This window comes from Halichoerus grypus, chromosome 3 (assembly GCF_964656455.1).
Source record: "Halichoerus grypus chromosome 3, mHalGry1.hap1.1, whole genome shotgun sequence".
Classification (NCBI taxonomy): domain Eukaryota; kingdom Metazoa; phylum Chordata; class Mammalia; order Carnivora; family Phocidae; genus Halichoerus; species Halichoerus grypus.
In genome coordinates, this window is record NC_135714.1 from 54,538,628 (window position 1) to 54,610,716 (window position 72,089).

At 36.5% G+C, this 72,089-nt stretch overlaps 1 protein-coding gene and 1 pseudogene across 2 annotated transcripts; one reads left to right on the forward strand and one right to left on the reverse strand.

The window, feature by feature from the left end:
* Nucleotides 1–16,102: 16,102 nt before the first annotated feature.
* LOC118538761 (transmembrane protease serine 11F) lies at nucleotides 16,103–49,899 on the reverse strand. 2 transcript variants are annotated; one of them, XM_078068183.1, is made up of 8 exons: nucleotides 49,794–49,899; nucleotides 35,368–35,435; nucleotides 33,609–33,772; nucleotides 31,316–31,354; nucleotides 27,324–27,525; nucleotides 23,305–23,564; nucleotides 21,257–21,399; nucleotides 16,103–19,118 (listed from the first exon to the last, which is right to left on the reverse strand). In XM_078068183.1, exons 1-8 carry the CDS (start codon nucleotides 49,842–49,844, stop codon nucleotides 18,960–18,962), a joined length of 1,086 nt encoding a protein of 361 aa, XP_077924309.1. In that variant the 5' UTR covers nucleotides 49,845–49,899; the 3' UTR covers nucleotides 16,103–18,959. The 2 variants fall into 2 exon arrangements, with proteins under 2 accessions (XP_077924309.1, XP_077924310.1); XM_078068184.1 differs by lacking the exon at nucleotides 49,794–49,899 and adding an exon at nucleotides 36,211–37,286.
* On the forward strand, nucleotides 43,798–44,509 carry LOC118538752 (CUE domain-containing protein 2 pseudogene; annotated as a pseudogene).
* Nucleotides 49,900–72,089: the final 22,190 nt, after the last annotated feature.

A 72,089-nucleotide genomic window follows, 5' to 3' on the forward strand; every position in this document is an offset into this window, starting at 1 on the left:
CTTCAAGTTGGCCTCAGTGCTTCTTAGCCATCATACTTCCTTAGTTATTCTCTTTCTCCTACTGTGAGAAATAGAGGATTATTTCATACCTTCTCTTCTCAAATCTTCAATACCTCCTCTTTCATCTTCACCCTCAGCTGATGGCCTTAAAACTATTTCACCAAGAAAATAGAAATAATCAGAAGATAGCATCTATTAACCCATCTGCCATCACCATTGTGCTTTTTTTTTTTTTTTAATTTCTTATTTCTATGCCCATGTTCTCTGCCTTTCTTCTACTTACAGCACTGTGTTTGGCCCAATGTGGGCAATAAATTCTGGTTTATTCATTGAACTGACATTGCTCTGCTTTCTGCAGAGACAATGAAATTTAAGTGAAGGGCATATGGAATAAGGAGTGAAAAGATTGGGTTCTAGTCTTGTCCTCCTACAATTTGTCAGAATCACTTGGAAAAGAATTAAGACATTATCTAGATAATTAAGAGGACAGTCTCCCACTTTCTCTTAATTGCCCAGGTGGTTTTCTCAATATCCCACTCATCTGTCTAATCTGGTCTGTATGGGATCCGTCACATATTAAGAAGTTCTCTGGGTTGATGTTGTCTCATGAGGAAGAAAGAAGCTGATAGTAGCTGATTTATTAGGTTGCATCTTAATGCATGCATCATGTACTATTATGGGTCAGGCTCTTAAGAAGATGTTTGAGGACAACACAGTGTTACACTATTTTATGCATTTTTACATGATATTCCACCTCTTCTAGCCAATCCTATATGTATCACATAGTCTTCAACAGAAAATGAACAATATTTTTCTCACATTATTTTTTTTTTAAAGGTTGCTTTAGTCACAGCAGCCTCACCAGCTCTCTGAAGAGAGGTTGGTTGCATGTGTGCGTTGGAAAAGAGCCCTGTTTGTTTTCAGACAAAATGCCTTTTCACTCATTAGTCACGTAACCTCACCTCATTTATTAGAGCCTGAGTTTATTAATCTGGAAAATGCAGATAACCCCTACAGAGATAGGAGAATGAAAAGAGAGCAAGTGCTCACTTGATGTTAGCTATTGCTATCAGGCTTGAATGAAGAAGTGCTTGAATGAAGGCCAGTGCTGACCCTGCTGAACAAAATGGGATGGTTTGAAAAGTGTAAAAAAAAGAAAGAAAGAAAGAAAGAAAGAAAGAAAGAAAGAAAGAAAGAAAGAAAAGAAAAAAAAGAAAAGTGTAAACATTCTGCTCTGACAAGGCAGTCCAGCCACTGCATTGAAGTCACATTCATTTGGAAAATAGTTCTCTTGTCTCCAGTTTCCTATTACTCATCCTCATATTTCAGTGGCAAAATACCTGCCAGAGGATGACTATATTACTTTAGTTAAATATAAATGGCATTTCTATATATCTGATAAGCTATCTTAATTGTTGGGTGTTCTTTCTGTCTGTGTTTGATAAAATTTACACAGTATAATCAGAGCCTCATGGGGGTGGTTCTAGAGTCTTAGGGCCTCTGAGAAGAAAGGGAGTGGTCCTTTACTCAAAGATGCCCCACCTTATTTCAAACAGGCTTGAGAGAACAAAGGGTGAAGTGGAAGGGTAGAAAGGTGAGGCACAGGTCACCTTAACAATAATTATGATGATAATAGCTTCCATTTATATAACACTTTAGAGTTTTTAAAGAGCATACCCCATAACACTTGATTCACTCCACATCTATGTAAGGTTCACATGGTAAATATGATTTGCCCATTTTCACTTGAGGCTATAAGGATTTACCCAAGAACATAAAAGTACTAATTATTTGAGCCCACTTAAGTTCCTTGTCTTCTACTTATGAGCATTTTCCTCTGTGGAACACAGGTCCTAATTCAAAATTATTACAGCAATGACTAATGGGGCATGGTAGTAAAATAGAAGCTTGGGAACAAGGAGATAAATTTTTCTGAGCAGAATTGTACTAAAAAACAATTTTATTTTAAGCCCAAGTGCAAGGATCTGGAAGAACCCCAAGAATCAGAAAAGTAGTACGTGACAGCAATTAAGAGCTTCTAGTACTTTGTGGAGTAACCATGGCAACCATGGCCTTACAGTGGAGCTGGTCAGCAGACCATGTAGGAGGGCATGCCTGAGTCACATGTCTCAAGATAGTGAGGTCACTGGCTGTCTGGGCTGTGACCTTCAGAGCACCCCAAAAAGAGGGAGAGGACAGAAAATGATTATTCCTGTTGGAGAGACCTAAAATCCTTTGGGGAAGAGACAATTCACTTATAAACGGGACACAATGAACCATTATACTGGGTCTGTTCTCCGAAACCTGAGTAGGAATCCAAGTCAAAGAAGTATTATAAACCTCTAGAAAATCACCTGGTCATTTGTTATAAGATGCGTCTGGCATTAGGGTCATTATAAAATCCTACTAATATATTCTCAGTGGCACCTTCATTGGGCCCATTAACAATGATAACCTTTTACCTTTGCAATCTTTTATAGTTTTCATGGTGTTTATCTCAAATATCAGTACAGTGGTAAAAACAGGTCTTGGTTTGCTTAAGAAATATTCTCAGTATCCACTCACTATGACCGCTGTGTATGAGTCTGAAATTCGATGTCTGATTCATTTACTAAAACTGAGGATCAAGACTGCATTTTAACTCAGTAATATGTCAATATCTAGGAAATTTGGAAGGTGTTTTTTCTTAGACTATGTTGTGAATTCATGAAATAAGATTAACTGTGGATGGGCTGGGCAATAGTACTTCCAGGCTACAAACTGTTCTTTCATAAGTCTATAAAATAAAATAATTATTGCACACTACTTATTCCTACAGGGACATTTGAAATATTGTACTATGCCAACACTATTCAAAAGAACTAAAAACAAAACAAAACAATGTGTTTTACTTAAATGCCACACCAGGAGGAGAACTCTCCTTTTGAAAACTTCCTTGTTGGAATAAATTTTGTCTTTTTCACTGTTTTAAGTCATTTGATAATAACCATTGATAAAAAAATGATAACTTTGCTTATAAAATTCTTGGAGCTAAGAAAATTAGATAAATCGGTTCCACATGATCTTGGCTGATTTTCATTTTTTGCTTTCATATTTTTGGATGAGATATTCACAAAATGACATGCAGAACGAGACATCATCAAAGGAAACACAGTAATTTGACAACTTTTTTAAAAAAAGGAGAGGGGGAAAGCTAATGATAGATCAAATCTTGTGTTTATTTTTCATAAGTAAAATGAATGTCAAATGGCAAATTGGAAGTTTATATGTTACAAATATGAAAAGGAATAGGTAGGTTAACTTATAAACATGAATAAAAAAACATTCAATATGCATTCTTTTTAATCTAGCAGTTTTACTTTACCATTTAAAAATGATCACTAAGTTTATACTAATGGCAGGTCCTGGTAACTGAGATTATAGCAGTGAACAAGCCAGGTACTGTGTCAAATTCATTATTGTATTTTTAGCACCTAGAATATGACAGTGCTCAAGGCTTTTCTCTGTTGAAATAATAGGAAGAAAAGAAGACTTTGAGAAGAATCTTAAAGAAGACTAACATTTAAGATATGGGCAAGGAATGAAGTCTGAAAACCACAGAGGGAAATAAGGAAGAAAGTAAAATGTTATATAATAATGAAGGATAGAGGATATTCTAAGAAGGATTGATCCATAGTGTTATATGTTGTTGAGAAATCTAATATGATGAAAATTTAAGAAGCCCATTGGGTTAAGCACTAGTGAATCACTGGTTACCACAATAGGAGAAGGAACAGAGGGTGGCATTACAAAGCAAATGTCAGTGGATCTGAGGAAAAATTGGAGTGAAAAGACAGAACAGCAGATATAAGCTTTTTTTCCCATGAGTTTGACTATGGATGGAAAGAGAGAGATAAGTCAGCAAGACATATGGGGTTGATGGAGGAATTTTTTTCCGCTTGTGAATGGGACAGTTTTGAGTACGCTTACAATGGTGTTAACTAGCTAACAGAGGTCCCCAGATTGGGAGGATATTTGAAGGATCCTGGATTCTAAATTTGGGTTCCTGCATATAAAATTGCCATTTGTGGGGGTCAAAAGTGGTCCTGAATTGATGTTTCATATGGTTAAACCTAGTAGATTAGAGAACTTGGACACACTATAGGCAGCTTCTTAAGAGTATGAATGGGTACAGATAGGTTTGTTGGTTTGATGTCAGGAAGTTGAAGGAATTTTCATCTAATTGATCAATCACATTAGTAGAAACATGAGAGGGCAGGAGGTAAGAACTGGAAATTTGAAAAGGTTGGAGGAGGTGGAGATGGTCGTTGTGGAAAATGGAAGTACAGACTAAGGGGATGTAATAGGAATGCTGGTTAGAGCTCAGTCCTCAGATGAATTGGCACCTCTTGGAAATTTGTGAATTTTCTGTAGCATTCCTCAGTGGTCTGGACAGGGGTGAGTCATTGTTCAGACAGTCATAGTCTCTCTAGAATTTATCCAGGTATGAATAATGAAAAACACAGGAAAATAGAATTTAATGGAGTTTGGCATCATTAAAAAAATTGTTGAGGGGCGCCTGGGTGGCTCAGTTGGTTAAGTGTCTGCTTTTGGCTCAGGTCATGATCCCAGGGTCCTGGAGTTGAGACCCCCATTGCATCAGGCTCCCTGCTCAGCGGGGAGTCTTCTTCTCTCTCTCCCTTCCCTCCTTCCCCTCACTCGTGCTCTCTCACATGCTCTCTCTCTCTCTCTCAAATAAATAAAATCTCTATACAAAAATTTGTTGAAATGATGAACATAAGGATCATAAGAAAAAAAAAAACCATGTGTGTGTGATGGTGGCAACTGATGGGTATGAAGAATTCACAGATTATGGGGGCACCTGACTTGCTTAGTCAGTAGAGCATGTGACTCTTGATCTCAGGATTGTAAATTCAAGCCCCACACTGGGTGTAGAGATTATTTTTAAAAAATCTTAAAAAAAAGAATTTACAAATTAGAGGAACCAATGAATAAAAAAAAAATACCCTTATGCATTAAAAGTAACTAAGACTTTAAGAAGGAAAGTTAGGATAGGGATAGTTGTCCAAAGTTATGATTCAGAAAGAGTAATTCCAAGTCATGACAAAGTCTAGGGTGTAGACATGAGAGTAGTATTTGAAGAGAATATTATAGAGATGAGGAGATCAAGGAAATAAATGACTAGGATGTTGCAGATCAAGCACACAGGCACTGATGTTACCTAGGGTAGATGTGGGACTTGAGGAAGGAAAGAGGACAGAGAGTGAACTGTGTGAGCCTCAGAGGAACAAGCCAGTTTGCAAGGGCGTTTACATGGGTGTGGAGAGCAATGGTCCCAGGTGGCATCAAGGAGTCAGTAGAACAAAGACTAAATCTTCAATAATAAACCCTTAGTTGAGATGGTTGTAAAAAATAATGTGTCCTAAGGAAAAACTGTATTTCAATTTTCTAGGGATAGAGAGAATATGCAAAGAAAAAGGTTAGGATGTAGAGCAGTTTGTTAATCAAGGAATGCCATTCCAGAAATTGTGAAAGTGCAGAAGATAACTTATCCTAAGGAAACAATTTTGAACGTGTGCAAAATTAGCCAGAAGGATGTTCATTATTACAGTGTTGTTTACAATATATGTGTCCATTTTACCAAGATTGAAAAATTAAAAAAAAAAATAGAAAATGTTTAAATGAAAGATAATCTAGAATGACATTTTCCTATAAAATATTTAACCATAGAAAAACAGATGTTTGTATCTTAAGTCTTACTTTAAAAAAATACATAAAAAAGAAAATACAAATGTATATCCACGTATAATGTGTGTGTGTTCTGATAAGACTTTAATTGCCTTTTTAAACTTGGAATTATGCTACTTCAGAGATACTAATCACTCCTACTCAGGTTAAGGGCCAACTATTGTCTCATTTTTTTGTATCTTGTCCTAGTCCTACATTGACAGTGCTGAATTCCTAGAGCCCAAGGCACTATTACAGAAGATGAGGGAAATCTCTCATTTAAATGACAACTTTGGTTTCCAAATTAAAAATCACCTGACAGTCTTTTTATGGCTATTATAAAACCCAAACTTGATTTAATAATCAATGTGGGAAAGAACTTAAAATCTATCAATGGGTGTTACTACATGAAAAGAGACTCCAAGAGGTTGCCAGAGGCAGTAAGGAAGATAGGGAGAAATGAGTGAAGGTGGTCAAAAGGTACAAACTTCCAGTTATAAAATAATTAAGTCATGGAGATGTAGAGCAAAGCAACTATATTTTATATTTGGAAGGTGCAAAGAGAGTAGATCCTAAAAGTTCTCATCACAAGAAAAAATTATAACTGTATGGTGGTGGATGTTAACTAGATTTATCGTGGTGATCATTTCATAATATAGACAAATATCAAATCATTATATTGTACACCTGAAACTAAAGCAATACTATATGTCAATTATATTTCAATTTTTAAAAAAGAGAATAATATTTCTGTGTGAGGCAAAGAGAAATGTAAAATTATTCAAAACCTCATTGTAGGAATAAGATAATCCAAGCAATCTATTTCATAGTTACTCAGTTTTAGGAAAGAAAACAATGACTAAAAATTATAAATGTATTTACACCTATTTATATCACTATATCTAATTTATATCACTAATACAGAGTGGCTTACTAGAAGAGTAAACAAAATGTTTCTGTGTAAAAAAAGAGTCTTCGAAAGAAATATGAAATCCAGTTAAGTCAAATGGGGAAGTTCCAAATAACCAATACCTGATGAGTTGTTAGTTGGAAATGAGTCCCATATAAATTTGAAGAACAATTAAACAGTTCGATTAACATATTATGTGCCAAGAATTCTACTAGGTACTAACATGTACAACAAAGAATAGGTATATTTTCTTCACAATACTCACAGGTGACAAAAACTAATGAAGGTTTATTTGTATATTTCAAATGGAGAAAACGCTCTGGGATTTAACTACACTGAGCCATGGATTATCAATGGGAAGAGTAAGGACAGTTTTCAACACCGCCCCCACCCATCCAAGCTCCCTTACCCCTTACTATTCCTGGGAGCCTCAAAACTAAGAAAAACCAAAACCAATATGGCAAAACTCTATAAAGCGGACATAGTGATTTATCTGAATAGGGATAGGGACAATAGAATTTGTAAGGATTTTGGACCTGGAGGGGAAAATTTTGAAAATCTTGAGAATAGCAAGGAATAGGAATGGAGACGTCTAAATGGTTTCTTAGTCTATTGATCAGAGGTAGGTCTTTTGCTTTTCCCAGATTTTTACTTCAGCCTGTTTATCCTGTCTGCATCTCTTTATGTCACTTTCATTTCTTTCTTTACCTTTCTGCTAGATTTCTTTTGCCTTTAACCAGCTGTAATACACAATTGACATTTGCATAAGCTTTAAAAGAAACTGAATTAAAACTGTATGTTTATTCATCCTTATCCCTATGCCTCTGATGCCCCAAATGGTGACTGGTACATAGTAATTCTTTTTTTTTTTTTTTTTTTTTTTTTAGAGAGGGACAGAGAGTGAGAGGGGGGTGGAGGGGCAAAGGGAGATGGAGAGAGAGAACCTTAAGTAAGCTTCATGCCCCCCATGGACACTGACGCGGGGCTCGATCTCAAAACCCTGAGATCATGACCTGAGCCAAAATCAAGAGTTGGACACTTAACTGACTGAGCCACACAGGTGTCCCAGTACATAGTAATTCTCCAGTAAATATAGGACTATTAAAGAAATTGAAGAGCAAAAAAGAGGGAAAAAAATAGGATTAAGTGATTTATCTTTTTCGTATAGAATCACCACTTTTTTTCCCCCTACAGAATGGAGATATTTTTAAGTAAAAATAAAAATAATATCAATAATGATCATCATCCTACTTCTATTACATTCTATTTAAAAAGTAAATCCTAATGTGTGCCAGTTTTAAAAATAAGATCAATTAAGTGTGAAAAGTTGTTTTTGTTCCTTTGTTTTGTGTTGTCTTTTAAACAGCCTAAACCTATTAATGTGTGGCTCTACCGTGAGCAGGCAGAGAGGGGAACATTTTGAATGACTGTAGAGAATAAAATCTGTTGGGGGATTGTGATCCAGAAATCCACGTGTACTTAATTGAGTTTTATACACAATATCCAATTACTACCAATAAAAGATATAGTGCAACTCTAGTTAAACATCATTAGAAAAGACATTTGTAATTCCCTCATTATCTTGAGTAATTTGTACTAATTGACTCGTATTTGCACATAAAGAATTAATGTTCAAAATAGAGAAAAATGCAGAACGGATCAGATGGGGACTGGGAAGTAAAAAATGTCTAACATTTATTTTCTATAGACTTCATTCCACATCTATTAAAATACAAAAATTTTAGGAATATTTATTTGCTCTTACCTGCTTTTTATATTCTTATGTATAGATTGTTCTTATATTGTTCTTTAAAGTTTTATTTTAAAAAGCAAAAGACTTCTCAAAAGACATGAAAATTCTTATTCATTTTTTGGAGTTTTAAGGATGTTTATCAATTTCAGAATCAGGGTAAAATACAATACTTCCTATACAACTTGTATACCTCCTCTCTCTTCAATATGTCAATTAATTGTGTACTTTAGAAAGATCACAAACAGCATTATATACTGTAGAGTCTGGATAAGAGTGAGAAAACACTTTCTTCCTTGCCACATCCTTCCACTCCTACAAATTTACACAATGTTACCTAAGGCTCTCTGTTTTCCCTTCCTCTCTCTCTGATTATCCCATTTTCACGTTAAAATTTCCAATTAAAATCCAACTTATTAAACTTTTCAAATCCTAGATATGAAATTGTTAGCACGGTTTCCTGAAATAAAAAGCATTAACATTACCACTACTATGTTACTATTTTCTTTAACAGTAAAGAAAAAAAAACAACTATTAAATTCTCAATTCATGATAATGTTCAGAATTAGAAATCACAACCTGAAACAACTCTTTGACACATGAAATCAAGTTAAACTTACTGATACATCATACACTGCTGGGAATTCACACTCCTCCACCTCCGTGTTGCTTGTGCTTTCTCGTCAGATGAGTAGCATCCTGGGCATTCCTTCAGATTTGTAAGCTGACTAAAGAAAGAATGCTTAAGGATTTAGAATAAACTAGTTTAACAAGTTGGGATGGGTAAATTTTAACCAACAGTAGGGCTTGAAGTGAAGAATCACTTGATAAATCTTTGTTGCAGGAAGTAAGAATTTCCTGGTTCTGGCTAATGAAAATAAATGAGAAACAATATTGCGTTCAAAACCCAAGCAACATCCTTGAAAACTTGGATTTTGTCTTTCAAGAAGTGTCACTTTTCGTTGTGAGTCACTACAAGTCTCGTCTTCAGGCCCTGCCGTTCATCTTGAAAGGCAGATGTGACACAAGATCAGAGGTTTCCATGAAACTTTTGATAGCCCCTGACTTTTTTGCTTAGGGCAAAATCACATGTACTACTGTATCTGGCCTAGTAGTTCACCTTGTGTGCTCTAAAGGGGAATCCTGCCTTAAGGTAGGAAAATGAAAGTATATTTGTGCCAACTGCCATGTTAAAGCGCTTCACCAGCTGATTATCTTCTCTCCATATACTCTCCTTTGTAGATACAGAGGCAACTACCTTCTTGGACTGAGTTTTCTTTTCTGTCCATCCAGTCCTTTTTTTCCCATTGTGTCTTTGCCCACACAACTAAAATTTATTTTCCCTTCTGTCTAGCACAGTTCCCAATTCAAAATTCACCTGGCTGTAAGAGCCAAGTAATTTAACTAGAATCTGTCTATATAGAGTCCACAGACTTTGAAAGCCTGCATTCTAAGATGACTCCTCCAGGATGCTATCCTCTAATTTCCCTGGCTCTCATACTATCGGAATAACTCCTGACCCGTGCTTTTCCTTAGGCAGGCATCTAGTTTTAGTTTTGCTTATTTTCAGGTCTATAGATCCATTTCCCCTGTTGGAGAGTGAAAGATCTGAGGCCAGAAACTTTGATGTCTTTGAATGAATGCACCTACCAGAATCTGTGCAAACACTTTGACATTCAGTACTTACTAAGTCTTTCTTTTCGTTGATCCACAATCCACATTCACTCATATTTCCATCCCTCTTTTATTTTGAAAAAAATTTTTTGGCAAAACAAGAACACATGATAATTACAGTCAATAAATGAACATATGGACAAAATGTTCAAATTAGCTAATACATAAAAGTTCTAAATCTTTGTCAATTTTTCTATTAATGTGTAACAAATTACTATAAACCTAGCCACTTAAAACAACAGCCACTTATTATCTATTTTTATTCTGCACATCAGAAGTCCAGGCAAGCTCAACTTTGCTCTCTGCTTTTTATCTCAAAGGCTGAAAGCAAGATGTAAACTCAGCTGGGTTCCTTTGTGGAAGCTGTGGTGAAAAATCACGTCCTAGCTCCTTCAGGCCATTGGCAGAATTAAGTTCCTTGCAGAAAGACTAAATTCCTTGTTTCTTTGCTACCTGTCAGTTGGGGCTGCCCTGCTTCTAGAGGCTACCTGCAATTCTTGATACATGGTTCTTTCCATCTTCAAGCCAGCAATAGTGCACTTTCTCACACTTAAGATCTCTGACTTTTCTGCGATCAGGAAGAGAAAATTCTCTACTTCTAAAAGATTAGATTAGACCTATCTGGAAGATCTCCCTTTTTATTAATTCAAAGTCAACTGATTAGTAACCTTAATCATATCTACAAAATTCCTTTTGCCATGTAACATAACATTATCATGGACATGATATCTCATCTTATTCACAATCAGATTAGGGCAAAATATCTTGGAGGACAATTTTAGAATGCTGCCTATCACAACACTAAAAGAAAATATTGTTTTCTATCTTTTAAACTATATGGTTAATAATATCAGTAGATTTTAGTGAAAATTTAACATCATATACTCTGGGGATATGGTCAGTTGGTACAACAGTTTCAGAAAGCAAACTTGCTAAAATGATAAGGAGGGAAAAGCTTCTATGCAAAAGGATTCATTTGTTTATGCAACATCACAGTGTATTTAAAGCACTAGAAGTACCTTTTTTTTTTTTTTAAAGATTTTATTTATTTATTTGACAGAGAGAGGCACAGCGAGAGAGGGAACACAAGCAGGGGGAGTGGAAGAGGGAGAAGCAGGCTTCCCGCTGAGCAGGGAGCCCGATGCGGGGCTCCATCCCAGGACCCTGGGATCATGACCTGAGCCGAAGGCAGACGCTTAACGACTGAGCCACCCAGGCGCCCCTAGAAGTACCTTTTTAAAAACTAAAGGGAAGAAACCAAGATGAGAGATTAAAATGGAAAATAGGAAGAGGATAATCATGAAATTTTTGTACATCAAGAAAATGGATTTTGTTTTGACCCCATAGGTCAAGGGCTCTTATTTTCTTTTTTTGCCATGTCTATCTTTGGCTGTCTGGTGAAGACTGTGGATCCCTTCTCATAATAATATTTTTTAGTTGCATAAAATAGAATACACAGAACTATAGAGAAACCAATATATAGCAATATTGTTATTGAAAATTTTTAAAATTCGTGATAGAGTAATAAATATGCTTTTCTATTAACATATTAAATCACAGGATATAGCAATGTTGAATAACATAATTTCAAAGTTGTGATGAGCATAATAATATTTTAATACATATGTAATAACTGTTAAATGAACTAAAAATATAATCTCTCTTGGTGACAAAGCCACTGATATAGTTTATGTTACTATTCTTATTTTTGTTTTTTGGGGTTTTTTTGCCTATTTTATAATAGAAATAGTAAATTTCTGTTAAAAGTTAGTGAAACTAAAGTTAAGATTTCTTTTCTATCCAAGTTTTGAGTCTACGGCCATACCACCCTGAACACACCTGATCTCGTCTATCCAAGTTTTGGGCTCTGTATTACTTCTGCTGTAGTAGATGGAGAAATTAGAGGTATTTGAAACAGAAGTGCAAGAGAATGGACTAGAGGACATCAAGATTGAAGAAAGAAGATCATTTTGAGGTTCTTCCAAAAATCCAGACAGGAAATGATGGAAGTAGAAGTTAGAATAATTTGGATTTATGATTTCAAAGAATTGAGGCTACGTGTGGATCATCCGCTTGGATGTTGAAATTGACCACAGTGAAGACAGGAGTTAGAGAGAGAGGTCTATTTTGAGCAGATACCTAGTACCTCAATAAATGTGGAGAGTGATCAAGAGGTTGGCAGTAATTAGGAGAGGCCATGTGTGGTATAGCTAGAGGCATTAGCCTATGTACTAAAAATACTATATGTTTTTATACTAGCGTGTAGCAGTAATTGTTGGAAGATTACACAAGTATTTGGAAGCTTTTAGTTATGTGTTGGAAGAATTTTGACTCAGTATTACAGCCAGAGAAAAAGAGCAATTGCTTGAGAGTCTTACCATGAAGGGATGTGTTAGATAGGGGCATCCAGACTTTAGTAAGATGGTGGGGGAACATTCTGTGAAGAGGTTGAAGGTCTAGGAACATCTTAATAAAAAGAAGCAAGAAGGACTCAGCAAGAAGGACTCAGCAGAAGAACCAGCTGAGAAAGAGGGTAGTAGAGAGATGTTAAATCAGGAGGGAAGACAAAGAGCAGTATGAGGAGAAGGAGAAGAAACCACAGGCAAAATGGGAAAGAAGCAAAGGTGGAAAGGATGGGTGATTACAGTGCTCTTCATTTGGTGCAGTGTTAGAGGGTTTATGGAGGATGCCATAGTGTATAGTTCATGACCCCGGTATAAAATTTAGTTGATAGCAGGATAACCTGTCATTCTGGGCAAGGTCTGTGGGGTGTAGCTATTTGATGTGGCAACTCAAAGGTAGCCATTAAAAAATGATTATACCGAACCACATAGTCATTGAAAAATATATAATATAATCTCAGATAAAAAACACATAATTTTATATATGCTGTATATCAACTTTGTAAGATATTTGTAAGAATATACACAAGGATTGGAAGATAAAAAAATGTAGAAATTGTTAAGCTGATACAATTGTGTGCCCTCTATCTCTCAAAAAGTATTAGTTATAATGTTCCTGTAGTGTTTTTTTAAGAGAATAAATCAATCACCCATTTCCTTTACTTTAAAAACTACTTTTATTCAGTAGTCCAACTATTTTCTTTTCTCTGAAACTTCTATCGAGTTGCTGGTGCTTAATATTTGTCTTTCCAAAGGTTTCTTTTTTACTTTCAGCTTCTATTGATCTCTCCTCTCCATGTTTAAATTCTCCTTTTCTTCATGGCATCTCAGCCTGTTCATTCAGCTTCCTAATTCTCTTTCCCTAAGGATTATCACTTGTAGGACAAACACTAGTGGATTGAACACTTATCCCAAGAATTCAATAATGTCTACCTAGATCTAAGTAGGAAAATGCATGTTTGAGGTTTAGCAAAAGGGCTTGTTTTGAATACTGTGAAAGATTTCAAAGGTGAAGTAAGCATTGCTCATAGAGTCATTCAAAATAGGGTCAGGAAGACACTGAGAAAACAGGTTTATGCATGCTTCCACTTTCGATTTTCGGAACACCATGGATTTTTTACTTTTGTCAATTGCAACTGGTCAGTTGCACCTGGACCACCTTCTGGAACACATCCTTCTACTTTGGACTAAAATAGAGATAATGTAACATCTGTTAGCTTAATAGTCAATAAATGTGTTAGATAGTTTAACTCTGTCAGCATAATTCCTTCAAAACAAGTTATGTAACCTTGTGGTTTTTGCCTTTGTAACTGCACTCCCCTGCTTGCAATCTGGAGCACACTTTCAATTTCTGTCCACTGTGTCTCTTGGATTACATTCCCTAAGACCCCAAATAAACACTTTTGGTTGCTTTACAACCTCTTCTTCTTGGTCAACAATACAGAGGATGAAAGGTGGTGATTAAAACCATTAGGAAGGCAGTCCCATGCATTTTTGAAATTTCTTTTCCTGAAAAAATTTGAAAAGGGGACATCTGAACATCTTTTACAGAGAACACCTAGGTTTCAGGGGTTGAAAGAGAAGAAAATCTGACAGGATGATCTCCTTATCTGTGGAACTACATTTTTAAATAAAAGGTGGGACATTAGATTCTGACAATGGAACAAAATGTATAAAAATAGAACTTCACAGGAAAGCTATGACAACTGGTTAGCATTCTCTTTATTGCATAGCTTTGTTACTTAAAGAACTTTTAATAATCCAGAATATAGACTAAAATACTACAAAGCAGAGTTTTTAAAATATACTTTGTTAAATGCTTACTTTGGACTAATTTTGATACTTTCCACAGTCAACTACATAATAACTTTTAAAATGTTCCCAGTAGAAAAAAAAATGTTCCCAATAGATTGATTATAGAGTTCTCCAACATATTATAATAGAATATGCTTTGGATTATAATCATTCTTATTTTTTTAGATTTTGTTTATTTATTTATCTGAGAAAGAGAGAGAGCACGCAAGTGGGGGAAGGGAAAGGGACAAGCAGACGGCGCTGAGCACAGAGCCCAATGGGGGACTTGATCTCATGACGCTGAGATCATGACCTGAACTGAAATCATGAGCCATCCAGGTGCCCCTGGATTATAATCATTCTTAAAGCTATCAAGTGAAAACCAATTTCATTTGCCTATTTTTCTTTTTGCAATAAATTAATATTAATAATAATATACAGGAGTTGTATTATATATTATTTCTTTTCAAGAAAATGCTAAATATAATTTCAACAAAACAGTAGTATTTGCAAAATATACAAAGCAACAGTATTGATAAATGAAAATGGTAACACTATAAAAACTTAATGACAATCTTAGGGCAAGTTTGGCATCAACTGTGCTGATATCAGTACCCAGTAATATACTTTGCGCTTTTCAAATAGGTTTTAAACATTCTCTGACTTTTGGATGTTATGATTCAACAGGAAAGTTTCATAAACATCATGAGGTAGATAGATTAACGTTCCATTTCACAGATTGAAGGCAGCAGGAAGCAAAGTTTTATTTCTTTTTTTAATTGTAAGACATGATTGCATTGCTCTCATTTCTTATTAGCTATAGTTAAAACTTTAAGGCAAGGCAAATATTGAAACCTGTAAAAGAATGTTTATCGTAAGTATTTACAAAAACAGCTTAATCAAAAATTTTAATTTGCTGCATTTTAATGGGCTTTCTGTAGTTATATCTGTTTATAAAATGGATTTTCTAATCCGACAGTAAAAAGAGCAAAAAGAAAAACAGACATTTGTTGTTTTAGTAGAATTCAAAATCTTTTGCTGCTCTTCATTTAAAAATAGTATAGATTTTTAATTTATACCATATTAAGGCTTTAAATTACTGCCAATTTAACTAGCTCTGCACGTTTGCCTCATTAAAATTAACCCCAGGTATAGATGGATATACTTTTAAGTGGTGTTGTTTGTTGTAATTGTAAAATTGTTTTGGTCCAGTGATACTTTGCTGAAAACCATGTGAATTTAACTTACCTCATATATATGCATACACACACACACACACACACACACACACACACACACATATATATATTTTGCAAGGAGAAACATTGGATTGGCAACAATCTAATTCCAGTGACTTCTAGGACTGCAATGTTCTCGGCTAGTGACACCCACATAACTCAGATGAGAGTAGTGGGGAGAAGACTAGACTAGCCAAGGCTTATTTTTCATTTTCATGACTGCATGAAGGGATGCCTTAGACATATCCCCTCTCCCTCAAGCAAACATATTAACAAAGTGACAGATTTATTCAGTTGAAAAGGGTAGATTCCCATTAATATATTTTTGTCCTTATTGTTGTGGAATTATGAATTTCACTGAGAGATGGTTAAACATTGCAAAAATTTTGGTCGTCTTGCTCTAGCATTAAAAACTAACGCTTTAATTCTCATGGCACCCCAATTCCATCAGGATTCTAAAGGGATTATGTGCTATATTGTTTACTGTCAGCTTAATGGATTTGACCTGTTTTTTAAAACAATGTATCAAACAAATTGTAGTTTGTGTGTGTGTGTGTGTTTTAAAGATGCGAGTATTACTATAACATTTACAACACAGGAGGCAAAACCAGGTCTGCTTTTTTTTTTTTTTGACCACAATATTTTTGCAAAATTCACAAGGCAATACTATTGATAAATAAAAATGTCAACACTGTAAAAAAAAAAAGCCCTTTTTTACAATCTAAATGTATTTGCACCATCATCTGAACTGATAACAGTTTACAATGATACACTTTATATTTTTTAGCAGGCTTTAAACATTCTTTCACTTTTCAACTTCTTATTCAACAGGAAAGCCTCACAACAATGCCATGAGGTAGATCATTTAATGTCCCATTTGGTAGAGGTAAAAGGTATTGCATGATTCCTATAACACCACTTAACAGGTCAGATATCAAACTAAATATAGGACATATAAATCCTGTTTTAAAAATCTACTTTTCCATTTCTCAGATTTACTTATGGCCTTTTGTATTTATTCTTCTCATTTGTGTTTAAATGTCATTGAATTGAATTGAGCATTGAATTATTTAAGTCAGTGTACAGTTTCACAGATACTTAGCAAAAAAGCTATCTGTCTTATGAAATGTAGATATAGTTACATGAAAGCACATATTCATTGTTACAGAATTTACATAGTAGAAATTTATTTATTTTGTAGACAGATTTGTTTTCCTGTTTCTACCAAAGACTGTGTTTAGCTTTAATATAAAAAGGTCTGTCTTCAATCAAACACATCTTAAATTTGCTAAATATTCTCCAGAAAGCTTTGGGTGTTTCTCTGCATATAAAAGGAAGTGTAAACATTTAAGTTTTTACTCTGCTTTTTCTATTGATATTTAGTTATTAGTAGTCATCAACTCAGAAATTTGGTGACATTTTCTTTTTAAAAAGAAAGTGTACATGGATGACCTTTTGTGTCTATTATATCTTAATATTAAGATGTAAATAATAACTAGGAAATTTTTAAAGTGGTATTTATCTTGTTTACATATATTGCGCTAAACCCACATACACATAAATTAACAAAACTTTGTCATTAAGGAAACAGAAAGGCTAGATTTTTCTCTGATAAATCAGAACAAATCTAGCACTTGAGGTCTCACATCTGCGCCCTGAAGATGAATACTGCTGCATCTCTGTAGTCACAACCCTGGTGACAGATGACCACGCACCTGCAGCTTTGTCTCTGAGCAGACATAGTCCCAAATAGATTGACATATCAAAAATGATTTTGAAAATCTAGTAAATCACTTAGGGATTTTTCATAGTGTAATTTAAGCATTCTGAAATCAATTACATGAATTTAAAGAAGGAACCATTTTTTTTTAAAGATTTTATTTATTTATTTGACATAGAGATAGAAGAGCACAAGCAGAGGGAGTGGCAGAGGGAGAGGGAGAAGCAGGCTCTGCACTGAGCAGGGAACCCGATGCGGGACTCGATCCCAGGACCCTGAGATCATGACCTGAGCCGAAGGCAGACGTTTAACCATCTGAGCCACCCAGGCGCCCAAAGAAGGAACAATTTTTAAAAATTCTATGGTTTTGGGAGTACAAGGCACATTAATAATAATTTATAGTAGCTAGTCCATATTGAGATACTGTGTGCAGACACTATTCCAAGTGCTTTACTTTTATGAATACATTTAATCCTCATAACAACCATATGAGGTAGATACTATTTTTATTCCTATTGTGGAGATGAAATTGCTAAGAGATGTTAAGAAACCTGTGCAAGGACACATAGTTCATATGGGTCAGAGCCAACATTTAAGCTTGGGCAGCCTGGTTCCAAAGCTTGTGCTCTCCACCACTAGACTCTGGGCTGTATTTAAGTCCCAAAGTCACTTACTCGTTTGACAAATTAAGTTAATTTATCTTAAGGCTCACAGAGGCTTTCCTTTCCTCCATATACAGGAAACATCCACGCAGTGCTTAATATATGTGAGGTACTGTTCTAAGTGCTTATTCGAATCAATTATCCCAACCTGATAGGTATCTGACCTGTCAGAGAGCTGAAGACTTACAAAAGCACCAGTTACCATCTGCTGATGTAGATATTTCTAAATAAATAATTGGATAGCTCATTCCACCAAAAATCTGAGGAGTGTTTTCCCTGCTGTTAATCTTTTGAAAGCAACTCTGCTTGTCTATGTCCCATCAGTTCTTTTTATCTTCCTTGTACACATGGAAAAATGCTCCCAAGATTCTTCTTTTTTCTTCTTTCTGGCTTAACTTCAATTGATATATGGATGGCAAGATGCTGTTAAAGAATAAATCAGAAATGCTTCTTAAAAATACAACATGCATCCTGAAGCTAGTTCTTGTGTGTATAACAATATTTCCAGTAAGTTCAGATACACTCAAACATGTTTGAAATGGCAACTCTTCTTGTTAATGATAATCCTTTGTATTATTATTTACAAACCCAGGTTGGAGTTCAAGGTATATTGTAAATCCATGCTTCTCCATTCTAGCCATTGAATGTCCAGCCATCCGTCCTAAAATGCTGAAACTGAATTCTCAGGGAGTGATATTTTGCAACAAGAGTTACAGGTGCTCCAGGTTATTATATATAAGTTTTTGGCAGCCCTAGCAGCTCCTCATATCCTGTGAAAAATGATGTTCCTTGTCTTCCATTGGGGGAAACCATTTATAAATACTCATTAATAAGTATCACAGTTTCTCTTGTGAGTGAGGAGTTGGTGTTATTGCCATTTGCTATGTTTTCCTCCCTCAAGGTAGAGAAAGATTCAGTCACTTGTATGCAAAGACCACCTTGTGATATTAGATTGGTCTGAGTCGGAGGATTTCTTCACATCCAGAAAAAGCACTGATCCAAACCACATAACTATAAATAATATACAATATGCAGGCATTTCAGCTTCGTGTGCCATGGATATAGTTCATAGGCAATTCACACTAGATACCAGTCTTTGAGGCAATCCATCCTCGATACTGAGTCACTCTGGTGTAGACCCCGGGTTTTTTGGGAAGAGCACATGATTGTCCCCAACTTACTATACCAACTAAGTACCAGATGTCATGATTACCATAAACCAGCGGTCCACCAGAATCGCCCTTGAGAAAAAACAAAAATATATTTAAAATTATTAACGTTAATTTAATTCAGGAGGAAGGTCATTGCAATCATCTCCCTTCCACAGGAAAAAAAATTGGTACATGGAGTAAGAAGCCAGACTAGAGATAGATGATATAATGTTTCTATGAATTGAGTTAAAATTTTGCCCTAAACATTAAAATGCATTGTTTTCTAGAAAGGCTAAACCTTATTCACATGGAATGGTTACATTATTTATGGTTCAACATCCTTGGATTTTTTTTGTTAGTTTGATTAGACACTTCATGCATTTTTTAGTAAGTATGATATAAAATATTAAATATGAAGTTAGCATTTGCAAGCATAGGTGGAAAGTTTGGTGATCTCTGAATACTCGTAGCTAGACTCTATACTATAGATCGATTCTTGGTCTCCTTGTCTTTCATGCACCTAACTCTAATTTATGCTTGTTTGCTTAATTTTATATAAGCCCTCTTAAATCTGTTTTGGAACAAGGACAATTAAGTAACTAAACAGATATACATGTAGAGGTTGAGAGTGTGGTCTTGGTAGTTGAACTTCTAAGTTTCAGGACTAGCTCTATTAATTACTGGCTGTATGAATTAGGGTAAGATACTTCTCTGTGCCTCTTCCACCTCATTCATTTATTCTTTTATCAACTACTTATTGAGTTCCAACTATGTGTCCCAGGCATTTTGGTGGGCATTGAGGATTCAATGATGACTGAAAGTGAATGGTCTTCATACTCACAAACTTGAAGTTTAAGTTATAAAAACAATATTAAACAAAGCCCACGAATAAATGCAAAGTGACAACTATGATAAGCGCTATGGAAACATACACAGGGAAATGTGACTGGTCAGGGAGGTCAGGAAAGTTTTTCCTGATGAGAGGTAATTGAGCTGATATCTAAAGGATTTAGACATGAAAAGGAAGGTGGGGCTATAACATGTTCTAGGCAGAGGGAATGGCTCTGCAAGTGCTCTGGGGCATGTAGGAGCCTGGCATACGCAAAAATCTGGGGGGAAAAAAAACGAGGACTGAAGAGAAGACAGCAATGGGGCAAGTGGTGTGTGATGAGGCTGGAGAGGTCAGGAGAACTAGCCCTTGAGGAACCCTGTGGGTCTTTCTTAGAAGTTATATTTTCCATCTTAAGACTGTGTTAGGTAATACAGTAGTAAATCAGATAGACACCCCCAAAATCTGTACCTTCATGAAGTTTATATTCTAGTTTAGTGGGAGAGACAGACAATAAACCATCTAAATAAAATATGTTGTATACTGGATGGTGATAAAAGCTAAAGGGCAAAATAAAACAAAAGACACAATCTACATATGTGTAGTATAAGTTCGGGGGGTGAGGAGTGACAGGTCGGGCAGTAGCATACAGAGTGCGGCCTAGGGAGCAGGAATAGCTTGAAATGCAGGCAGGAAGGATTGAAGATAGCTGTTAAATAGGAAGATTTGGGGAATTAGTATTTTTGAAGATGCAATAATTTTTGGTGACAAGGCTCAAGATGTGACCCTAGAAATGGTGATTGAGAGGAAGCAAAGATCACTGGGGGTTAGAAGGTCTAGGAACTAAAAGTCCAGCATTTCAATGGGTCAGTGTTAGTACCAAAGGCTTGGGATGGAGAGGAAACCTGTTTCAGGTGTCAAGGTCATTGAAGAGTGAGAGGGACAAAGAGAGAGACTTGGAGGCCAGGGGATGAAAACAAGATGCATGAGAGATGATGCCAAAGCTGAATAAAGTGGTCCTCAGAGGACAGGTTTCTCTGTTTTTTGTTTCCAATTTTGTTTAAGAAAATAATAGAACAGAAGAGTAATTGTTTGAACCAGAAATAGGGAGCAATAGACTTTAATCTCCTAATTTGTAAAATAGGCATAATAATAGCACCTCTTCAATTTCACTATATTAAATTAAATATTATATATAACGTGCTTAGCACGTGGCTTGGCATACAGTACACACTCAGTACAAGAATTTTTAATATTATGATTATTAAATAAACTGAATTCTTGGTGAATTGAATGACTTTTTTTTTTTTTTTTCCTCTTCCAGGGGAAATATATGCCATGCTAGAAATAGCTAATGGAAATTTTCCTTTCCAAGTTTTGACCTTGACTTTGGACTTACCTTACATGCGTCTACTTTTCCTTCCATGTATCCAGCACATAGCATTCCTGAAGTGATCAGGCCGTCATATACATCCTTTCTATTACACACATCAGTGCTTATGGTTTCCACCCTGGCTTGCCGAAGTTTATTTTGTGTGGGTCCTATTACACAAACAAACATACACATACAAACAAAAAATGTGTTCTTTGAATATAACTGTATTTAAAACATGAAAAACACATATGTTGTATATTCCTAGGAACAAAAGCACAAAAACAAAAGATTACTTTATTAACCTTAATTATAATTCATTATTGCCTAATTTATGTTCTGTTTCATAAATGCCTAAATGCAAGGAACTATAAACATACATACCCCAATATTATATCATATTTGTGAATCTTCAAGTTATTAGAACCCCTACAACTATATGTAATAGTCTGTGTATACACTTTTTTTTCATGAGAAGAGGGTTCACCCCACTCATCTTGACCAACTGGTACCCTTTTCGTATAAGGAAATCAAGGCTCAGGGAAGTATAGTTATTTTCTGAAAGATATTCAAGCAGAAACCAGTGCATGAGCTGCACAGCGCTATTTGCCCTATTCCATGCTGTAGTGCGTTATTTAGGGATGTCTTAAAGCATGGGAAACAGAACTAGTGCCCAAGGTATGCCAGCAATCCGATGCCAGTAGAAAGCAAGGCTGGAGGTTATGAAAAGGAAAGGAAGTAGCTTAAGACTCCAGATTGAAGCTGTTGGTGAGTAGTCTTAAACTAGTTATAAGGGCAGAGAACATGAAAGGAGACTTATAACAACATCTCACAAAGTCCAGTTGGACAGGCATGGGGCATTTGGGAAATTTTACATATAATAAAGTTCTGTCAAGTAAAGAGAAGCCAGGGGTGCCTGGGTGGCTCAGTCGGTTAACATCTGCCTTCAGTTCAAGTCATGATCTCAGGGTCCCGCATCAGGCTCCTTGCTGAGCAGGGAGTTTGCTTCTCCCTCTCCCTCTGCCCCTATCCCCTGCTCATGTTCTCTCTTTCTCTCTCAAATAAATAAATAAAATCTTTTAAAAAAAGAAAAGCAAAGGAAAAAAAAAAAAAGCCAGATTAAGATATATTAGCATTTGTCTCTTACTTTCTTCAGGATGATCTTTGGTAGAACCTTGAACATTTCTTATTTCCCACTTTAAAACATTCAATTAATCTCTCTCTTTAGAGTGGAATGAGCTAATAACTAGAAATCTTATAGATTTATAGAACTGGTATATTTCAACCACCCAGGAGGTGAGACAGATGAAAATAAATATATGTTAAATCAACTAACCAAAATGAAAATTCTCAAAACATTCACAAAACACTTTTAAGTTTATAATCATCAGAAATCCTCACTAAAATGAGGAAACATTTAGACAAAAAAAAAAAAAAAAGAAAGAACGAAAGAAAGAAAAAGAAAAAAGCTATCATTGGGATGCCTGGGTGGCTCAGTTTGTTAAGCGTGTGACTCTAGTTTTGACTCAGGTCATGGTCTCAGGGTTGTGAGATCGAACTCTGTGCTGGGCTTTGCGCTCTGTGGAATCTGCTTCAGATTCTCTCCCTCTCCTTCTCCCTTCCTCCTCACCTCTGCCCCTTCTCCCACTTGCATGCATGCGCTCTCTCTCTCTCTAAAATAAATAAATAAATAAAATCTTTTTAAAAAAAGCTACCATTAAGATTGTGATCTGAACTAGGAGTTTGTACATCTGGGAAATGTACAATTTAGAATCATTTATTCCCTTGTAGCCCCATAGTATTTTGTCCCTTCTTGTAGCACCTAAAACACTCTGTTCTCTTCTTTTCTCTTAGCCTCTCCCCTTTCTCACCACTGCTCCAATTAACTGTGAACTCAAGGAAAGGGACTTGATTCCTTTTACTGTTTTAGCCCACAGCTCCCAGTTCTGCTCTGGGCCACACGCATTGGAGGCATCAACATTATTTTTGTGAAAAGTCTGAAAAGGGATTCCCTAGGACAGCTCGTTAGAGCTCAAGATAAATTTGTACTAAGTATGTTAGGTTGAACTACTCACCATCATCTACAAGGGATCCGAAACCTGTGACAAATACACTCGTTTTAGGTGGCAACTTTATCGATGAATCTGGAAGGCAAACTCTCTGTACTATATTTGAAAACTCCACTCGAGTAGTAAGCTGAGCCAAAGCAATGTCATTTTCGTTTGTTTCTCTGTGGTAGTTTTCATGCAGGATAATTTTCCCCAGCCTTCGTTGCACTGCAGGTGGTGTTATCGTTGCACCAAAAGTAGCAATCCATTGACTTGGGTCTTTATTTCTGCAAAAAATTAAAAGGTAAGGTTTGTGATGTTTAACTGCATCCTTTCAAAGAGACTGAGATTGTATTTCTCCCAACTATTGGGATTATGCTCCTGAAAAATCTCTCTGGTGAGAGAATTTGTAGTTGTTGGCCTTATGGCAAATAGAGTTTAAAATATTAATGAGACAAGTGAGTGCATGAAAGCCCTTAAAAATATTTTACATCCTCTAAAACTAAAAAGAGCACAGCAACTAGATGGAATTTTCATGCTTTTTTGGATTAGTAATAGTAATTGATATTTTATAATGATTGCCAATCTTTTAATTCCTTGTCTGTTAAAAAGATTCTCTTTCTTCTATAATTTCAATGAAACATGTAGAAATTCATTTTGATTTGTTTTGGATAATATAGATACTAGGAGGCATTTTCCCTCTGTATTAGATACTCCTTCCATTCTTACTTTATGACTCATCTTGTTTACTGTGTCTTACTGTGATCTTTGACACAAAGTGTAACCTTCCCTGCTTCACAAACCCTTATGTGTTCATGGGTTTGTACGGGTTTGTTTCTCTGCCCTCTGCCCATACACTGTCCCCATAGTCAAAAGCAAAGCAAATCTAACTCAATGTCACGCTGTTAGAGGCTCTCTCCCACCCCTACCTCCCCTTCCCCACCCTTTGATCTGGCCTGGTCAGTCCTCCTTAGTACTTTTTTTTTTTTTTTAAAGATTTTATTTATTTATTTGACAGAGAGAGACACAGCGAGAGAGGGAACACAAGCAGGGGGAGTGGCAGAGGAAGAAGTAGGCCTCCTGCCAAGCAGGGAGCCCGATGCAGGGCTCGATCCCAGGACCCTGGGATCATGACCTGAGCCAAAGGCAGACACTTAACAACTGACCCATCCAGGTGCCCCCCCCCACTTAGTATTTTTGAGGCTCTGCCTCCACACAGAAGCTTTTCTCTCCCACAAGCTTCTATTACAAGCAAATTCTATATAGTCCTATTATTTCTTTACCTCCCTATTCCTCCCCAAAGCCCAGTTCTGTTTTTCTAATTATCCCTGTGAAGAATGACTAGAAATATATAGAAACTTGAAATTGTCTATGTGAAGGAAAATTACATAGAAAGAAATCACACAGAGAAGAATTCGTAAGGGGGTTTCCTTGTTCATGCAGGATTACTGTGTTGGTGAATCATGTATTCACACACTTAGAAGTGTAGTGAAAAACCTGAAAGATCAGTGATTTTCAAAGTATTCTGCACTGCCTCAGGGACGAGCAGGCCTGGCATATGTAGGAGTGAGAGAAAGAGCGGGGGTGGGCACCACAGGGACCTGGAGATGGGGAAGGCTGTTTTACTTATTTATACTTTAAAGGAAGATTTTATTTGATGCAGAAATCTTAGGGCTGAAGCATTCTTTTGAAAACTGGAATTCTGGAAGATACAAAGAAATATATGACTTCAGTCCTACTACTCTAATTGAGTAGATCAAATAGAAATACCCTATCCCTTCATGCATTGTCCACCAGAAAGGCAACCTCATTGAATAGCCCAATTCAATCGATGCTTTATGGATAAAGACACTGAGACTCAGAAGTTAAATGGCTTGCCAGGTGAGTGATACATCCAGTGGGTTAGTGTCAGAGAGAGATGGCCTGCGGCTCCTGACATGCTGTCAGGAACTTTGTCCCCACCCACACTGTTGCACAAAGACTGGGATCATTTTACATGGACATAAAGGTACTAAGATTTGTCTTAAACATAATTTTTAAAACTACACTATTTCTGTAAAAAAATACACTTATAAAAATTTCAAAGTTATTTGGGTAATTGTGATATAGTCTTCAAAGTACACTGTATTTTTTCCTTCACAGCAGTATAATGCATTGTGCAATTAAACGGAATTATATCACCCCCCAAATTGAGCCCTTTCTATCATCACCTTTCCCAACTGTTTTGAATCATCACTATTGGCATAAAATGAGCTCTAATAGATGATAGATAGATGATAGATAGATAGATAGATGATAGATAGATAGATAGATAGATAGATGATAGATAGATAGATGATAGATAGATACTATCACATTTTTAAAAATCCTTCCCTTGAGTCCACAACCACCCTTAACTGTCAAATTTCTCTGCTCCCATTCATTTAAAAACACCTTGAGGAGCGCCTGGGTGGCTCAGTCGTTAAGTGTCTGCCTTCGGCTCAGGTCATGATCCTGGGGTCCTGGGATCGAGTCCCGCATGGGGCTCCCTGCTTGGCGGGAAGCCTGCTTCTCCCTCTGCCACTCCCCCTGCTTGTGTTCCCTCTCTCGCTGTCTCTGTCTGTCAAATAAATAAATAAAATCTTAAAAAAAAAAAAAACCCTCCTTGAAAGTAGTATCTAAACTCACAGTATCCAAGTCTTTCTTCTATTCTCTCTTGAATTTGTTCCCGTCCCTGTCATACCACTAATACTAATTTCTTTTATCAAGGTCACCAGTTATCTCTACTTTATCACACTCAGTGGCCGATTCCTGTTAGGTCTGTTGTCACACAGAGACTGCACTGGACCTGCTGAGACATGTACTTCAATCACTGTATCTTACTTTCTTTACTAGATATTAATAAATTGACATTCTGGGTTTATTTATGTTTAATTTATGTAAACAGAGGTCAGTTATAAACTAAAATAGATGACACTCTCCAAAACAAGTGCGAAGATTGAAGGACTATGTGAACCCCCAAAATCAGAAAGCCTTAAGTTAGAGGAACTCAAGTTCCCCTAAGGCATAATGCTAGTTATTCTGAGGATTGTAAATGTATGTAAGTGAATCCTTTTTTTCTTCTCTAGTGAGAGAGTGACAATCACCTTAAATTCCTTAGGTCATTCTCATTACACTTCTACTTATAAAGAAAGGTGTAGGCACCTTGGAACCATTTGGGTGTCACCCTTGGAAGAATGGTCAAGCGTCGCCTCATATTACCAAGCACAGTTTTCTCTGAAAGGGAGTGTGAACAGTGCCACTGGCCAGAGATTTTTTTGGAGCTTTTGTCTTTTGAGAGTTTAAAAGGAACCTCAGGGAGGAAAGATGGTGTGTGCTTGATCTCTTGGGGCAACAGGGTGCCTGGGTAGGTCCATGTATGTGAATGGACACAACTGAGTCTTAAAAGCTATAGCTGTGGAAGCCCAAGCAGCACACTCCTGTCAGGTCATATAAGACCAGTCTTCAATACAGTGGGGGCCATGGGACAGGTGGCAGGTCCCTCCTGTCATCTACACACCTCTCTGGACCCCACAGCCCACAGGGGTTCTTGAAGGAAGAGCTCCAAGAGTGATACCCTTCATTTTTTCTTATTTATAAAGTGATGGTGGATATTGACACAGGGAAGATAGAGGGTTAATCAGGGAAGAAGAATGTTAACAGAAGCAGCTGAATTTTCTCCTCGAACATGTGCAAGAGTTTATACTTGTTATGTGTATAACAGTCAGTCTTTACACTAAAATAATTTATGAGATAGTAGGAAAGAGAACACTAGTGTCATGATAATATAGGAAAATATGTGCTAGGAACCATAAGAGTGATACAAACCAAACATCATAAATATTGAGAAAAGAGAGAGGGGAGTGCATGAATGAGGTGTAGAGTAAGCATAACGCATTCAGAGGGCAGAGCAGGATCCATTCTGAATGGAGTAGAGGAGAAACTGGTGAGCTGGACTCTTCCAAGCACTGAATTGGTGACAATCGATGACCAGGCAAGGAAGACTCACAACAGTCCTGTGAACTTACCTGTAGAAGCAGTGAGCTGCTGTGAGCAGCCAGGTGTTACTGATGAGGCTGGCTCCGCACTGATGGCCTCCCCCTATGAGCTGGAGGCTGACCTGCCATGGCCACTCCCCTTCCAGAGAGATTTCCCTCCCTTGGACAATCCTTTCAGTAGAAGAGGATGCTGGTAAAGGCATGTTTGAAGATGTCATCCTTATTCCACAGCCTGTCACAGAAATGTATGTTAGCTTGTTTTCATGAAAAGGAGGAGAAAAAGAGCATATGCTGATTTGTATTGGGTGCAGACGCTTTGGCAGTCCATTGTGCCTTCTGTTTTTATCCCCTTCCTAGGACTCAGTGTCTGAGGTCAGTCCATAGGGGTCAACCTGATCCTGTTGAGGTTCAGAAGAAATACTGACTAACAGGTCAAGGCATCCAGTCCGGGAATTAACTTCTCTCTCTATTAAGCATATATGCATAGATAGATAGATAAATCATTTGTTGAGCATTAAAAATATATAGATCCTCTGCTAAATGTTTTAGATTTTATTTATAGCAACACACTTTTCAGATGAAAAAACTGAGCCTTGGAAAGAGAACTTAAATTGCTAGAGGTCACCCAGCTGGCAAGTGACATAAGATTAGGAGGATCTACATCAAAATTTGTGTTCTTGCTCCTGAGAGAGAGCCCAGTACTGAATGCAGTTCATGATTCCCCCTTGACGTGAATTTATACATTGTCTTTGCAAGCCCTGAATTTAAACAGTCTTAACAATGACTTTTTTTGGTTTTCTAAAACTTTAAAGTCTAGTTTCTAAAAAAATTCTGATTCCCTGACAACAAACCCTCAATTTGTTAGAGTTCAAATCAACCTCAGTAAGACTTGAAAGCATATTGATATGTTTTATTGTTGTGACTTTTATTTTTATTTTTTTATTTATTTGTTTAAATATTTTATTTAATTATTTAAGAGAGAGAAAGCAGTGAGGGGGGGCTGAGGGGAAGAGCAGAGAGGGAGGGAGAGGGACAAGCAGAGTGTGCTGAGCCTAGAGCTTGATGTGGGGTTCCATTTCATGACCCTGAGATCATGACTTGAGCCAAAATCAATTCAGACACTTCATTCACTGAGCCACCCATGCACCCCTATTTTTATTTTTTTTAAATAAGTTCTATACCCAATGTGGGGCTCAAACTCATGACTCCAAGATCAAGAGTGGCATGCTCTAACGACTGAGCCAGATAGGAGCCCCTATTAACGTTCCTTTTAATTATTTATATATTTATTAAAAATACTAGTTTTTTTCAAAAAGGAATTTTTTCAGAAACAGGTTAAAAATATATGTCTGAAATCATATTCATAGATTCATAATAATTCCCTCAGAGTTAAATAGCTCTAGTTTAAAGTGACCATAACATTGGACAAATGGGATTTCTAGGTTAATATAGTGCCATATTGGTAGTGCCTAATACTTACTTCCTCTCCCAACTTCCTCTTAAAATAGGCATAGAAGTAATACCAATATAAATAATATCTATTAGTTTTGAGCCAGGTCCTATACATAGTGTTACATATATTTTCTCGAATGTTCACAACAACTCTCTATGTTAGGTGTCATCCTCATATTGTAGATGGAAAATCTGAGTCTATGGTATTTTTCAAAGGCAAAGGAATCAATTCAAATCACCACAACTTAAGGAAAGATGAGAAAAAAAGTTATAAATTCTGGTAAAAACTGCAATATCCAACGGGTTTTGAAAACAACTTCTTGGACTACCCAAGCTCTAACCTGTGAACCAGAATTGTGTGGAGAATCCTGGTAAGCTTGACAAAGGCTTTGGCTCCCTGCTATTGTGATTCCCCAGCCCAGGAAATAAAGCTACACTGCACTTGTTCCTAGCCAAACAGAAACTATGGTTTAAACCATCCCACTGTGACTCATAAACTCATTTCTTCCTCTGTATGTATGCAGAAGCCACATTTCCTGGCACACCATCCTATCGCGAGATACAGGAAAGATAAGAAGTTCTATGATAACGTAGTTACTCCATGCAGTGGTCTGAATGTGAATCCCTCAAATTTATGTTAAAATCCTAACCCTTAGAGGTCATAGTATTAACAGGTGGGGACTTTGGGAGATGCTTAAGTCACCAGGGTGAAGCCCTCATGAATGGGATTAGTCTCTTATTAAAGAGTCTCCAGAGACATCCCTCGCCCCTTCTGCTCATGGCAGGACGATACTTTAAATCTGTGAGTTGGAAGAGGTGCCTCACTTGAGGCTGGCACATGCCGGCACCCTGATCTGACACTTCCAGCTTCCAGAACTGTGAGCAATAAATTTCTGCTGTTTATAAACCACCCAGTCTATGATATTTGGTTACAGCACCAAGAATGGACTGAGATGCCTCCTGAAGGTCATTTAAACAGTGAAAGGAAGAACACTGGCATCGGTGAATGCTGCATTCGCTGGTGCAAACGGAGAGGTCAATGTAGTTTTCGGAAACTCTGCATGTTGGATCAAAGCTTAAGCCTGCATCTAACTATATAGCATGGTTAGGGCCCCCCAAATCAGATTATATATAAACTCAAAAGACAGACACATCTCTGAAAGTTATTTTCTACAAAAAATCTTAGGGCATGTGTTTGGTATCAGCCAAGTTGTACAAGAAAACATGATCTTAATGTAATGTAATCTAATGTAATCTAATCCAATGTAATGCAAAAGCAGCCAAACATAAGGGGAAAATATGCAGTGAGGAGAGTACACATAAGAGCTGTCTGTGATTAAATAAAATTCAAGAAATCACAGGCACATCATAGCAGATATAAAATCCACATGGAAGAAGAGAAAAAGTGACACCAGACAACTGAGATAAGTGGTTTGGGGGAGTACAGAATTGATCAGATCTTTCTGAATGCAGAGGAAAGTGACCCGAACTGGAACTAGAAATAATGATTGATATGGAGGGCAGAAAATGGAGTTCAAATAAATCATCTGTGTTCCTGAGGGAGGGAAAAAAAAAAGAACAATTGGAATGGAAATCAATCATCAAATTTATAATGGAAGAACATTTTTCCAGAACAAGAAAAAGATAGGATACAGATTGAAAACATTCATAATGTCTAGTCAAAATTCAGTGCAAAATATAATTACAACTTACTCTCCTGGCAAAAAGTTATAGGGTAAAGATTTCCTACATTCATCCTAGGACAAAAAAGGTAACCTACGTGAGAATAAAAAATACAACAGTCTTAGATTTCTCCTCTACAACAAAACACTAGTAGAAAATGGAATAATGTGTATAGAATTTATAGGGGAAAGTGTATACGACCCAATAATCCTATAAGAAGTTGAGATAAAGGAAGTGGAAGGGGGAAGGCAGAAAATGTACATGCCAGATATTTCAGCAAAAATGCAAGAAAACTGAGAAATTTTAACAGAAGGAAACCTAACTAGTTACCACTTTAAAACATTCTCTTGAATTGTGGGAGAATATTAAAATACAATGTTAGAAAGATAATTAGAAAACTTACAATATCAAGAATACTATGTAATTTTTTTTTTTTTTACTACATCCTGAAAATCATAAAACTTGAAATTGTAGGGGCATCTGGGTGGCTCAGTTGGTTGAGCGACTGACTCTTGATTTTGGCTCAAGTCATGATCTCAGCGTCCTGGGATCAAGCCCTGCGTCGGGATCTGTGCTCAGTGGGGAGCCTGCTAGAGATTCTCTCTCTGCCTCTGCCCCTCCCCCACTTGAACAAGCTCTCTCTGTCTCTCTAAAATAAATTTAAAAATCTTTTAAAAAAACCCTTGAAGTTGTACTTGGTGTAAATTTGTAAATTTAAATGTTTTAAATACTAAAAATAAGCAGTAATAAAAACACCGAGTATTTGGTTTACAAAAACATAAGATGAGCAAAAAAGGCTTTATAAATTCTACTTCTAACTTTTCTGTGGCTTTTATTCATTACCTTTGCTATGAAATGGACAGTTCATTGTGGGTTTTGGAACTTACGGCTATTGAGAAGATTCCTCATCTTTTTGCTGTCAATAGCTGGAATAAACAAAACATTGAATTAGTTGGTAGAAGAATATGTTCCTGTTTTTATGTGATTTTGTTCAAATGGTCACTATAAGAAATGCTTATTATCGAAAGCATCCATTTTTTAAGAGGGTATGAGATTTTTCATAGCCAAGTAATATATACATAACTCTGATTTGATTTGGTCCAAAATGTACAATTTTACTTTAAAATGAAAAGAGAGCATTTTGTCGTTTTCTGATTTTTGCTATGAGATCTGAAAAAGAAATTAGAAAATTAGGAAAGAATGATAAGGCTAAATCATGTCCCTGATTGCCTTCTTGGGAGCTCCAGTATAATTCGAAGATGCAACCTCCAATTCCCATCACAACTGGTGCTCACTGTATTAGATGTACCAGCCAATGTGTGTCAAGCATATGCCTGATGGCCACTGTTGAAAGGGCAGCTCCAGGGAGCGAAGGGCATCACAGGCCCCTCACAGCCTGATTTCCAGCCCTGGTCTACAAAGGATAGGAATTCACTCAGTGCAAGTTGATGGCCTTCTATCACTGAGGATTCTTCCTCATGGTGAATATTGTAATAGGTTGCAGCTCAGGCAGCAGGCACCAGAGACATGAAGAAGCTCTTTGACATACAGCCAGTCCAGGAACCCCACCCATACCACTTTATGCCTCCCTTCTGTGACATCTTTTTTCCCTTCAAATTTCTCTTCGTGTTCGTTTACGTTTAGTTTCCTTGCATTTTTTTTTTTTTTTTTTTGGTTTGGTGTTTGTTCTGTTTTGTTCATTTGACAGAGAAAATAGAGAAGTATGTGATGATTTCCTCAGGACCACTGACCTCCCCAAGAGAGGGATGTGAGCCTCAAACACTACTAGAGGTTTCCTGGACATTTCACTTCTCCTTATTTAACAGGAGATAGGTATGTGGTGGAAGAAAATATTTGTAGTAGAATTTTGATTATTGAGTATAGTCATAGAATAGAGTTATTCTGATATTAAAACAAACCTGTGTAATAAAAATTCAGTGTGCATGACCAAGAAGTCTGAAAAATAATTTTTTAAAAAATTGTAAAAATTATTTTTTAAAAATTCTAAAAAAAAAAATTTAACATATCTTTTATGATGGATATGTTAGCATAAATGATCATGCATTAGGGACAATTATATTATCAGAAATTGAAATTTAATTTGAGATTGCCATTTATAGAATGTTGAAAAATATGCTTTACTTTGGAATATAATTAACACTTAAGGTAGATACCATTCTCTTCATTATTTCTAATTACTTCATGAAAATTGTCATTAATGCATGCAAGGATTCTATCTCAAAATGGATTTTGAGTATTTTCCTGATTTCTAACAACAGAGAAATTACCTTAAGACAATCTTTTTCTTAAATTCATGGATGCTTTGAGGGGAAAAGACTTTCCAGTCCAAAGGGCAAGCCTTATTTCTTGGTAATAAATCAGAAATAGCTGCCCTTGAAGTACTTAATCAGAACAGTGAACACAACTGGAATACCTATTGTGTGTGAGATTTACGTTAGTGTTTGGGGGGAGGGGTAAAGAACTAAAAAGGCACAGTACCTGACCTTGAGACTTAACATTTGAAACACATTATTATGCCTCTCAGCTTGGATTCCAACTAGCTGTGAAGTAGTTTTAATTTCTTAACATTTGGACCTCATTTTCTTCTACTTTTGGGGAAAACCAAAACTTCTCTGATTTTGTTTTGTGAGGAATAAGTGACGAAATGAATGAAACATAGTTTTAATTCGGAAATAATCTAGAGAACCTCTTCATAGATCATGTCAATGGTTCGTCCTCTGGGGGTAAGCCTTCATAAAGGTGTTTCCCTGATACTGTAGAAGCTAACCCTGGGAACTGACCTGTAAAGATCTCTGGCAGTCAGAACACCTGTACTTTAGTTTTGGCCGCAAGGCTGGCTAGTCCCATGTCTTATATTTTCCTTGAGTCTCAGCTTCCTTAAAATGGCAGAAAATAATACCTACCCTCTCATGATTTTGAAAAGATCCAACGTGGTATATCGGAAAAAACTTAGAAACCTTAGCAAAAGCCCTAATCAAATATGAAAATAAATTCCTAAAATTAAACTTTGCCTTATAGTGAATTTTTATTTAATTTTATTCCACACTGATATGTGTATATCAGTGGTGAAGTCTTAAAATGGGAGAAGATACTGACCTAAATTCTTATGAAAAGTAAAGAGGAATACAAGGGAATCACAAAGATGATAAAAGGACTTACATGTGAGTGTAAAGGAAGGTTTGTTTATAGTGAAAGGCAACTGTTTTGTCTTCAGACTTTGATATAAAATCCTTTCAATTTTTTTCTTGATTCGCTCAGCACTATCAGTAGATGGGTATCGAAACATGAGCACCATAAGAATTTTCACGCCATGTTCATCTGGACTGAAGAGCAAAAAAGCAGATAAAGCCACCTCTCTAATCATTAACTATTTTTACCTATTAAGATTCACACTAAATTTTAAAAAACAATGGATGAAATATATGTACATCAAATTTCTAAATTATCTCGAGAAATACTGGCTCAGATATGTAGCTGAAAAAAATTGTTCTTGCTCTTTACTTAGCTCATAGCCTGCGGGGGGGTGGGAGAGGAGGAGATGTTCATGAAATCATGCTTTATATGCACTTAAACAATTTGCTTTTCAAGACATTCTGAGCCATCATAACCAAGATAATTTTTCAGTACTGGTATGGCAGAGACAATGCTTTGTGTTCATGAAACCCAGTTACCTTTTCCTCCTGAGCACAGAGCTAGATTTCATTTCCTGGCCTCCTTTGCAGTTTATCGAAACTCAAGTGAATTCTGGACAATGGAATGTGGGCAGAAATGATGCACCTTACCTCCAGCCTGGCCCCTGACACCTCCCATACCACCCTCCATGCTTTCACTCTTCCCGTATTTGCCAACCAGATGCTGAAGATCCAGTAGGCAATTCCATTCCACATCTCTCCCAGCACCCACGTCCCTGCTGCCACTCCCGACTCTTTGGACTATTCCATGGAAATGAAGTAAACCTTTATTGTATTAAGTCATTTATTTTGGGGGATTTGATGGTCAGTTAATATGTATTTGATAAGTGGATAATTACAGAAAACACTTATTAAAGGAAATCTTTTGATAAAGGGATCACATATTATACTATAATGTGTAGGTTTAGAAAGCCTCTAGTTGACCTTTGAGGATGAACTTAACCTTAAAACAAATAAAGAATCAAAGAAGGAAGGAGGGAGGGATGGAGGGAGAAAGCAAAGTAAGGAAGGAACAAAAATAGAGAGCAGGAGAGAAGAAAAGGCAGGGGCTCCCTAACCACATGTATATGTACTCTACCATCAAGAAGTGAAGCAGACAAATAAGTATTACAAATACTTATATTTGTATATTGATTGATAGCCACAGAAAAAGTTTAAAATTTTTCATCAAAATAGGCAGAAAACAAGATATATTATTCGAGCAAATGCCAAGCATTTTGGACATCATATAAAAAGTACATTCGAGATGGATTCTGATAATTCATTTGAGTCTCTTACAACAAATATATGTTCAATTTAGGCATATTGCCTTTTATCAGAACATAAAAATGAAAAGGTATTAGAAATAATAATAAAAATCCAGTGGCATTAAAGAAAAACCTTATTGCAGAGAAAGTCATGATCTGTTGTTGTTGGATCGGCTTAGAATGAGGATAATCAAGAAGAGCTGGTCTACATTCGACCTAGCCCTGAGCTGAAGGAGCAGGTGCCACTCCAGTGCCGTTCCTCCCCTTCCAATGTCTAAGAACTGACATTGCCTCTTGACATAGAGCACGTTACATCTTCCTATTGTAACTGGGAAATGTCTATGCAGTATGAGCTGCACTGCTCAGGATTTATGAAATCTCTGTGTTCCTGCAAGGATTTGTCTGGAGAAGCTGGGCAGTCATGTTGATGGAGTGCTTCTTAAGGGTACTGGTTTGAAGTTGCAAACTAAATTTACATACCTCATTTTGATAACATGAGATTTGATAAACCGATCTCCTCCAGAAGAATGTTGAAATATCCTAGACATCTGGTTAGAAAAATTAAATGAGAGTATTAGTCAAAAGAAAAATGTTACTCCTTCTCTTTTCTAGAGAGTTGATGCAAAGACAATTTTGGTTTATTCCCTGATTGGAACTGGTTTATCATAGTGGTAAGACTAAAAGAGGTTCTAATTCTTGCAGAAACGAATAACCTTAACAAAATTGCGCAATTTTGTCAAGCCTCTGTAAAACAGGATAACAACAGTATCCACCTCACAGAGTTGTTTTGAAGATTAAATGAAATAATGTTTATCACACATTTCACACCTTGCTGGGTGTAAACTATTGATAATGTTCATTTTGATTATTGTCAAATTAATTTAAGTATCTGTGCTATTTTTAAAGGCAGCATCCTCACTTTTAATTTAATTTAATTTAATTAGTTTATCTTTTTGAGAGGGAGAGAGAGAGTGAGCCCGTGCAGGGTAGGGAGGGGCAGAGGGAGAGGAAGAGAGTTATAACCCCAAGCAGGCTCCACACCCAGCAAGGAGCCTGATGCGGGGCTGGATCTCACGACCCTGAGATCACGACCTGAGCCAAAATCAAGAGTTGGACACTCAACCGACTGAGCCACCCAGGCGCCCCAGCGTCCTCACTTTTAAGAAAACCCACCCTAAATTTGTCTTATTCCCAAATATGGAAACTAGTCCACCATTTGTATCAACTCGTTTCTTTCTTAAATGATTATCCCATCACTAAAGCATTTGACACAATAAGTAACAATAGTGTCCTTTGACTCTGACACCCTCACTTGTTAGTCACCTTTCTGTGGCAGGCAGGCTTTCACAACTGGTACCAGCTTTGGGAATAAGTTTCACCACACTCCATACCATCAGCATTTTATTACTCAGCTTTTCCAGCCTGAGCCATTGAAGGATTTGGATGTTCAGTGAGCTGATTTCCTGGAACCTAATTCTCAAAAGACTGTTGAGGCAGTGCCTCACAGTAAAAAGCACTGGACTAAGAGTCAGAAATGAGAAATCACAGGTCCACATAAGTTTACATAAGGTCCACCTCCCGGTAAATCTTGCCCTGCCCCCAATACTACATCCTCTGGGAAAGGGGAATATTGCCTCCCTCCCCACAAGATTTCCCCCTCTCCCCGACTCCTTTAAACCAGTAACACTGTTCAGTAGATTTTATCAACTAAATATTGAATCTCCCTCCCTTCCTCCAATTCCACTGCTATGGTCTGATATGAGCTCCTCTGAAACTTGTGCCTGGACCTGTGCAGTATCCCCTCACTGGTATGTTTCTGTGATTCTACTCTGTCCTCTCCCCCCCAACAATGCTACCAACCAGGGTGATATTCCTAAAGTGCAAATCTGAGTATGTTATGGTCCTGCTTCAAGCCCAATGTCTCCCTCAGTGTGAGCTCCATAATCTTATGCCTTCATCAACCCTTGCCCTGCCTCTACCTTCAAAGCCCATTTTCTTTTTTTTTTTTGAAAGATTTGGTTTTTTTTTTTTTAAATTTTATTTAATTATGTTATGTTAATCATCATACATTACATCAGTAGTTTTTGATGTAGTGTTCCATGATTCATTGTTTGCATATAACACCCAGTGCTCCATTCAGTACGTGCCCTCTTTAATACCCATTTTCTTATCTACTGAATGACTTCCTCTTTCCTAATCCCACTCGACTGGTTCATACCTCTGTGGCTTTGCACATTCATGTCTTCTTCCTACAATACACTTCTTTCCTCTGGCAATTCCTTTAATGACAATTTTGTTACCATCCAGACACTCCAGGGACAAATAAGTTATCTTTGACTTGCCCTCCTCAAAGTTCAACACTCCTTTATTTGGGCCACCCCAGCATCTTGCACATAAGGCTGTTATAGTATTTATCATACCAGTTCACAGCTGTGCCTTTCCCCCTCCAGACTGTGAGCTATATGATGGTAGGGAGTGTGTCTAATCCATCTTTTTATCTTCAGTGTTTGGAACACTGCCTGGCCCACAGTAAATCCTCAATGCATGTTTGAATAAATCCATGAATGAATAAATGAATTAAGAATGAACAATATGGTAAAGGGAAGAAGATAATAACACACTGTTTTGTTTTATTTGCAGGTCATGTTGCCGAGTATAAATAGAAATCCATGGGAATCTAAAGCAAGGTGGGAGCCAGGAGACTCCAGTGGTGACCCCTTTTGTATGGTCATTTCAGGGGTTTGGATCACTTTTGAGTTATGTCACTTATAATTTCACTAAGCTTCTCTGAACTCATTTTATTTCCATATCTCAGGGAACAGGGAGAAAACCTGATGTTAAGGTCTCCAGCACATTATATAAATGTCCTCTGAAATTCTGAACTGTGCACATAATGGCATTTGGGGAAAGGATTAGGATTCTGTCATATCAGAGTATAAGAAAGTGCTAAGAATCTATTCAAACTAAAATGTGATTATTAGCAAGATTATCATTCCCTGAGGAGTCAACCTCTGTTTTAAAAATGGGTAGATTCTGGTACAGTACGGTATTGGTATGCCCACTAATAATAGCTTACGTGTACTAAGTTCATACTACAGGGTATGCATTGAGCCAATTCCTTTGTTTAAACCTTATGCCACCTTAGGAGTAAAGTATTTTTTTAATTCTTATCAGCTTCATTTTAAAGATAAAGAAACTGTGTCAGAACACTTGCCTAAGGTGGCATAGAAAGTGCTGGTTCTGGCATATAAACTCAGGGAATCTGGTGTTAGATCTTGTGTTCTTAAGTATATTAAGTGACATTGACAACCCTTATATACTTATATACCTGATGACAGATGTTCAGGTTGGTTGTGGGTGCAGAGTCCTGAGGCAGGAAACCCTTAAAGAAGACCTCAGATACATCTTTTATTCCCTGAATCTAAACCTCATAAAAGATCATCTCTTGGGAGGTTGCTTTTTATCTGCTTCTGAAAAACTGTTCCTTTTTGGACACCTAATCATCACTGTAAGCAATTTCTGGAGAAAATTAACTTACTGTTTATATTTTTCTACTGAGAACTCAGTAATATTACATTTAGTCAAAATTACAAAAACTAGTTGTATCCTTCCTTTTTCATGGTTGAAACCTAAGAATAGATTTTTTTTAGATATTATTCTGTTTAAAACAAGATAGAGTCTAAGCTAAAATGGGAAAAAAGTTCACCTTAAAATCCGATCCCACTTGGAGTCCTTGGTTTGTACTCCAGCATCAAAAACCAAAATGACATGTTTAAAACAATACTTGTGACTCTGACTAATAACACATCCAGTTACTATCTTCCACAAGCTTGAGCTTGCACCTTCCCTCTGGCTGGGAACTGCATGCAGATTAAGTCCTCAGGAAAGATCAGTAGTTACTGGATGCCAGCTAGGGAATCCCTTTCCGGGTCCACCCATGAAAATAAGTCAGGCAAGCTCTACAGATTTTCTGCTACTGTCAGGAGAATATGTAACAACAGAGGGTGGATGCACCAATAAAATATATCCCTGTCCCTTTCCTCTCCAAGAAAACTTCCTGCTAGTTCAAAGGGATTTTTCCTTCCTCTGAACTCCTAAAATACTTTTTGTTCACATCATATATATTTGACAATTACATCCTGTACCGTGACGGCTCTCATATTACCATATTATCTTGTTATCTAATCTATCTAGTTTGCATTCTTTTCCATGTACAGACTTTCATATATAAACTATATTATAAACTCCAATAAGTCAATCGGAAAAAGACAATTATCATATGGTTTCACTCATATGAGGAATACAAGAAACAGCGCAGAGTATCATAGGGGAAGGGAGGGAAAAATGGAATGGGAAGAAATCAGAGAGGAAGACAAACCATGAGAGACACTTAACTATGGGAAAGAAACTGAGGGCTGCTGGAAGGGAGGTGGGTGGGGGGATGGAGTAACTGGGTGATGGGCATTAAGGAGGGCACATGATGTGATGAGCACTAGGTGTTATATGCAACTGATGAATTACTGAACTCTACATCTGAAACTAATGATGTTCTATATGTTGGCTAACTGAATTTAAATTAAAATAAAAAACTCCAATAAGCAAGAGACTGTACTATTTAGACCTTGGCATCCTTCACAGTCTTGCACAAAATAGGTGTACAATAACACTTTCATTAACTGATTGATTCTCCAGCTGTGGTTAATAATAAACAACATTGTGAAGAAAAAATGCCAGCTTTTGCATCTCTTCATGACTCTTTCACTATATTCTGTCTCCTTCCTTTTTTTCTCATTTATTTGTTCACTCAATGCAATTGATTAGGAATATTCTATGTTTAAGGCACTATGATAACACTGGATAAAAATTAGTAAGCAAAAAGTTGTGGTCCCTGGACTCATAGAATAAAGGGATAGACAGTAATCAACAAAGATAAATTAATTTCAAGAGGCAACTAATATAGTAAAGTAATATAAGACAATGGCTGGGGTTCTATAATAAGTAAGGGTTCTCCAAGGAGGGACATTTAAGTGATATCTGAAAGATCAGATGGAATAAGCAACAAAAAGAGTAAGATCATGGGACAATCTTCCAGGTAGAAGGAACAGAATGTGCAGAGCCTCCAAAAAGAAGGCCAATATGGTTTGAGAACAGTGAGCAAGGAGGAGAGCCAGAGCATTAAGTTCCTTGGAGGACTTCATAAAAAGCTGGGATTTTATTCTAAGTACATTTGGAAGTCACTTATGAAATTTTAAGCAAAGTAATATATATGTTTATAAAAGATCATCTGGTTGCTATGTAGGCAAGATATTAGAGGGAGCTGGAGTGGAAGCAACGATTATGGTGAGCTGCCTATATGAGGGATCACATTAGCTAGGTTCAAGATGGAGACAGTGAATTAGAAGTAGAAACATCATTTGTGAATGGATTAGACATGAGGATAAGGGAGAATAGTATTCTAGCAACTAGATGGACAGTGATGTCATTGGCTGATTGGAAAAAAAATAGGAATTAGAGAATGAGAAAGGGAACAACTTTTAAGAATTGGATTTAGATATAACATCAAGATGCCTATGAGAGATCCAAGTGGAAATGTCAAGTAGACCACTGAATGCACAAGTCTAGGGTTCAGAGATATCTGGGTTAGAGATTAAAATTTTAGAATTAAAGTTATTGTATATTCATCAGTACTATTATGGAAAATTGTCTTTTCCTGCTTCAGTTAATACCTGAAAACATGTGAATATAGAGTAGATGTAAGCTGTGTCATCTGCCACGTGGAGAAAGCCTGAAGACATTGTTTGAGCCTCTGAATCCCACTATACCTGAAGTCAAATGAATCTCTAGATTTTCCCAACAATCTTCCCTCCTTCCTTCCTTCCTTCCTTCCTTCCTTCCTTCCTTCCTTCTTTCCTATCTTTGACTTGTTCATTGGGTTTCTGCTACTTTCTACCCAAACTGTCCCATTTATTATGGGAATTTACAGAGCAATAGAAGACAAAGAATCAAAATCAGGATCATGTCTTGGATGATCTGGAGGCCTAGGCCAATGGGAATTATATTGTCTATAATCATTTACAAGCAAATAAATTTTTTCCTCTTAAGAGATTTATTAAGAAGCTGAATTCACTTACAGACAATGAACTGTGGTAAAAGAGGAATTGTAGCAGCTATTTGTTCCCTATCTAAACTTCATTTACTGGGCAAGTACACTAATGCTCCAGCTTCTATAAGTGTTGATTGGTAATAGCTCACACCAACACTTCTCCAGAGGCCTGCCCTTGTCTGACCTGACTTATTGATGTCTGGTAGCTTGTGCTTCACCTTCCCTGGACAGCCCTTGTTGGTATAACTCAAACAGCCCAGCCCTCTTACCTCTGGGTGCAATTACCTCTGTGATGTAATTTAGTATTAACCTTTTGGATTATTCTAAGCAATGATATTCAAAGTGAAGCTAATGATTCATTGAGGATGTAAAAAATATTAGAACTTCTATTTATATTTATTTTTAAATTAAAAAAAACAAGTTTTCAGGGCATCTGGGTGGCTCAGTCATTAAGCGTCTGCCTTTGGCTCAGGTCATGATCCCAGGGTCCTGGGTTTGAGCCCCACATCGGGCTCCCTGCTCAGCGGGGAGCCTGCTTCTCCCTCTCCCACTCCCCCTGCTTGGGTTCCCTCTCTCGCTGTGTCTCTCTCTGTCAAATAAATAAATAAAATCTTTAAAAAAAATAAAAAATAAATTAAAAAATCAAGTTTTCAGAGCACTAGCCCCAAGGTGTGGAATCCTACCGGGAATGCACTAATTACCTAAAGTCTCCAAGGGGAAAGTAAGGGTCAGTTTGTTTTAAAATGATATCTAGCTCAGTGCTAGTCTTAGCATAGATACTCAGTAATTCCTTGCTGTATTGCATTGAATTAAATAATCATACTTCACTCATTGATTTTAACATAATTAAAATAGTAACTCTTAGCAAAAAAAATTATTATCTTGTTTTAATTACTATATTAGTCTTTTTTTAACTCAGCCAAACACAGTGGAGCACATACCAAAATATAAATCCATTTTTCAAACAAAACAGTTCTGTGGCAAACCTTACCACACATCTGGCTTTGAGATTTCAGATGGGCCTTGGGGCAGAGAATGATACTAGAGAATAACTATCTTTAAAAATCTTTTGTTGAACCTAACATTGGAACACCTAAATATATAAAACAAATATTAACATAAATGTAGGGAGAAATAGGCAGCAATAAGATAATAGTAGATAATTTCAATACCCCACTTAAGATAATGAACAGATCATCCAGTCAGAAAAGCAATGCAGAAACAGTGGACATGAACAATGTTGTAAACCAAATGGCCCTAGCAGACATGAATAGAACATTCCACCCAAGAGCAGCAGAATACACATTCTTTTCAAGTGTGTATGGAACATTCTCTAGGATAGATCATATGTTAGGCCACAATATAACTCTCGATAAATTTAAGAAGATTGAAATTATATCAATTATCTTTTCTGAACACAATGGTATAAAACTGGAAATCAATAACAATAGGAAAATAAGAAAATCCACAAATATGTGGAAATGAAACAACACATTCCTGAGTGACCAATAAGTCAAAGAAGAAATCAAAAGCAAAAAATTATTTAAAAAAAAAGGAAAATTCTTGAGATAAGTGAATGTGAGTACACAACATACCAAAACTTGAGCAATGCAGAAAAAGCAGTTCTAACAGGGAAGTTTACAGTGATAAACACCTACATTAAGAAAAAAGAAAGATCTCAAATAAACAACCTAACTTTATACCTTAAGGAACTAGGAAAAAAAGAAAACTAAACCCAAGGTTACCAGAAGGAAGGCAATAAAAAAGCAGAGCAGAAATAAATAAAATAGAGACTAGAAGAACAATAGAAAAGATCAATGAAACTAGAAGTTGGCTTTTGGAGAAGATAAACAAAATTGACAAACCTATAGTTAGACTAAGGAAAAAAGAGAGAAGATTCAAATAAAATCATGAATGGAAGAGGAGACATTACAACTGACACCAGAAATAAAAAAAGGATGATAGGAGACTGCTGTGAACAATCATAAGCCAACAAATTAGATAACATAGAAGAAATGGGTACATTCCTAGAAACATGCAATCTACCAAAACTAAGCCATGAAGATACAAGAAATCTGAAGAGACCAATAACAGAAAGGAAATTGAACCAATAATCAATAATCTTGCAACAAAGGAAAGTCCAGGACCAGATGACTTTACTGGTGAACTCTACCAAACATTTCTTGAATTGTTGAATTCTTGAATTCAATCATTTCAAACTCTTCCAAAAAATTGAAGAGGAAGAAATACTTCTAAACTCATTTTATGAGGCCAGCATTCCCCTGATACCAGAGCCAGATAAGGAGACTACAAGAAAAGTACAGGTCAATATTCCTGATAGAATATAGATGCAAAAATCAAACAAAATACTAACAAACCAAATTCAACAGCACATAAAAGGATCATACACCATAATCAAGTGAGATTTATCCCTGGAATACAAGGATAGTTCAACATAAGTATATTGATAAATGTAATACACCACATTGACAGAATGAAGAATAAAAATCACATGATCATCTTAATGGGGACAGAAGCATTTGATAAAATCCAACATCCTTTCATGATTAAAAACTCTTAAAAAATTAGGCATGTACCTTAACATAGTAAAGGCCATATATGACAAGTCCACAGTTAACATACTCAATGGTAAAAAGCTGAAAATTTTCCTGTAATCAGAAACAAGACAAAGATGCGCATTCTCAACACTTCTATTCAACCCAGTGCTAAAAATCTCAGCCAGAGCAATCAGGTAAGAAAAACAAAAGTCATCCAAATCAGAATGGAAGAAGTAAAATTCATCCTCCTTTGATATGGAGGACTTCACTGAGAGGATGATGGCCTATGTGCCTGGCTTTGCTCACATTCCAAGGGGTACAATAGGGGACATGATGCAGAAGCTCTTGGGGCAGTTGAGTGGTGCCAGGAAAGAAGAGAACCTGCAAACTCGGAGCTCTGAAGTCCAAGGTCTGATGCCCATCTCCACATATCCCCTGCAGTGGCCCAAAAAGCTCAAAGAAGAGACCAGGGATTCTCCTACATGCTGCTGCTGGAGACACCCAGGATGAGGCAGCCAGTGCTGAGGAGGAGCTGCTAGGGGTGCATGTACTCTTGGAGGTGCTCCCTCCCTGTTCAGTGGAGCAGGCCCAGGGGGTGCTGACCAAAGCTCAGGGAGACTTGGAAGAAGTTGTGCAGATGCCGGTAGAGGGGAAGGAGAAGGGACCTCCAACTTGGAATGGCCCCAACCAGGACCTGCCCAGATGCTTCAGAGGCCCTCAAAAGGATGAACTGAAGTCCTTCAACCTGCAGAAGTACATGATGGTGGATAGCACAAAGGATCAGAAGATTTACCAGCCCATAGCTCCCAGGGAGGCCCTTAAGAAGCTGATCCAATACATCAACAACCAGGTAGTGAGCACCAAAGGGGAGTGATTCAAAGATGTGCAAAACCCTGAGGCCAAGGAGATGAAGGTCACATACATCAACCTCAAACTAGCCAGGAAATACCATTTCCACTGAGGAATTCACCCAACTCTGTCAAAGCCTTTTAGGCTCAGATCCTAGAGGGATGCAGGAGACCTACACCCCCACACAGGGCCTGCCCTAACTCCTGTTCCCCTTCTCTATTCTGCTCTCTACTTCCTTGCCCCACAGTGTTGACCTCCTCTTGGAGCTGCCCATGGGCACAGTAAAATTTGCCCCAAGGGTGGGTGGGGACAGGGGAAGTAAGGAAACTGGCTTCATAAAAGGAAAGTGAAAGACAAAGAAAAAAAATTGCAGTTAAACAATATAAGAAAACCTTTCACATTTCTGAGAATGTATTAGCTTAACAGTCTCTGATGATAAAAAATAAAAGGTCAATAAATTGTCATCATAAAAGATATTGGAACTAACCAGAAAACCCCTGCTTGCTTATTATGCACAAATCCACATTGCATAAAATTTTAATTGTATTCATTGTCCTTTGGGAAAGTTGAAGTAGAATGAGATATAGTAAAGAGAAAGGAAAATAACATTCAAGGATTTGGAGGTATTCTTATGGAAGGACATTTAGTTTTGATTCTAAAAACTAGTTGTTAATTTTGAAATGGTAAACTATGATTACATGCAAATAAGGAGATTTTTGTCCAAGATGGCAGATTGACTATATATTCTCTCCTTTTTTGAAAACCCATTAAAATTATGTTAATTATTATGTATGAAAATGGAGATAAATCTGTAACACTGACAAAAACCAAAAAGATTTCTTTAGTAGGTGACAGATTCAATGCTTTTCCTGAACTCAACAAATGAAGGAAAAATAACTAATAAAGTAAGATGAGGGAAGTCACATACTGGAACAGGATTTTTCACCCTCAGCAGTATTGACATTTTGGGCCAGATAAGTCTTTGTTGTAGGGAGCTATCTTGTGACTTGTAGGGTGTTTTGCAGCACTCCCGGCCACTAGATACTAGATGCCAGGAGCACTCCTCCTTCCAGTGTGACAACCAAAAAATGTCTCCAGGAATTGCCAAATATCCTTTGGGAGACAAAACTGTCCCTGACTGAGAATCCCTGGACCAGACTATGAGTCACAGAAAAGCAGCCAAGAAGAAAGTCTATCTGCTCTAAAAACTTTGGGAGAGACTCAGAACTTAGAAATACCAAATACGAAAAAGAAAGGACATAAAAAGGGATTACAAAAACTAGTCATATTTCTATATACCAGTAAGAAAATGTTCTTTAAAAAGATACCAGTTAACAATGACAAAAAAGAAACTCTAATATTACATCTAATCAAAGATGAACAAGACCTTTAACAAAAATATTTTAAAGCTTTATTGAAATACAGTAAATATGTATAAATAAATGAAGATGTCAATTATTTCTCTAGACCTCTAGATTTGAAGCAAGCTAAATAAAAAGCCCAGTATGAAGGTGTGTGTGTGTGTGTGTGTGTGTGTATGTGTGTGTGTGTGTGTGTGTGTGTGTATTACTTGATATGGAAATGAAAAGGGTCAAGAATAACCAAGACATACCTGGAGAAGATGGTGACAAATTCAGGTGTACTGGGTTGAATGGTGGCCCCCTAAAAAGATACGTCTGTCTGGGAACATGTGAATGTGACCTTATTTGGCAGAGTCTTTGCAGATTCTATGTTAAGGATCTCAAGATAAGACCAATGTGGGTTATCCAGGAACATCTTGAATCTAATGATTCTAATCTAATAATCTAATGCCCTTATTGGACTGGAGAAACACAGAGGAAAAGGTCAAGATGGAGACAGAGATTGCAGCTATGTAGCTGCATATCAAGGAATGCCTGAAGTTACCAGAAGCTGAAAGAGGCAAAGAAAGATTCCTCCCTAGTGCCTTCCAAGGGAGCCAGCACTGTTGATACTTTGATTTCAGATTTCTGGCTTCCGTAACTGAGAGAATAAATTTCTATTGTTTTAAGCCACTAGTTTATGGTAATTTGGTACAGAAACACTAGGAAATTAATATAACAGGTATCAACACTTATTGTCAAACTATAGAGGTTAAAACATTGTAGTATTGACACAATGCAAAACAAGCTGATCAATGGAACAGAATAGAGAGCACAGCAACATCCCAATTCACGCATGGAAACTTGATTTGTGGCAGAGATGGCATGGTAGATCATCCAAGAAAAGACTGACTGCTCAATCAGTGGTACTAAGAGAAATGTTTATTCACATAGGGGGAAGAATGAAATTAAATCCTTAAGTCAAACACATATGCAAATATCAATTCCATGTAGAATAAAAAAGGCTTAAATGCAAAAAGGAAAAATGATTTTTTTTAAGACAGTGGTATCAGGATCAGAAAGGATTTCTTATACAAACACAAAGAATACTAATAATAATAGAAAAGAATGATGTATTTAACTATATTAAAATTTAGAACACTGTTCATTTAAATATATTATAAAGAAAATGAAAAGCCAAGCCACAAAATGGAAAAAGATTCATTTCCCAAAATGAAGGATTCATTTCCCAAAAAATGTTTCTCTTTTTCCCAAAAAATGTTTCTAAGGATAAATTAAAAGACAAAAATATAATAGGAAATGGCATGTTACACTGTATGTTAAGTAAAAAGAAAAAGAAAAAAAAAGAAATGGGCAAAAAATCATGAGTAGCTATTTATAAAGGACAAAATGCAAATGGTTGATAACCACTGATGAACATTATTAATAATAGGGAAAATGCAAATTAAATTCACAAAGAGTTACTATTATACATACATACATACATACATACATACATACATACCAGTTTGGCAAAAGTCAATTTTGTTGAAAATTTTGATGAAGAGGTAGGGCAACATGAATTCACTCCCTTTTGGTGGTGGTGTCAAATGTCTACAAACCCCCTGGAAAACCACTGATCAGAATCTGCTGAAGTTGAGTCTGAGCAAAACCTATGACCCAGCAAACCATCTGCTTGGTTTATGACCTGGGGAGGCTCTTGCACATGCACTAGGAGTGCATGCGCTAATCTGCAAGGATGTTAATTAGCTGCATTGTTCATAATTATAAAAGTGAAAACAGCTGAAATATTTGTCAACCTTAGAATGAATTAATAAATAGTAGTATATTCTTTCTAGGACATTCTACACTGCAGTGAAAAATAAATGATGTATTTATTTTATATAGCTACAGGATTTTTATTTTATATAGCTTTTATTTTATATAGCTTTATATTTTATATATAAAATCCTATTTTATATAGCTATAGCTACATGCATCAAAATGGGAATATCTCAAAGACATAATGTTGAGGGAAATAATGAAGTCACAGAAAGATATGATTATATTTACATAAATTTCAAAAGAGGAAAAATTGCATAATATGCTATTTGAGTATGCATACCTCGGTGATAAAACCACAGAATGATTAAATCCAAATTCAAAACAGTTTTTAACTATGAACAAGAGAGAAAAAAGAACATATAGAGGTCTCAGAGGTACTGGTAAAGTTCTATTTCTGAAATTTGGTGGTAGGTTCTTGGATATTCACTTTAAAATGTTTTACACACTTTCTAAAGCATAATGATATCCCAACAAAAATGAATGAAAGAAAAAATACCAAATACCAAGACACATCATTATGAAATTTCAGAAAACAAAAAATAGAGTACAAAAGTTTCTAGAAAAAGAAGAGATTACTTAAAAAGAAACACAATTTCTCATCAGCTGCAGTGATAGAGTAATAAAAATGAAGCAAGGCCTCAGATGGTCTGAGGGGAAGTGATTTTTCAATGTAAAGGTTTACATTCAAACTGTCATTTGAGTAGACTATTGGATAAAGGGTTTTTCAACATAAAATAATTCAGAAATGTTACCTCCCATGCACTTTTTTTCTTAAGGAAGGTGCTTGAGGACATAACCCACCATATCAAGGAAAATATGAGATGCAAGAAGCAATAGCTCTCACACACTAGAGCAATCCTGTTTGGACCCAGGTTACCTCTCTAAAGTGGACCTAGAAAGCAACCAGTTCAAATTGAAGCAGAAAGCATAAAGTTTTGAGAAAGAAGAATTAAAGAAATAAAGAAATAGTGAGACTTTGGACATATCTGAAGATATAGTAAAATGGTAGAGGACTTAAAATAAATGAGTGAGTTCTACTCAAAATTGCTTTTGGGAATATTCTTGTGTGGCAACCCAATTGTAAAAAGCACTGTTTTGTTAAATGACAAACACTATTTAAATAGCTATGGAAATGAAAATACTATTCATTGGTTTTCAATATTTAGAATCAACCTATATAAAGATCAACTAAATAAAATGAAATACTTTCCTACATTGTTAATATGCCAGAGAAAGGAAAGTACGATGAGTTAAGGGTTGAAGTGCTAAAGTCATCTTTTAATTGAGCTAATCATAAATAATCATACTAATTCAGTCTTCTTTCTATAGAGCTATTACTTCATTGTTCCAGAATAACTCTCATAAGCTTTAAGGAGAACACTCTAGGCTAATATACTGGGTTTTGCTAAACAAATCTATGGTCTCCACAGACATGCTTTTCATGGGACAAAAAATGGAAGACTATTTGACTTTCTGCTATGATAGGTAAAGACTTAGCTTGTCTAACATACTTTGAAAATTAGAAATGCCTTGATAAATGCAGTTTTTAAGGGAAACCATGAGAGGCATAACTAGATTTGAGATTGATATAAAAAATTTTAGACACGGGAGCACCTGGGTGGCTCATTCAGTTAAGCATCTTTCTCTTGATTTTGGCTCAGGTCATGATTTCAGGGTGGGGAGATCTAGCCCTCACTGGGCTCTGTGCCGGGCATGGAGCCTGCTTAAGATTCTCTCTCTCCCTCTGCCCCTCCCTGCCTCAATCTCTCTTTCTCTCTCTCTCTCAAAAAAAAAATTACAGATGCACATTTTGTATGTGATGCTTTACATGCTTTTAAAAACATAATAAATAAAATGATAAGGCAAACACGGCAATCATATATTCTTATGTTAAAAAAGTTTAAGGAAAATGAACCAGCACAGAAAATCAAGAATTGAAAATCAGAAGAACGTCTGTTTCAACCAACAGTTTTCTTAGTTGTTAATTAGTAGCCTACTCTAATCTATATGCGTTTAATTGTATATAACATTATTCAAAATATTTTACATATATTAAGTTCTTTAATCGTCACAACCATATGGCTTAGATATTATCTACATTTTACAGAAGAAGAGATTGAGGCATGGAGAGGCTAGGTTCTTATAGCAACCAAACTGAAAGTGAAACAGAAAAACACATTCATAAACTTCTAAAATTTCTATTAAGCTTACCATTCTCTCAATCTGATGACTCCTTTCTATAAACTCTCTTGAGCTTTTCATTCCATAATTTTCTTTGTATTTTATATTTGTGATTTTAAAAGAGGCAAGGTAATAGAATGACTTATCATCTGAAAGGTAGAATAAACAAAAGATTCATGCTTAAATATAATGTTTTTTGTCCCCCAACCCCAGGAAATAGGTTTACTATGGTGCAGTTTATTTCTTCTTGGTACAAAGTTATTGTGGACATTTTTCAAATATTTTGTAATTTTATCATTGTATCCAGCTAAAATAGAAAATTCAGGCCTCCAAGTACACTTTCGGAATACCTCTTTTACAGTGTTTATACATATCAAAATTTTCATACGATTGGACATGCAATATGGACAATAAATATTGAAAGCAATTGCTGAAAGTCATGTAAAAATTATCAGTTTCCTCAAAGAATTGTAACATAGGTATATCTTAGATAAGCTGTATTATGAAGATATATTGAAGAGGCTATCAGTTTTTTCCATGCTACTAATAAGTATTAGTATTTATTGTTTTCACTTTTTGCCTATTCACTTCTCAATTCTCTGCAGTCTATTCTTGACATACCATTGAAACTTCCATTGTCAAGGCCAACAGTCATAATATTGAATAGCTACCTTTTTTAGCGTCTTTTTTCTTTTCTTTTCTTTTTTTTTAAATCTTGATTGTTTTGCAGGTTTAATCATATTCCCTGAAACCCCATTTTAGGCTTTGTGGAGCCATATTCTAACTTTCTTCCTCCCTGGCCACACCTTTTCATCGACCTTGGAGAACTCTTTTATTTCTGCTTCTTTCCTTAGCAACCCACTGTTCTATCCTTGCCCTGGCCATGTAAATAACCCTTTCTGGGCGATCCTAACAGTGATGGCCTCAACCATCAACTATTTGTTGATGTTAAAAGATCAACTAAGTTGGGGTACCTGGGTGGCTTGGTTGGTTAAGCGCCTGCCTTCAGCTCAGGTCATGATCCTGGGGTCCTGGGATCGGGCTCCCTGCTCAGCGGGGAGTTTGCTTGTCCCTCTCCCTCTGTCCTCCCCTCCCCCAGCTCATGCTGACCCCCTCTCTTTGGCTCTCAAATAAATAAAATCTTTAAAATAAATCAACTGGGGCACATTTACATTTTCAAGAGTTTATTTGAGCAAATAGTGATTCCAGTTGGGCAACACCAAACCAAAAGTGATTAGGAGTCCTCCACCAACAGGAGTGAGGGGAGATTTGTATAGAGAAGATGCAGAAGCAAAGCAAGGAAATTATTTGATTGCCTATAGCTTAAGCAGTTGCCTTATACTGCTTTTGGAAAAAAAAAAAAAGGCGTATGAAACTCAGTACATGATGTGATTTGTCTTTATTCTAAAGATTAAGCTTTTTACTCTTCTTTCTCATTTTAAAACGATATTGCTTTTAAAGATTTTTATTTATTTGAGAGAGAGGGCAAGAGAGAGAGAGCGCGCACTAGCAGAGGTAGGGGCAGAGGGAGAGGGAGAAGCAGACTCCCAGCTGAACAGGGACCTTGATCCTAGCTAGGGTCATGACCTGAACCGAAGGCAGATGCTTAACTGACTGAGCCACCCAGGCACCCCAAAACTATATCGCTTTTAGATGTGTCTATCCATGTAATAATGTTTATTGCAAGCTTCATTGGCTGGAAATATGTAACACTGAACTCAACACTGGAGCAAACAATAATTTAACATCAATAACAGATTAGTAATTAAAATTTTAATATCATGCAAATAGCATTTTTTATACAAGAAAGAATTTCAAGATATTAAGTCATAGAGCACTTAGGCAATAGAAATGTGACCTGGATACTTACCCTCAACAACAAAATGAGTAACAATACCAATTGCAATTCCTATGATTGCTACAATTGCCAATGTGAAAAGAGCTACACGTATAGGATCCCAAAATTGCTGTCTTCTTTGATATTCAGCCCGTGGGTAATCAGCTTCTGAAAATTCAACTGGTCTGTGATAATAGAAACAAATAGTAAGACAATAAGAAAGTCATTATGGTTCCACTTTATGTCCACTTATGTTCCTCTAAGAAAATAGTTTATACTGCTAACTAATAATAGGATACTTAGATCTTGAAAAGAACACAAGGTTTTAATTTGTATATGCTTTCCCAATACCCCAATCACAATATAAATTTTGGTTAAAGTTCTACCGATGTTGAAATTCAAGTGAGAATATCTTCCTACAGCATTTTGTCTGACATATTGGCAATTTGAAATTTGAAGGGTGAAACACAAAGACTTACTTATTAAAAAGGTAGTTTATAAATAAAATTTTCATATTTTAATAAGGGAGTTTCTAGCAACAGTTATACAATAATCTCATCAATTCTACTTGATTAAAAATTAAAAAAATTAATATGAATACTTTTTTAATGACCTTAAAATTTTTCTTAATGATTTCTTTTAAAAGTAGCAACATTACTTTTGAAACCCTGATCATGGTTCTTTGCATTTTATTAACACCTCCCAATGAAATCACAAATTGTGAATTGTACTTGATAAGACTCCAGTCCCCAAGAAGACTATTTCCACTTGACTTTTACCTATGCCTACTCATGTACTACCTCCCCACTCAAAATATCTTATTAAGATTATCATTTTCCAACTTGAAAGTTGGCATTTATTTACTTTATTTTCCAAATCCTTGAATAACATTCGATATTTAATATCTTGCAAGTGAGATACTTTTATGTTTTTATATTTTTAATTTTATTTAACAATATTTATTTTAAACCTTATTCATTAAATGAGATAATAGAAAGTTCTTAGAATAGTACCTACCACATTCCAACAATTTCAGGAGCAGTTCTAGATGCCTAGAGATATAAAGATTTTAAGATATACTCTTTGCCTGTCGGAAACTCACTCTTTACAAGAGCATACAGATGTGGAAATGAGTAATTAATATATAGTATGAAATGTGCCAAAATATAACTTGGTGCAAGAATAAAAAGTAATTAACTTTTTGGAGGTCTGTGTCAGGATGTTTTATCAAGAAGGTGACATGATTAAACTTTGAGTGTTAAAAGTTCTCCAGGCATAAAAAAGGAGAAAAGAACAGAAAAAATAACATGTGCAACAAAAGGGGGTGTGCTAAGGATGTGAAATGATATTCATTACTAATATAGTGGTCCCCTTTTTTTCACTTGGGATATGTTCTGAAAACCCCAGTGGATGCCTGGAATTGTGAATAGTGCCAAACCCTATGTTTTTTTCTATACATACGTATCTATGATAAAGTTTATTTTATAAATAGGCATAGTAAGAGACTGACAATAATAATAAAATAGAGCAATTATAAAAATATGCTGTAATAAAAGTTATGTATATATGGTCTCTCTCTTTCAAAATACCTTACTGTATTGTGCTCATTCTTCTTGTAATGATGTAAGATGAAAAACGCCTATGTGATGAGATGACGTGAGATGAATGACATAAGCACTGTGACTAGCATTAGGCTACTACTACCTTCTGACAAGTCAGAAGGAGGATCATCTGCTTCAGGTTGACCGTAGGTAACTGAAAACACAGAAAGTAAAATCTCGAATAAACAGGGGGTGTGGGGAGTGCTACTATAGGTAGTACTGGGAGTGAAAATTCTGCTTTTGCCCTCAAAGAATTTATGGCGTCCAAAGTATGTGCATGATTGCATGTTTTCTCGTCACTGTTGTACTAGAAAGAGGATATGCTAAGGCTGGTGGACTGATTGGGTCATGAGGAGTCCCATAACCCAAAGTAAAAAGTTTGAAATTGACTCTGCAGAAGATGGGGAGCCAATACAAATTTTAATCAAACTGAGAATTTAGAATAATCACAAGATGAGGATTAGAGCAGGAGTGCAGACAGGAAGGCCAGTTTAGAGGTTATTTTGAAGATCCAGGAGAAAGATGGAGAGGATGGTGAGGACCTGAGCCAAGGCTGAAGCAGTGGGGTGGAGAGGAGATGGATTTAGCTCCAATTCTTGATTTTTGTTGGCTGATTACTTAGTTGTAGGATAAGGAAAGGATTAATGTCTCCCTTGTTTTGATGTCCAGGTAAATGATTGTGCCTTCTGGCAAGATGAGAAAGATTAAAGGAAAAGACAGTGATTTCAATTCAGACATCAATGTTGTTAATAATGACCAATGTGCTGTCCTCACACTTGGGTCTGAGCCAAATGGAAAGTACCCATTTTATGCCCTTTTCTCTTTGACTTATTTTATTTTAGTTGTGTCACTGACATCTGTTTGCCTGACTCTGATAAAAGCAACTGTTAAGGTTGGCACCACATAGGCCAGAATAAACAAAATTTATTAATATACCCATATACAATACCTCCTTCCTCACCGTAATTGAAGTCTCCATATACAAAATCTATGGTATTAAGTATTCTTGACATTTAGTTTGTGGATATTTTGGTTCATGCATTTTTTTCTCACTTCCTTTTTTCCTAAGTTTTGTCAATTTGTTTGTTTTTACCTGAGCCCTTCAAGATGCAAGAAATGACAATAATCAAATTCTGTCAAATTTTGGGGGTTATAGACACACAGTAAGTCATGATAACATTGCATCATGGTAAAGAAGATTTTTTTATTCCTGACATAAATGTTGCTGCTCTTTGAATAAATGAATGATGAATAAAAGGGACACAGTCTAGATCCTAGATCCGAAAAATCATTTGCATACAAAAGCTAAAGAATTCTGAGACACAACTGTTGGTTCCAGTTCAAGATGGCAACCCAGGAGGATCCTGAGCTTATTTTCTCTCACTGACACATAGAACCTACAGCTACATATGGAACAATAAACTATGAAAAAACCTGAAAACTACTTGAACAACTACTGTACTTCAGAAAGTGAGAATGAAACCTCATGGAAGTGGGTAGAAGAAGCTGAGATATAATCTCACCATAAACCCCACCCCTGGCATGGTGATCCACAATGGGGAGGGAACTCAAAACCTGGAGCTTATCCCTGAGGAGCGAAGGGTTTGAATCTCACATTGAGCACCCCAACTTTTAAAACCTGAGAGAGGAGTCCCCAGAACATCTAACTTTGAAAACCAGCCAGGCTCACCTTCACAAGACCCATGAGTTTGTAGCAAATGGAGAATGGCTCTGAGAGAGCTCCCCGGCAACACTTCCACCCCCAGAGCCCAGCTATTTCATTCTTATGACTTAACTCAGGTAGATATAGCAGACTAACTACATTATCCCAGACCAAAACGACATACATAAAAAGTCAATCTTATACTTTTCTCTGCAGACAGCCTTACAAATGCTCTGATGAAGAGAACAAACACAACCTCTAATACAGCCCCCCTCCAACATGCCACTTGTGTAGATTAACAATTAAGTCTCAGAGTTATGTCTTCTTTTAGAGGCAGGCTCTTTGATGATAAGCACTGTAATCATACCTAAATAAATAGGTGAGAAAACTTGCCTCCTCTCAATAACTAGTTGCAATAAGCTCTAAGATTATTATATCAAAGATGGCTGACTACTGGACATATGACACTTATCAGATAGTTCAGTCTTGAACTTTTAGGAAGTTTATTTAAGCATTGAAATTGAGTTGCTTTTCCCCGGTTTCTTTTACAGAACTTTTCTTAAAATAGATGCTTTTATAACAGATTAATTGAGTTTCTAACTAGCGTAGTTTAAGTAGAGGTTTGCAGAAAGAAGTAGGCCATCTTTATTATATATTTGCACGTTGAATGGCATGTGTGTCTTTTATGTTAGGCACAATGTATAATTAAGACATCTCCCAGTCCTTCAGACCTCAGCCTCCAAATATCTTTTAGATTATTGCTCTTAATGTGAGAATCAGTGGAACAAATCTGTTCAAAAACCATGAAATATGGAAAAATTATAGTATTTTTGGCTAGATTAAGGAATAATGAATTATAAATAAACCATAAAAATGAAGATAGCTTATTTGTGTCTAAATTATTCTTATTCCAGAATTCTCAAAGTTAATCCATTTGTATCCTTTTAAGGAGTTAAATTGAAATATATGTAAGCCAGGGCACCTGGGTGCCTCAGTTGGTTAAGCATCTGCCTTTGGCTCAGGTCATGATCCCAGGGTCCTGGGATTGAGTCCCACGTAGGGCTCCCCCCTCAGTGGGGAGCCTGTTTCTCCCTCTGCCTGCCGCTTCCCCTGCTTGTGCTCTCTCTCTCCCTCCCTTCCTCCCTCTCTGTCAAATAAATAAATAAAATCTTCTTAAAAAAAGAAATATATGTAAGTGTACGTGGTTCAGGTGGACTGTACCAGTCACAAGAGGACACTTACATGATAAGAGGTATCCCCAAGCTAGAGTAAAACTTCCTTAATCACCAAACACAGCTACTAGATATTACCGAGATGGACTAAGTAAGAGTCACATGGCAAAAGGGTTAATTTTTAAATTCATAATTGGGATTTATTTTCTGCCTGTCATTTTGCTTGTTAGGACTTAAGCCACTAATTTGAGACACTTTGTAGCATGTGTTTTGGTACAGTACCTTGTCTCTTTTTAAACTTTAATCTGTTTTAGTTAATTCAGTTATGAAATTGGGATTTGAACCAGTTCATTATTGAAATACATTGACATTGCTTTTCCCATTTCTAGACTTCATATTACAGTTGATGTGTGTGTGTGCTTGATTCTCTAAGGTTATATCACTGGAAAGCAATTATGCTATTATTGAATAATTATTTGTTGGTTTAGCATTGGTGTTGCTATTGGTGTCAGCATTGATAGACTAATTCTCGGCTTCTCTAATCACTAATTGTAATCTGCTTTTCAGGTCACACACACATATATATATGTAATAGGCATTTAATAATAACTAATAGATATATTATATAAATGAAATGTCTCTATTATTTATACTATAGTATTTTATTTGTTGATGCAGAAGCAAAGCTTGGTCTATGCCTTGTAAACTCATTTGTTATCTATGTTCTCTGAACTCCACATAGACTAGAAGTTTTTCCAGTACTTTTTTTCTCCCATAGTCTTACTATGTAACTATTGAGTTCATGGTTAAAAGTCCCAAAGTTACATTATCACATTACCATAATAATGAAAATTAGTTTATTGATGTAAAGTATGTCAAGTATTTCTAGACAAAGCTCTGCTAGTACTGAATTTGGAACATACCCAGAGCCACATGATGCATGATCTGGTCAGTAGGATTGCTATATGTCCTTTTGCTATACTCAATTCAATTCTATTTAGGAAACTTTTATTGTGTGCCTAATATATTCCTGGCAGTGGGGATACAAGAATTTAAAAACAAATGCACTTTGTATTCAAGGAGCTTATGGTAGAGTAGAAAGATATAAAATAATAAAATCAATACAGTGTCATAGGAAAAATAACAGATTTACCAAGTACAGTGATAAGTAAACATGGAGGATTGAATAATAAAGGTTGTTTAAGAAAGAGACAGAAAGGCACACAGGAAAGACTTCTTAGAAGATGTGATGACTGATCAGGGCCCTTGAAGGTCAAGGGCGTTCTCTAGCATGTGATAGTGGTTAATTACATCCTAATCCTGTTTACTCCTTGCTTGCAAGCAGAACAACTTCTCATTATCATAAAAGCACCTTTTTAAACAGGAATATGACCACAGAATTTACTTGGAAGTCAAAGAAACTCACCAATGAATAGTATTTTTCACCACCACTCAAAAAATTGATAAAATCAACAAAAGAAAACAATTCATGCATTTTGGATAGAAGATGAGAAGTAAGAAGAGCTTAAGAGATTTTGGAAAACCATTTTAATGACTTAAACAGTCTAATTTAGTTCAGCTGATGGTGGTGCAGTTCTTTTTGGGAAATATCTTTTTATGCGAAGACTTGACAATACTAGAAAGTGTGAATCAAAACATTGGCAAAATGGTGGGTAGTAAAAGAGAGGAGTTCATCATGTTGTTGCAGCATTTAAAATGGTATAGTCATCTATGATGGACATATGGGCTGCTTCCATAATTTGGCTATGGTAATTAATGCTGCAATAAACATAGGGGTGCATATATCTTTTTGAGTTAGTGTTTTTGTTTTCTTTGGGTGAATGAATACCCAGTAGTGGGATTACTGGATCGTATGGTATTTCTATTTTTAATTTTTTTGAGGAATCTCCCCACTGTTTTCCACAGTGTCTGCACCAATTTACATTTTTTCCAGTAGTGCACATGGGTTCCTTTTTGACACATCCTTGCCAACACTTGTTATTTCTTGTCTTTTTGATTTTAGCCATTCTGACAGGTATAAGGTGATATCTCATTGTAGTTTTGATTTGCATTCCCATGATTAGTGATGTTGAGCATCTTTCATGTGTCTATTCATATGTCTTTGGAAAAATGTCTGTTCAGTTCCTCTGCCCATTTTTAAATCAAATGGTGGGGTTTTGTTTGTGTTGAGTTGTATAAATTTTTTTTTATCTATTTTAGATTTTAAACTCTTATCAGATATATCATTAGTGGATAAGGAGACATGGTGTGTGTTTGTGTGTGTGTGTGTGTGTGTGTGTATAATGGAATATTTTGCAGTCATAAAAAAGAATGAGGTCATGCCATTTGTGACAACATGGATGGACCTAAAGAGTATTATGCTAAATGAAATAAGTCAGACTGGGAAAGACAAACACCATATGATTTCACTCATATGTGGAATCTAAAAAACAAAACAAATGAATAAACAGAGAAACAATAAGCAGAATTAGACCTATAATATAGAGAACAAACTGATGGTTGCCAGAGGGGAAGGGGGTAGGGGCAAAGTGGGTTAAGGGAAGTGGGAGATAGGCTTCCAGTTATGGAATAAATAAGTCATGGGCATAAAAGGCACTGCATTGGGAATATAGTCAATGATACTGTTGTAACAGTGTTTCATGGTGACAGATGGTAGCTACACTTGCGGTGAGCATAGCATGACATATAGAGAGGTTGACTCACTATATTGTATACCTGAAATTACTGTAACACTGTATGTCAACTATACTTAAGTAAAAAAAATTATAATCAATCAATCAATCAATAATACAATCGTTTAAGTAGTGATGGCACATATTTTCATGATGAGGCAAAATTTGCTTTAGGCTTGGTAAGAATTTTAAAGACTAGGAACACAAATGAAAGGATTCTGGCAAGAAATGCCCTTGGTTTTGTTCAAAAGGCACATGAAAGCATATCCTAAAAATGTGATAGTAAATGACTACAGCAACATAAAGAATTAGCAATGTGGTGGGAAACTGGGGGAATTTCAAGTATGAGTTAGTCATCAAAATTGGGTTCTCTATCAGCTAGACACGACTGGTTTGGCAGGTAATGGAGACGGGCAAAGGTTCAGAGTGTGGGCAGAAATCAGATAGCACCCTGCTCCTTTACTGTAATGTGTAATAATTCTATTCATTGCAGGGGGATGGGTATGTTAATCCCATTAAATCCTATTTACATAATGTAATAAAATATAAAAGAATGTAGGACATTCTAGGATATTGGTGACAATTTCATGGGCTTTCCAAAACTTCCTTTAAAAAATTTTTTTAGGGCGCCTGGGTGGCTCAGTCGTTAAGCGTCTGCCTTCGGCTCAGGTCATGATCCCAGGGTCCTGGGATCGAGTCCCATATCGGGCTCCCTGCTATGCGGGAAGCCTGCTTCTCCCTCTCCTACTCCGCCTGCTTGTGTTCCTGCTCTCACTATGTCTCTCTCTGTCAAATAAATAAATAAAATCTTTAAAAAAAAAAAAATTTTTTTAGACCTATGATTTCTAGATCCAGCGTAAGATCTATCCCCCTTCATAGCTTATCTTCAAAATCATGATTGCCATCTTCTAAGCACCCAAAGGCAACCCCCTCCCATGCTATAATATTAGCAAGGTCAGCTCCACCTCTGTGAAAGCAGCTACATGAACAATAATATTTAGTAATTTAATTCTTACAAATATGGGAAACATTCCCATAGTTTTTGTGTGTCCTTCAAAAATACACCAGGCTCTTCAAAATCTTTTACTTTCTGGGTAACTAAAATATTGCATTAGAATGATCACATCTTCTGCCTGAAAAAGATTTTATGGTTATTATGATTGCCAAACACACTGTTAATAAGACACCTTTGATTTCATTCATTCAGTCAACATATGTTCATTGAGCATCTACTTGTTTCAGGCACTCTTTTAGGTGGTAGGGATATAGCAGGACCAAAGACATATTCTCTGGGAGGAAGACAGACTGTGAACAAAACATAATCTATATATAAATGTAAAGTGTTCAGTAAGAGAATAGAGAAAGAATGGTGGTGGGGTGGGATTAAGGCGATCAGAGGAGACTTCTCTGCAAAGATGACATCCAAGCAGACACAACAAAGTGAAGGATGGAGTCATGCGACTGTCTGAGGGAAAAGTACTATAAACAAAGGGAACAGTAAGTACGAGTGTCCTGAAGGGGGAACAGATTTGGTATATTGACAAGAGAGTGAGAAGGTCAATGTGACCAGCATGTAGGCAGCAAGCAGAAGAGAGAAGCCGAGGTCAGGGAGAGTCACGTAACTGTTCATAACCTAGTGAGCCACCATAAGGACTCCTTTATGCTATCCTGAGTGACAAGGGAAACCATTATAGAGTTTTGATTAGTGGGATGGATGGTCTTATTAAAAGGATCACTCTGTGGAGAATAGACTGTGGCAGAGGGAGAAGGTAGCATGAAGGGTAAAAGTAAGTAAACAGATTAGGGGACCACTGCAGACATTCAGGTGGGAGATGATGGTGGCTTGGACTAGGATGTTAGCAGTGAGGAGATCAAAATATATAATTGGATTCAGCATATATTTTGAAGGCCTTTCTGATAGACTTTGCTGATGAATTGGTGCAGAATGTGAAAGAGAGTTAAGGAGGATTCCACCATGTTTAGCCTGAGCAGAGGAAAGAAACATTTTGAAGGGGCTGAGACCCCTTTCTCAAATTAATGCTTACACGGAACTCTCCTGTATAACAGTGATTAAACACAGAGCTGTTCTGGAATGGAGAGGATATATGGAACTCTACCAGTATGTAATCTCCTCACTGAGACACATTCACAAGAATTAAGTGCTAAATTTCACATTGACATACAAACGCTTTAACATAACCCTGAAGATTCCCCATGATGGGGCCTTCTACAGCTGGATCTGTCACACAGCCCCTAATCATCTCTCTCACATTCAATTCTCCAGCCTTCACCTGTCATGCACCCAAGGAACCCTTTTTCAAGTGGCACCTCTATAAAGTCTTTTCAACATAAGAAACTCCTGAGCAGGCTTTGACTTGTAAGGAATCAGCAGACAGGTGATGGACATAGACTTGAGCCATTTATTCCCTTTCTGTCACAGGGCCTCAGAAAAGGTAGGCAAAGCTGGGATCTAGAGAAGATAGTCTTGATAAAGAGACCTGCTTCCTCTGAAACTGGTTGCAGATACAAATGTATTAAGTATGGGAGTAGGGATATGAACACTCCTTTTTTTTTTTTAAAAGATTTTATTTATTTAACAGAGAGAGACACAGCGAAAGAGGGAACACAAGCAGGGGGAGTGGGAGAGAGAGAAGCAGGCTCCCCACTGAGCAGGGAGCCCGATGTGGGGCTCCATCCCAGGACCCCGGGATCGTGACCTAAGCCGAAGGCAGACACTTAACGACTGAGCCACCCAGGCACCCCTGAAGACTCCTTTCTTGATTTTTACCCAAGAACATATAGATTCTCAGAATTCATAGTTAAATATGATTTATCATTAATCTACTTCATTTACCAATGCTAAACTCCCCTTTATCATATTACTCCTCAAGCCCAACTTGTTCTTAAAACCCTTCCTTCCTAACTTCTTTGAGGAAGCTCCTCTCACCTTTCAGTAACCTAAAGATGGTTTTTAAGAATGCATTCTTAAACTTTACATCTATTACACTAGTTATATTTCCTTAGGATTATATAAAATGGATCTAATCCTTCTGTCACATGTAATTCATTCAACAGGTTCTTATTGGGCATCTACTGTAAGCCCAGCCCCATTATAGGCACTGGGTATTTGCTGATTAACAAACCTAACTCTCTGTTGTCACATAAATTAAAATCAGGTGAACACTTAGAGTTTCTTCCACCAGTTGGCCAAACCAAAGGATTAAATCTCCTTACTGCCAAGGGAAGACAGTTAGGGATGTGTTGAGAAAGCATTTCCCAAACCTCTTTCAAGAATTAAAAAAATATTGGAGGGGGGCAAGATGGCAGAGGAGTAGGAGACCTAAATTTCGTCTGGTCACAGGAATTCAGCTAGACAGGTATCAAACCATTCTGAACACCTACAAACTCAACAGGAGATTGAAGAAAAGAATAGCAGCAATTCTAGGAACAGAAAAGTGACCAATTTCTGGAAGGTAGGACGTGTGGAGAAGTGAATCCAAGGGGATATTCAGGAAAATAGACCATGGGGGAAGGGAGCCTCCTCAGCCAGCTACTGGCAAGTGATAGAGCAGCAGAGCAAAAAATCGGAACTTTTAGAAGACTGCTCTGCTGAGGGACGCTCCACCGGCTAAACAGGGGGTGGAACCCTCGCTGGGACAGTGTGGTCTCAGGACCCTAGGGGTCACAGAAAGACCGTGGGTGCCTGAGTGTGGAAGAGCTCCCAGGTATCAGAGCGGGGAAGCCAGCTGCAGAGATGGAGCTGAGGAGTGGGCTCTCAGCTCGAGGTTGCCATAAACTGTTATCCACAGCACAGTCAGGCCACTACTCCTCCAGCAGGGACCCAAGAAGCGGCAGATCCTGGGAGACTCCCCTTCCTCCCCTGGGAGGAGAGGCTCAGAGCACACCACAGGAATCTGCTGGGTTTGGAGACTCCAAATGGGATCATGTGCCAGAGATAGAAACGCTGGGTCACAGGCCAGGTGATCACGGAGTGTGGCTGGAGACAGGGGAAGCAGGAGTGATTGACTGCTTTTCTCTGGGGGCTAACTGATGAGTGGGGCCCCGAGTTCTCAGCTCCTCCGGGGTGGAGATTGGGAGGCTTCCATTTTCATTCTCATCCTCTAAAGCTTTCAGGGAACAAAAGCTACCGAGAGGAAACCTGAGCAGATTACCTAGCATGGCCCCTGGCAAGGGCAGTGCAATTCTGCCTCAGGCAAAGACATTTGAGCATCACTGCAACAGGCCCCTCACCCAGAAGATCATCAAGAACAGCCAGCCAAGACCATGTTTACCGATCAATGAGAACTGCAAAACTTTAACGCTAGGGGAATACAGCACATAGAATTCATGCCTTTCTTCCCCATGATTCTTTAGTCTTTCAAAGTTAATTTTTTTTAATTTTCTTTATTTTTTTTCTATTTTTTTTGAAATTTTTCCCCTTTTTCAAACAACATCTTATCAATTCTTTTTTTAAAAATCTTTTTTAATTTTCATTTTTAGAGTCATTCTATCCCTTCATTGTAGTTAACCTTATTTTTTGTATATATATGTTTTTCTCTCTTTAAAATTTTGGGATACAGGTTCTTCTAACAGACCAAAATATACCCTAAATCTCTAGAATATGGCTTTGTTCTAGTCTCCTGCCTGATCACATTCTCTCCGTTTTTGATTGTTTGTTTTAAAAAATTTTTTTTCTTTCTTTTTTCAACCAACTTTTTATCTTATCAATTCCTCTTGTAAAATCTTTTATAATTTTCATCTTTACAGTCATATTCCTTCCCTTCACCGTATTTACACTTATTTTTGTACATATATAAGTTTTTCTTTCTTTAAAATTTTGGGAGGCAGTTTCTTCTAACAGACCAAAATACACCCAAAATCTAGTGTGTGGCTCTGATCTATTCACCAGCCTGATCATATTCTTTTTTTTTTCTTTCTTTTTCTTTCCCTTTCTTTTCCCCCCAGTTTCAGGTCTCTTCTGATTTGTTTAGTTCTAGGGTCATTGTTACCCTGTTAGCATTTTGTTCCCTCATTCATCTATTCTCCTCTGGACAAAATGACAAGACAGAAAAACTTACCTCAAAAAAAAAAGAACAAGAGGCAGTACCGACTGCCAGGGACCTAATCACTGCAGATTTTAGTAAGATGTTGGAACTAGAGTTCACAATGATGATTATAAAGACACTAGCTGGGCTTGAAAAAAGCATGGAAGATACTAGAGAATCCCTTTCTGGAGAAATAAAAGAACTAAAATCTAACCAAGTTGAAATCAAAAAGCCTATTAATGAGGTGCAATCAAAAATGGAGGCTCTAACTGCTAGGATAAATGAGGCAGAAGAGAGAATTAGTGATATAGAAGACCAAATGATGGAGCATAAAGAAGCTGAGAAAAAGAGAGATAAACAACTACTGGATCACGAGGGCAGAATTTGAGAGATAAGTGATTCCATAAGAAGAAACAATATTAGAATAATTGGGATCTCAGAGTGGGGCAGAAGGTATATTGAAGGAAATTATAGCAGAGAAGTTCCCTAATCTGGGGAAGGAAACAAGCATCAAGATCCAGGAGGCACAAAGAACACCCCTCAAAATCAATAAAAATAGGTCAACACCCTGACGTCTAATAGTAAAACTCACAAGCTCAGAGAAAAAGAGAAAATCCTGAAAGCAGCTTGGGACAAGAGGTCTGTAACCTACAATGGTAGAAACATTAGATTGGTAGCAGACCTATCCACAGAGACCTGGCAGGCCAGAAAGGACTGGCATGATATGTTCAGAGCACTAAACAAGAAAAATATGCAGCCAAGAATACTATATCCAGCTAGGCTGTCATTGAAAATAGAAGGAGAGATGAAAAGCTTCCAGGACAAACAAAAACTAAAAGAATTTGTGAACACCAAACCAACCCTACAAGAAATATTGAAAGGGGTCCTTTAAGCAAAGAGAGAGCCCAAAAGTAACATAGACCAGAAAGGAACAGAGACAATATACAGTAACAGTCACCTTACAGGCAATACAATGGCACTAAATTCATATCTTTCAATAGTTACCCTGAATGTAAATGGGCTAAATGCCCCAATCAAAAGACAAAGGCTATCAGATTGGATAAAAAAACGAGACCCATCGATATGCTGCCTGCAAGAGACTGATTTTAGACCCAAAGACACCTCCAGATTGAAAGTGAGGGAGTGGAAAAAAATTTACCATGCTAATGGACATCAAAAGAAAGCTGGGGTGGCAATTCTTATATCACACAAATTAGACTTTAAACCAAAGACTATAATAAGAGATGAGGAAGGACACTATATCCTACTTAAAGGGTCTATCCAACAAGAAGATCTAACACTTGTAAATATCTATGCCCCTAACATGGGAGCAGCCAATTATATAAGTTATTATTATATAATAACAAAACCAAAGAAACACATCGACAACAATACAATAATAGTAGGGGCCTTTAACACCCCCCCTCACTGCAATGGACAGATCATCTAAGCAAAAGATCAACAAAGAAACAAGGGCTTTAAATGACACACTGGACCAAATGGACTTCACAGATATATTCAGAACATTCCATCCCAAAGCAACAGATTACACATTCTTCTCTAGTGCCCATGGAATGTTCTTCAGAAAAAATCACATCCTAGGTCACAAATCAGGTCTCAGCTGGTACCAAAAGACTGGGCTAATTCCCTGCATATTTTCAAGGCTTTGAAACTAGAACTTAATCGCAAGAGGAAAGTCAGAAAGAACTCAAATACATGGAGGCTAAAGAGCATCCTACTAAAGAATGAATGGGTCAACCAGGAAATTAAAGAAGAATTAAAAAAATTCATGGAAGCAAATGAAAATGAAAACACAACTGTTCAAAATCTTTGGGATGCAGCAAAGGCAGTCCAAAGAGGAAAGTATATAACAATACAAGCCTTTCTGAAGAAACAAGAAAGGTCTCAAATACACAACCTAACCTTACACCTAAAGGAGCTGGAGAAAGAACAGCAAATAAAGCCTAAACCCAGCAGGAGAAGAGAAATAATAAAGATCAGAGCAGAAATCAATGAAATAGAAACCAAAAGAACAGTAGAACAGTTCAATGAAACTAGGAGCTGGTTCTTTGAAAGAATTAAAAAGATTGATAAACCCCTGGCCAGACGTATCAAAAAGAAAAGAGAAACGACCCAAATAAATAAAATCATGAATGAAAGAAGAGAGATCACAACCAACACCAAAGAAATACAAACAATTATAAGAATATATTATGAGCAACTATATGCCAGCAAATTAGACAATCTGGAAGAAATAGATGCAGTCCTAGAGATGTATAAACTACCACAACTGAACCAGGAATAAATAGAAAACCTGAACAGACCCATAACCAGTAAGGAAATTGAAGCAGTAATCAAAGATCTCCCAACAAACAGGAGTCCAGGGCTGGATGGCTTCCCAGGGGAATTCTACCAAACATTTAAAGAGAAACTAATACTATTCTTCTGAAGCTGTTTCAAAAAATAGAAATGGGAGGAAAATTTTCCATCTTTTTCTATGAGGCCAGCATTACCTTGATCCCAAAATCAGACAAAGACCCCACCAAAAAGGAGAATTACAGACAAATATCCCTGATGAACATGGATGCAAAAATTCTCACCAAGATACTAACCAATAGGATCCAACAGTACATTAAAAAGATTATTCACCACGATCAAGTGGGATTTATTCCTGGGCTGCAAAGGTGGTTCAACATCCACAAATCAATTAATGTGATACACTACATTAATAAAAGAAAGAACAAGAACCATATGATTCTCTCGACAGATGCAGAAAAAGCATTTGACAAAGTACTACATCCTTTCTTGATTAAAACTCTTCACAGTGTAGGGATAGAGGGTACATACCTCAATATTATAAAAACCATATATGAAAAGCCCACAGCGAATATTATTTTCAATGAGGAAAAACCGAGAGCTTTTCCCCTAAGGTCAGGAACACGGCATGGATGACCACTCTTACCACTGTTGTTCAACATAGGACTAGAAGTCCTAGCCTCAGCAATCGGACAACAAAAAGAAATAAAAGGTATCTGAATCATCAAAGAAGTCAAACTCTCACTCTTTGCAGATGATATGATACTTTATGTGGAAACCCAAAAGACTCCACCCCAAAACTGCTAGAACTCGTACAAGAATTCAACAAAGTGGCAGGATATAAAATCCATATACAGAAATCAGTTGCATTCTATACACTAACAATGAGACAGAAGAAAGAGAAATTAAGCAGTCAATCCCATTTACAACTGCACCAAAACCCATAAGATACCTAGGAATAAACCTAACCAAAGAGGCAAAGGATCTGTACTCAGAAAACTATAGAATACTCATGAAAGAAATTGAGGAAGACACAAAGAAATGGAAAAACATTCCATGCTCAAGGATTGGAAGAATAAATATTGTGAAAATGTCTATGCTACCTAGAGCAATCTAAACATTCAATGCAATCCCTATCAAATGTGTGGATTGAACTAGAGAGTATTATGCTAAGCAAAATAAGTCAATCAGAGAAAGACAATTATCATATGGTTTCACTCATATGTGGAATGTTAGAAACAGTGCAGAGGATCATAGGGGAAGGGAGGGAAAATGGAATGGAAAGAAATCAGAGAGGGAGACAAACCATGAGAGACTCTTATCATAGGAAACAAACTGAGGGTTGCTAGAGGAGAGGTGGATGGGAGGATGGCATAACTGGGTGATGGATATTAAGGAGGGCACTTGATGTAATGAGCACTGGGTGTTACATAAGACTGATGAATCACTGAACTCTACCTCTGAAACTAGTAATAGATTATATGTTAATTATTGAATTTAAATAAAAAATAATACACTAAATAAATAAAATAAATGTATAGAAAGACTTAAAAAAAGCAAACACAAACTATTGGGACTTCATCAAGATAAAAAGCTTCTGCATGAATGTTGTTGAAACAATCAACAACAAATTGTTTCAACAACACAATCAACAAAACTAAAAGGCAACCTATGGAATGGGAGAAGATATTTGCAAATAATATATCTTATAAAGGGTTAGTATCCAAAATCTATAAAGAACTTACCAAACACAACACCAAAAAAACAAATAATCCAATCATGAAATGTGCAGAAGATATGAACAGAGATTTTTCCAAAGAAGACATACAAATGGTAAAAGACAGACACATGAAAATATGCTCAAAATCATACATTATCAGGGGAGTACAAATCAAAACTGTGATGAGATACCACCTCACACCTGTCAGAATGGCTAAAATTAATGACACAGGAAACAACAGATGTTTGTGAGGATGTGGAGAAAGGGGAACTCTCTTACACTGTTGGTGGGAATGTAAACTGGTGCAGCCACTCTGGCAGTATGGAGGTTCCTCAAAAACTTAAAAATACAATTACCCTACAATCTAGCAATTGCACTACTAGGTATTTATCCAAAGGATACAAAAACACTGATTTGAAAGGGCACATTCACTATGATGTTCATAGCAGCATTATCAACAGTTGCTAAATTATGGAAAGAACCTAAATGTCCACTGACTGATGAATGGATAAATAAAATGTGGTATACATATACAATGAAATATTACTCAGCCACAAAAAAGAATGATATCTTGCCATTTGCAATGATGTGGATGGAGCTAGAGAGTATGATGCTAGATGAAATAAGTAAGTCAGAGAAACAAATACTATATGATTTCACTCATATGGGGAATTTAAGAAACAAAGCAGATGAACATAGGGAAAGGAAGAAAAAAAGAGAGCAAGGCAAACCATAAGAGACTATTACCAATAGAGAACAAACTGAGAGTTGGAGGGGAGGGAAATGGGGGATGGGCTAAATGGGTGATGGGCATTGAGGACACTTGGTGGGATGAGCACTGGGTGTTATATGTAGGTGATGAATCACTAAATTCTATTCCTGGAACTAATATTATTGTATATGTTAACTAAATAAATAATAAAAAAAAAAAGACTTGAAACAAACGAAAAAAGAAAAGTTCTTTTGCTTGAAATATCTCTCCCCCAGATATCTATGTGTCTCATGCCTTGATTTCATTCAGGTGACCATTTGAAAATCATTTCTGAGAGGACTTCTGATTAATTTAAAACAGCCCATATCATTTTCTATCCCTTTATTCTTCTTTGTTGTTTTTGTTATACTTCTCACTATTCAAATTATGATATGTATTTACTTATTTTTTGTCTCTTCCATTAAAATATATTAATTTAATTCCAGATACATGGTAGCTATCAAGTAACCATCTGAGGAATAAATGAACTTAACATTTAACTTAACAGTTGCCTTCCTATAAACGATCATTATCATTATTGCTGTTTCAGTATTTTATTACACAAACCTCTATCAAGTTGAGTTACAAGTTTGTATCAAAGGTGTATTCGTTGTTTTCATTATTTTTCAAATATACATACAGCTAAACAAGAGACACAGCTGTATAGTGTAAATTTCTCAAGGGAAGAAGTTGTGTCTCATGTTGATTTAATATAACTTTCAATTTTTTTCTTGTTCACTGCAGTGAATCAGCATCTAAGGGAAATAAATGCCCTTCTAAATTCACCTAGACAGATTCTAACTCTAAAAATTTATTTTTTTAAATATTTATTATTATTATTTTATTATTTTATTTTTTTCATTTTAATTTTTTTTGAGAGAGAGTGGGGTGGGGGGGAGGAGCAGGGGGAGACGGAAAGAGAGAATCTTAAGCAGGCTCCACGCCCAGCACAGAGCCCAATGCTGGGCTCAATATCATGACCTGAGCTGAAATCAAGAATCAGTTGCTCACCCAACTGAGCCACCCAGGGGCCCATTTAACTCTTAAAATTTAACTGGAAGCAGTTTATGGAGTATCTGTATTACAACCTTTTGTTGGTATTAGAATGATCCCAAGGAGAGATAGTCATGACACATGGAATACTTTTCTTCACAGAGAGAATTTCCTGTTGTAGCTTTGTCACGGTTAATTTGTATTTAAATATTTAAAAATCTAGTGTAGGGTAGAAAGGATTAATAATAAAACTGTTCCCTCAATGAGCATTTTAGTAAAATTTTTGTTAAAAATTAATAGTTTTCGTTTCACTTGATGGAACTATAGGTGGAAACAGGTTAGTCAGTAATATTAACATTGAAAACTCATTCTTTCAAAACCTGTTCAATAGACTTGTAATAACAAAATAATATCATTTTGGTCTCTTTTAGATACAGCTCCATTTCATTATTAAAAACAGAGTCATAGCAGTGTAATGGCCAAATGTTCTGGTAGTCTCTGATATTTAAAAGAAATTTATTTACTTGAAAATTAAATATTTAACAAGCACACACACATTTGCATATTGATCAATAATCTAGTAAACAAGTTTTTAATGCTAACAATGTTCCATTAATATTCATTCACCATTCTTCTTTTTTATTGAACAAATAGTCACCTACTATATGGTATAGGCCTAGGGATATCTCAGTAAGCAAAACAGGCTCACCCTCACGAAGTTTACAGTGAATGTTCTAGTAGAGTTAGACAAATAAATGAGTAAAAAACATATAGCATATTAGATAGTAATAATTCCTATGGGGGAAAAATAAAGCGATTTATGCATAATAATGAACTAGGTTGCAGGAGTAAAACATGTAAGAGAGTGGTTAAGGCAACTCTCATTGTGAAGTTGGCCTTTGAGCAAAACCATATTAAAGTGAAGAAATAAGACATGGACATGGTAGGGAAATGTTCTCTTTGGCAGAGGCAACATCTTGTGCAATGACTAGGAATGTGCCTAGTGCGTTTAAGAAATAGCAAGTGGTAGACATAAAAAAAAAACTTTATTGTTTTTGATTGCTTCAAAAGATAATTGATTGTATAAAGCAAAATTAGTAACAACATATTATGAGCTTTATACACTGTGGGATTTAGAATATGAGAAAAAGTAAAATGTTTTCCAGGAATAGCCTGACAGATGGGAGAAAGAAACTGGAAGAATACAGCATAAACTTCTTATACCAGATGAAGTGGTATAATATTATTTGAAAATAAATTGTAATAATTTAAAGATGTATATTGTAAATCATAGAGAGGTACTTAAAACTTTTAAGAAAGTGTCATAACCAATAGTAGAGATAAAATGTATAGTAGAGATAAAGTGGGAAAAAGATAAATAATTGACTAATCTAAAAGAAGGCAGAAAAGAGTAAATGGGGAAAAGAACAGATGAAACAAATACAAAGCAATTAGCAAAATGGTTAGATTTAAATACATTGTGATGAGAACTGGATGTTGTATGTAAGTGATGAATCACTAAATTCTATTCCTGAAGCTAGTATTACACTATACGTTAACTAACTCATATTTAAATAAAAACTTAAAACAAAATACATACATACAACCATATCAGTAATGACATTAAATGTAAATTATTCTAAAAACTCCAATTAAAAGGTAAAAATTATCAGGTTGGTTATAGAAACAAGACCCAACTATATTCTGTCTACAAAAAAACCTATTATACTTATAAAGATATAAATTAAAAGGATAGAAAAATTATGTATTATACAAAACCAATCAAAAGAAAGCTATAGTGAGCTCCTGGGTGGCTCAGTCAGTTAAGCATCTGCCTTCTGCTCAGGTCATGAGTCCGGGGATCAAGTCCCACATCGGATTCCCTGCTCACCGGGGAGTCTGCTTCTCCCTCTGACCCTCCTCCCTCTCATGCTCTCTGTCTCTCATTCTCTCTCTCTCAAATAAATAAATACAATCTTTTAAAAAAAGAAATCTATAGTGACTCTATTAATATTTGACAAAATTGGACTACAAATCAGGGAATTATCGAAACTAAAGATGATACATAATAATCAAGGGGGTCATTTCACCAACATGGCAATGATACAACAATCCTAAATGTGTGTGTAACTAATAACAGAGCTTCAAAGTACCTGAAGCTGAAACTATTATAATTCAGAGGAGAAATAGACAAATCCACATTGATAGCTTGAAACATCAACACTCTTTAGTAACTGATAGAATTGATAGACTGAAAATAAGGAAACAAAATATCTTAGGAACATTATTAACCATCATGCCCTAGTTGACATTTATAGAACACTCCACCCAACAACAGCATAATATATATTGTTTCCCACTGCATATGGAACATTTACCAAGAAAAAACATAATCTGGTTCACACATCAACAAATTAAAAATAAGTTAAATCTTAACAGTAGAATTAATCTACAAATTGATAACAGGAAGATATCTGGAAAATCCCCCAAATGTTGGAAAATTAAATAACAACCTTCTAAGTGACTGACTCATGG

Excerpts from the sequence above, each read along its gene's own strand:
- LOC118538761 (XM_078068183.1), bottom strand. The coding sequence starts at position 49,844 with ATGAAAAGCTCAAGAGAGTTTATAGAAAGGAGTCATCAGATTGAGAGA. Across the intron at positions 33,773-35,367 it reads TCTCATGTTATCAAAATGAG|TCCAGATGAACATGGCGTGA; the intron begins GTATGTAAATTT and ends TTTGCTCTTCAG. Across the intron at positions 31,355-33,608 it reads ACCTTCCTTTACACTCACAT|CTATTGACAGCAAAAAGATG; the intron begins GTAAGTCCTTTT and ends TGTTTATTCCAG.